The sequence below is a fragment of the Zonotrichia leucophrys genome, chromosome Z (genome assembly GCF_028769735.1).
Source record: "Zonotrichia leucophrys gambelii isolate GWCS_2022_RI chromosome Z, RI_Zleu_2.0, whole genome shotgun sequence".
In the NCBI taxonomy this organism is placed as follows: domain Eukaryota; kingdom Metazoa; phylum Chordata; class Aves; order Passeriformes; family Passerellidae; genus Zonotrichia; species Zonotrichia leucophrys.
Genome location: NC_088200.1, coordinates 23441834 through 23492916, shown reverse-complemented (window position 1 = coordinate 23492916; position 51083 = coordinate 23441834). Strand labels below are relative to the sequence as shown.

The window sequence follows — 51083 nt, the reverse complement described above, 5'->3', positions numbered from 1 at the left end:
GGGGCCTCAGCTGTCACTGCTGTCCCACAATACACAAAATTAAGTCTCTGTTCTCCTAAGCATGTCCTTGCCATCATCCTGGCTCTTTGAGGATGGGTCTCTTGTCCCTCATACACTGGATTTCCAGTGGTGCCTTTGGCCAGAGACAGGGCCTTATTGATAGCACACTTAAATCTGCTACTAGCTCCAAGAAATTTGTTCCCTAGTTTTTGGTTTTTTTAAAATTTCTTTACTGCAGGATGACATAATTTGAGCCAGGAATGGAAATCCATCTATTTGTATACAAAGCCTGAGCATGAAGAAGCAATTACAATGCCTTTTGGAATGGGTTTGGGGACTCACCATGTTTCAGACATGAGAAGTGTCTTGCTCAGTCCTTGCAGGCTGCAACAGCTGGTGCACTTGAAGAGAGAGGCTTAGGTACATCAGTGGCCTTAACATCCCACACTTACAGCATCACCTGGCTGGCAATCACCACTGGAGAGGGCCCAGGACACTTGCTGTCCAAAAGCAGGGTCAGTTAAAGCTGCTTCTCCATAGAAAAACACTCCAAAGGTGCACTGCCAATCAATTCCAGTGCCTGACCACTTAATAAAAACATTCCTTCTGTTTTTGTGGAAGTGCCTGCATTTCAATGTGCCCCCACAAACTCTTTTTCTCTGCCACTGGGCCCCACTGAGAACAGTGCTCACCTTTTTCACCTTCTTCACTCCCCACAAGGTAAAGATATGGAAAGGATGCCCCTGAGTCAGTAACACCGCTGCTCCTTGCTCCCCAGAGCTGAAATGATTGTACACTCAGCAGCTGAGGCCAGCTTTGAGATATGTGGCTTCCAAGACAGACCCATAACTTCAGTCACCATCAGTGTCTCCTTTCCAGTGTTGCTAGCTTGTCTCTGAATGAAGAATAGGATATGCTCCGCAAACTTCACAAGTAAACCAGTGTTGAAATAAGACAGTTTGTATTATTGACACAGCACACACTATAGAAATACTTGATACAAGAATAGAAGACACCCATAATTTTATTGCCTTGTCAGACATAAAAATTTATTTATGCTATTTGTCAAGTGTTTAAATTTACACAAAAGACAAACACTTTAACTTCAGGTCCAATTGTTCATCAGTAAGCCCTACATCAGAATACCCCTGACGCTTCCAAGGACAACTTTTACAAGACGCTTAGAACAGCAGAATATCATAAATAATGGCCAACTTCACAAGCCTGAGGATCACCACCTCATCACTATTTCTCTGCCAAGCATGAGAACAGAGGAAGCCTTAAAGCCATTTTAATCCCCAAACACTATCACTACTGCACTCAGAGCATTTACATCACTGCCCTGCATTAATAACACCAAACATTACAGTTAGTCGTAAAGATTTATCACAGCTTCCCCTAACAAAATTACCTTTCTTTTAAACATAACAAGAGAACTGTGCATCAAAACAACTGCAAAATACACAATCATCCATTTGGCTTGGTTTTACAATAAAAATAGTATCGGTCATCTATTTGTTAACTTCAACTCTTGTATCATACTCCTTACCCCCTCCTTTCTCACTTAGACCAGGCAGTTTAATTGTAGCACTGAGGTAGCATATTTTAATTGAACAGAGTAATATGTTTGATATTGTGCCTCTTCTCCTTTAAAGCACAAAAAATACATCCCCACAGTTTTTCAACATCTTTGGAGAAGACAAGCACATAGTTTATTTACAACAGCCACTCTATTTTGAATTCAAAGCACAAAGTATCTATGAATGGTAAATACATTATACCAGCTCGAATGAATGAGAACATATACAAGAAGAAGGAAATATGTCAGTTTTATTAGAACTAGGGTTACATTAGCCCTATGGCACCTATTGTTCCCTATTATGAAAAGCATCTTTACTGTCCCTGAAATTTAATTTCAAAGACAAAGATCCTGAAAAAGAGTAGCTGTGCCGCTGTTCTAAATGATTTTCACACTATTGGCAGAGACAATTAATTGAAACAAAACCTGATTAAATCAATGGACCTAATATAAAGTCAACAGGAATTAACAACATGAGTATACTAAGAGAATCAAAGTTAAGGCAGAAGGTACGATTTAATGAACTGAGAGCACTTTCCATTCACTCACAAGTTAAAGCTGAGATAGCCTTAAAATAAAGAAAAATCAACACTAAAAAAACAAACAAAAAGAACAACCCAAAAACCAACCAACCAACCAACCAACCAACCAAAAAAATTTTAAAAATCAAAACAAAACAAAAAAAACACCACTGCAAGAGTAGAAGCTTCCTTTCCCAACAAATTGAGAGTAACAGCATCTTAGCTTTGCCATTCTGGCTAAAAGCTTTAAAAGACTAAGCTGAAGTCAAGCTGTACTCAAGACTGCAGCCTTAACTTCTAGACTGTTTATCAAAGTAGCTCTTACAGACACACCTGTGTACTTAGAGAGAATAAACAGTGATCCTAAAGAACAGGAGTAATTTCCTGCTCTGCATGCCACACTTGTACACAAAGCCTTGTAAAGCTCTGCTGAATAGTACACAATCCTCACCCAGCCCCAGGCTGGATCTTTGAATTCCTTTCTCCATCTTTCACACAGGAAAGCAAAAATTTTTACTGCAGTTAAAAATCCCTTGAGTCAGCCTCAGGCATAGGGGAGATTGGGCTTTACCATGTTAGAAAGCAGACTGAGAATGTAACTGAACTGACAGAAAAACTCCCATGGAAACACCCAAACAGCTGAGGGAAAAATGCTTAAGTTATAATGACCAATTCAAGCTGTTTCTGAAGGCATTGATGCTAATCTTTCAAGTAACCCAAAATGCACTCCAACACCTGTTACTAAAAACTTAAGGCTTTTATGAATACCCTCTTACATACAAAAGGAATATTAAACAGAAGGAACTCGTTTACAGTAAATACAAACATCTGAAAATCTCTGAAACCTGTTTATACAAATACTAATAAATTCTTTAATATTTTGTACAACTAGAAGGTGCACAGATTGGCATTCAAGCAGTCAATGCTGGCAAACATCTCTCAGACAATAACATGATTTACTTGGATAACAATATAGTTTAAAATGCCATAAATTAAAAAATAAGTTAGTTCACATTTTTCCCCCAGATTTTATGTACATCTTAGTCTTTAATGAGATCGTGCAGCCTTCTTCAGAAGCTCGAGGTCTTTCTGACGGCTTTTAGTTGCTCTGGCACAGCCATACTCTTCCAGTTGCAGAGGGATATACTTTTCTATCTGAACGAGCCCATGCCCAGCAGGACTGGTAAACAGCTTAATCCAGGATGGCTTAATGTTTCCTCTGAAGCCCAGAAAGGCCAAGCTTCCTGTGACAGAAAAAGCTCAGCATTACCAAACCAGCCAAGCTCACTGCAGCACCACACAGGACTGGTTAGGTAGGCAAAGGCAAAATTCTTTCCCCCACATTATTCAGGACATTTATCCACTCTAAGCTTTACATGCACCTTACAAAGAAATAATGATTTGCCTTTTCCTGTCTCAATATTTAGTATTAAATACCCTGAAATCTTAATTTGAAAACACAGCTAATTGGACAGTTATAAAACCTGCTTTCTCAACCACAACTTGTGGCATCACTCTGAACAGATGAGAGCTACCGCCATGTGGCCTATAAACTCATCATGCCTCAAAATACCAATAGCTTCTCATTTCTAGCTTCAAGTTGTTTTAGAACAGGAAACACTAGACAGGCACAGGAGATTGCTTAAAGATGCAATTGCTATGTGAGGCACAAAATACAGGCTTTAGGAAAAAAGCCTGTGACTCTTGTGCGTTCCACAGGCACAAAGGCGGCTAGTTACTTCTCTGTTTGCAACAAGCTTCACACAATGGGATAAAGGGGTTTTCTGCCCCATCTGCTAAAGGGCTGCTCAACAAGAGCTGACACACAGCAGCCACACACACACCTTCTCACACACCCCATAAGAAACCCACCACACTAATATGAACACAAAGACCAAGGTGGTGTCAAAGAAATGCGCAACATTTCCACCAACCATTGCTCTGAAGATAAGGTGGTTTCGCTGTCCCCAGGGACATTAAGGCTTCACCTAAATTATTAGGAATTGATACATCACCTCTTGTGCTCAGCAGAATGATAGACCTGCAACAGGAACAGCATGACAGAGCAGCTATTATAAACACATTTCTTTAATATTCTGGCTACACACCTTTTCAGCTAACTGCCCTCAGTGTCCAATTCCTTATGAATGCTTATGACATGGAAATAGTCAGCCCTTTATGAAAGTTTTACGAATTTCTTGGTTTTAAACAGACTTTAACTTCAAAATCATTGGAAAGTGTTATTTAGATACAGCTTAGTATTTAGTATCAAAAAAGTCAAGTTTGGATATTGATCCAAATTTAGAAAATTAAAATACTGTTTATTAGTATATAATAACTGTTAGTTATACACTAACTCTCTGTCTTTATTTAGTAATAAATAATTTTCTCCCTATAGGGAGAAAACAATATGACATCTTTCACATAGTCCTTGCCACTGTCCTTATTAAACAAAAAGTAATTCTTGCTTTAAGCAAAGCAGTGTTGTTACATGATGCTTTATTAAAGAAAATTATTTTTGAGGAAAAAAGCAACACCAGAAAAATTTTAAGTGCTCAAAATCTGCTTAGTTTTCTTAAATAAGGATACACTGTCCAATAAATTGCTCCTCTGTTTCTCCTTTTGCCTGAATTTAGACATATGTTTTGTTCACTTTCAGCACTCAGGTATCATTATCTATTTGTCATTATTTAAATCCTTGTCAGAGAACAGATCTACAGCTTGCAGGACATACTGGAAATGGCTGGTCACTGCACATACCTTTGTGGAATTCCAGATTTTAAATATCCATCTACATGCCTAATGTCTACTCCAGAAAATAATTTGTTTCCCAACACTGTGCCAGTGCAGGCATCTACTACAACAATAAGTATTCCATTACCCTTGAAGGAAAATATGGTGTCATTGACCTCAGTGGGAAGAAAAAGAGAGAAAAAGAAGTTAATATGAATCAAACAGCAATTCTACTGCACTCAGTGGCAATCAATCTTACTCTAGTTTAGACACAGTAATTTCCTTACAAATGCTTGCTTCTCCCTAGCAACTCTTCAGTTTTTCCTCTGAAAGGACACTGCTTAATGGGATTTCTGAAAATGCATGGGAGTCTTAAGCCTGTAGCTTCTGCAGGAATATTGCACATTCCAGATGACTTAGTACTTGCCTCAGTCATTGCTCCAGCTTTGGGAAGCTAAAATTCAGGCACTGAATCCCCTGGACTTCTTTACAGTAATACAGTTAATTAATCCCTGCAGCAGGTAAGTTCCAGACCAGTTTCTTCCTGCTGCTTTGGATATGGCACACACATTCCTGGAGAAGTTTGCAGCTGCAAAGGTTAAGCCCTCAAGTTCCATTTGTCTACCTGAATAACTAAAAGTTCAGCCAGGCCAACAATGACACTGCAGAATGAAAGGAAGTACCATTAAGTGGTACGTCACCTTCCTGTGCAACTCTACTTCAGCATCTGAATGGAAAAGTCAAACTAAACTACTTGTTATACAGTATCACTGGGCTCATTTGGGTTCACACCAGAACAAATACAGAAATCTACTGATTCTTTAGCAACTGCCTTTAGCAATTGCTTAGAGGACTTCAGCAAAGCTTAATGGCTTATGTGACCACTCCTGCTAATTTACTAATCTGCTTGCACAAGGACAATTTCAACAAAATGGATTTAACTAACAATTTTTTAGTTTATGTCTTCTGTTTATTTCCAAAACCAGCCATAAATGTAAGCCCACACAGGTTTAAACCTAAACTGAACATTTTAAACTCTAAAGGGAACACTTCTCTCTTCAGCAAATAGGACTCAAATATAAAATGGGGCTTTGAAGCCTCACTTTCTAATGTTTAAACATAAGCTTTTTGACTTTATTTTTTAAACAAAAACCCATCTTTTCATTCAAGTGAAGAAAACTGAGATGTGCATTATGAAGAGCTGTACCACTGCTACCATACATACTGCTATAGTGATATTTAAGAAGAAAGCCGTAAAGAATACTTACATATATAAATGCTTGCTGGCCTCTGCTTGACTCTTTTTCATCAGATGAATTAATCTGCACAAGGAGGTAGTTTCTGTGAGGGTCACTGGTGAACACCATCTGGATATCGAACAAAACAGTTAAGTACAGATATTAATGTTTCTTCAACACTTTCTCATGCCAGTTTACAACGGACAGCTGATGCTCCAAAGCAAACATATACATTTGTCAATGGCATTATTTATGGTACTACTAATACTAATGAATATAATGATACATAGAGGAACCTACTTTATCTCTTAATTTCAGTATTTTACTCAGTTTGTATAGGTGAGACAATTTCAAGTTCATGTTAATTAGCAAAGATCCAAACAGAGAGAAGGTTTGCCATGTAGATCTCTGCAGCAAAGCTCTCCATGTATCACAGGCAATACTGCAGTGCAAGACATCAATCCACCTATGTCCCTTTTCTGTAGTACTTGGAGCAAGAGTTGCACAAAAGAAGAAAAAAAAAAACCTTGAAACCATGCTACAGAAAGGACTCCAAACCTTCAAGGAGTCCAAGAAGATTAACAAGCTGACCACTGCAATTTGATAAGTACAGTATTCTGTGCTGAAGGACTGAAATTTGAACTTAAATTTAGTAGACAGCATCACCAATCCTACAGTTCATGAAAGTTTTAGCTTATTTTATTTTACCTGAGTTGTGCCACATTTTGAACATGGTACAGTAGTTTTTTCTGGCATCTGCTTTATGACGGTTGGTACTTGGTAGTACTTTGGGTAAGCTTTTGCCATGCAATTACTTATCCCTTTTGATGAATCTTTGGTCACAATCTTGATCCTTTCACATCCCTGAGATGAGCAATAACTGTGACCATCCCTATTATATTTGGCTTGAAGAAATAAAAACAGTAATCTATACAAAAAGGGGAAAAATAATCTAAATTAACTGATGAAATATAGGTATTTATATTCAATCTTAGCAGCTATAATTCATGATTTTCAGAAGCAGACGAAATACAGTATTCACTTCTGCACCACTATTCAAAGGTTTGAAAGTACTTACAGTTCACTATAGCGTAGGAAATCCCTAGCAACCTATCAAAAATTCCCCACAAAAGAGACACAAATATAAATGTAGATGCTTTGCAAAGAAATAACAATCCTTCCTCTTATCAGTGGCTTACAGTAAACAAAAACCATATTGCAGAGCATGAATTTTTTCCTTCCTCATAGATCTTTGCAGATAAGCAGCAGAAATATTCAGTTTCACCCATCAACACTGAACAATATAGTTGTGCTACTTCAAATGCCTGGAAAGGCATTTTAGGGTGAAAAGTTCTTACAAAAAGCAACATGTCTGTTCAAAATTCATTTGTGAATGTTCACAATTCATTTGTGTATTTATTTTAGACAAGCACAGTAGCAGGTAACAGAACAAAATAAGAGAACAAATTATAAATTCAGACTCAATGTTTGCAAAACTCATGTACAACTAATGTACACAGGACTTAATTTACTGGAAGCTGATCATATCTAAAACCTCTCAGAAGGATCACAGTGGCATCTGTGAGAAGTACTTTTGAAAGAGAGACTAGGGCTTTTAAATTATTTTGAGACAGCTGAAAACAGATTAGGATTTTCAAAAATATAATTTTTAAATGTTGGAAGAGAAAGTTTCTTGGAAATTTATAGAATTTTCCACTTACAAGAAAACAGATAATTTCTCTGAAGACTAAGAAATTAAATCCTAAAAGGCACTGCTGTGCAGCACACCAGAAATACTGAAAATATAGTAATATTTTCCCCAGACATGAAGTAGGAAATATCTTTGGCCACTGTGGTGCTCGTGGAAAGTATTTCAATGACAACCATGGTAGTTTGGAGATTTAAAGACATATGAACATTCTTCCAAAGAGTTTTGGAGTCCTCAACAGCTTTCCTCTTAGGCAGGTGCCTCAACCAGTTGCTTTTAACACTTTCAAACCGGACATTTCAAAGTTAAACAACATCTTCTAGCAGAGTCAAATGACAAGAATTACCCAGTACTGTTGTCAAAGTAAAACCTCTTGTCTGATCGATTCTTTTCAAGCTCCATCATTGAAGATACAGGCGTGTAGCGCTCCACCTTGCTTGACAGAGCAGATGATCGCCTTTGAAAGGTTTCCAACACTATAAGAAAATCTGTCCTTGGTTGGTAACAAAGACCAACACGTATCCAGTCGTTCCTGAAACCAATATAAAATGTATGAGTCCTCACAGGAACAGTTTAGGTGTCAATACAGAGCAAAGAGATCATTCCAAAAAAAAAGTAACAGGAACACAAAAAGCTCTTAAACCCTCAACCAGATGATCAAATTTGCACAGCCTTTCATTAAACATTTTAGTAACTGATTGTCTCAGGATATATTTGATTATATACTTCAGAGATGTTTAATAAGTTCATCTGTCAACAAAGTCAAGTATGATAAGCTATTCAAGTGCAATTCTGCTCAACTTGACTATTGGTACACCACCCTCTCCAAAGGCTTTTCCTTAAAGACACTGTACTGGACAAGTGTTTAACTTCAGATGCAGATCTGTTGTTTAATCCCATACTTTTGTATTTGTAACTATGAAAAAACATTTTAAAAAAACCAAACCCAAGCTCTGGTCTTCCAGATGATTGCAAACTCATGCACAATAATTTTGCAGGACATAACTTCAGTATTGCCTTATGGATCAAAGCCACAAAAGAAAATAAACATACTTGTTGAAATTAATGAGATACAGATAGGTGACATTTGGAGCTTTTCCATTCCAATGTATTGTATAGCCCTTTTGGAGCATCACCACTGGCTGGTACTGCTGAAAGGCGGCTGCTCTCTGATTAATACCTCGAAGAACCATGGGATTGGCTGGATACTCATCTCGGACAATAGTCATGGATAGATTCTGTCCATTCCAGGTTTGGACATAAACCTATATGATATTTAAGAGGGTGAAAATAGGAATATTTGATCTCTTTTGCAAAAGGAAAGGAAATTGTGAAGCACTATCAGGACATTATTAACCAAAATGCTGCAATCTGATGTTCTGACTTATATAATGCACAAATCTGTTCTTAATAAAAGTCTTATTTAAAAAACTATTATAGATTTTTCCCACCTAACAGACAAAAAAGGGTATGAATGAGAAAAAAAAATCAGCTATAACATCTGGCCACACAGAGCAGGAACCAGAATGGGAACCTGTAAGACTCATATTCAGACGGTGTTATTTAACATCTCTAGAAAACAAACCAACAAAACAACCCCTTAAAATCTACTCTGGGAAAAAAAGCAGACAGCACTTGTGTGGAAGAAGACATCTTCAACAAAGATGTTTTAGCAGATACAGCTGCAACACAGAATTCTTGGCAAACACATTTAGTTTTATCTTGCAGCTTCTGATACTGTACCCTCAGTCTGCTGAGAGGAAGCATGATGTATACACAACGGGCTCAAAAGTGTGATATGTATAGAAGTATCTTTAAAAGTCAAAAGATTTTGAAATCCAAAGACAGGTAATTTTTTTATTTGTTACACTGCCTGACTCCACAAGTAGTTCATACTATACATTTGCCCCAAACAGAAAGCCAAAAGTACTAGCCTGTGCATAGTTCCCACTGCAAACCACTCCATTCCATTCTGTCATGTTAATGCATTTGGGGTGTTGAATCAAGTAATTATCCATTCGGCCCACATAGGTATCCCTGTAGTCAGTCACTGAGCCATCTAGATCATGAAATATTGAGTTCTTGTCACCATCCAGATCTCCTTCTTCAAACCAGGGACCAGGCTTCCCAAAGAAGGCTTTCAAAGAAACCTGACAACAACCAGAAGTTTTTGTTTTTCCAGAGGCTGAAACACAGACTTACATTTGCACATGTGCAGAAACATGGGAATTTGACAAAGCTGATTAAAAACTTTACAGCAAGGATAGCAGAATCTCGCAAAGCAGACGTGCTTGGTTTTACTAATAGGCTCAAGCCAGCTCTTACTTCTGAACAGTGTTAATATTTGCTGCAGAAAATAAACTACTAAGGATATACACCAAACCTTGAAAATCTTATAAAAATTTCTTTTCAACTTTACCACAAGCCATGAATCATTTAGTGTAATGTATCATACATCTCTGTTGGTATTGGATTTTTTGGTCAGGAGACAAAGGAGGTGTGACCTCCAGCCAGGAGATAAACTCAGAAGTAGGTAATGCGTAGAAAGGATGACATACAACTCTTGTTTGTGTATGTTAAATACAAGAAAAGAAAACCATTTGCAAGACTTCAGGAAAACTTGTAGTAAACTTACATTTGGACCAAACTTCACAAGAGAAATGTTATTTTTTGGAGTCATCTGCCATGGATTTTTCATCAGGAATCCAACTGCACTGGTAAATCTGTCTGGAGTTGGCACGAAGTTTTTAAAGGTGCACTTAGTAAGGTGAATAGGTCCATCATAAATCTGAAAGCCTCTGATTGGAAATGTCCTGTTGATGCAAGCAAATATTTATACCATCCTGTAACAAAATTCATGGTACACTTGAATCTGTGTTAAATACATCTCTTCTCAGAAATCAATAAAGTAACAATTACAGAACAACTCGCAAGATAGAATTTAGCAAAGGAAATGTGGTTTCTGCACTTCTCTAATGAGTCAAAAAATCCCCTACTCCTAAATTTTGCTGTTAGCGGAGCTATCACTCTCCATGTGCAAATGTACCCCTTTTTCAACATGAGAAATACAGCAGAAAAATAATACATCCTGCTCTTTGATTGATCATGATAACTGGAAGTGACTGCAGACTGGAAGAAAGCAAATGTCATTTCTAACTTGACAAAGGAGCACACAGAGAATGGTAGGCTGGCAAGGCTTAACTTGACCCCCAGGAAGATGGTGGTGCAGCTAATCCTAGAAACCACTTCCACATGCCTGGAGGACTGGAAAGTCATCAGGAATAATCAGCATGAATTCACCAAGGAGAAGCTGATAAACTTTTGTGATGAAATGACTGGCCTGGTAGAGCAGTGGGAGAGCAGAGGAGAGGGTCTACCAAAACTGCAGTAATACCTTTGACACTGTGTCCCATATGATCCTCATGAGTATGGGCAGGATGAGAGGACAAATGGCTGAGCCCAGAAAGTGATGGCATAAAGTCTGCCTGGTGACCAATAATGGGTGATGTACCCCAGGGGTCAATATTGAGTCCAGTCTTGCTCATTATTTTCATTAGTCATCTGGATAATTAGGCCAAGGACAGTCTATGGGCCAAGCTTGCAGAGGGCACAACAAAGAGGGAAGCAGCTGATGCAGCAGAGTGCTGTGCTACCACCCAGACAGACCCTGACAGGCTGGACAAATGGGCAGATGGGAACCTCATGAAGTTTAACATGGGAAAATGCAAGGTCTTGCACATTGAGAGCAACAACTCCTTGTGCCAGTGAAAAGGACCTATGGGTCCTAGAGGAAGCAAAACTAACCATAAGCCAAACAATATGCCCTTGCCACCAAGAGGCAAAAAGTATCCAGGGCTGCACTGTGAGAAGTGTTATCAGCACACTGAGGGAAGTGATGCTTCCCATTTTTTCAGGACTGGTGAAACAACAATGTGGAGTGCTTGTCCGCAGTATAAGGCAGACATGGAGATACTGAAAAGTGCAGCAAAGGGCACAAAGATGATTAAGTCCCTGGAGCATCTCTCATGGGAAGAAACACTAGGAGACATGCTCAGCCTGGAGCAGAAAAGCCTCAGGCAGTAATCTCAATCTTCTGAAGGGAGGGTGCAAAGAAGACGGAGCCAGGGTATTCCCAGTGACAAGACCAGAAGCAATGTGCACAAGATGAAAAATAAGATGTCCCTACTAAACAACAGGAGAAACCTTTCACTGAGTGACTGATCACTGGCACAGGTTGCCCAGGAAATTTATGAAGAATCCACCCTTGGAAATATAGTAAGGACATCTGAGTGTTGTCCTGGAACCTGAGCCCTAGGTGGTGAGCAGTTCTTGAGCAGGGGAGTTGGACAAGATGACCTCCAGAGGCCCCATCCAGCCTCAGTTGTTAGGTGATTCCACTGAACAAGACTGAATACCTCATATCACCACCACATTAACTTCCCCTCTTTAAATGGCTGAACAGCAAAAAACTAGGGTGGCAGAGGGCCATGTCACCCTTTGTCCTACTTGGCCAAGGATATGTGGGGACAGAACCTGGAGCCATGTGGGCACAGCCAATACATTGTGCTATTTGATACCATCTGACATCACAGCTGTGAAGCGGGGGAAAGGGACTGCCTCTCATTTTCTGAAGGGAGAGCATTCCTTTTTCTGAGGAAGCAGTGGGGTAACACCAGTCCTGGCCAGAGGATTTATCCACCAGGAGAACATTTGGGGTGCTGATAGTCTCTTGGCCATCTTGTTCTTCATAGGGCTACCCGGTGCCAGGTTGAGTGGTGAGCATTTTTGCTTTTATTTTCACATAAATCACCTTTGTTTTGTATACTTTTGTTATTAATATTGTTGCTATTATTGTTAATATTAATTAATCAATTAATCTAATTGTTTCCAGTACAGTGTTCTTGCATCAGCTTGAGATCTCTGTCTTTTGTCTTTCTCACCTGAGGAGCTGGGCAAAGGGAAGTGGCTACATGGGGCTCAATTTCCAGCTGGGCTTAAACCAAAACAATCTTCTTTCTAATTCTGTGGCAGGAGTAGGACTTGGTATTATGTTAAACAAGCACCAGTGCAAGTCAAAGAGAAAAGAGAAGGATCATGGTCACAGACAGTGATTTGTCACAGACAAACTGCAGTCTCTAGTCCCAAGCTGACCTTTGAAATTCTCTTACCTGAAAGCTCTCTTCTAGACTCAAATACTATTTAAGTCTAAGGTTCAATTTAAGTAGGATAACTTAAATTTCTACAGAATAGTAACCTGTGAAAGCATCAGATGAACCTGCTTCAGTAAAAGGGTAAAAGTGACTATGCTGCACACATAGCATTAAAAAGAAAAAGAGAGCATCACTTTCAATGGAGTCTTAATCTCTGACAGCTCAACCAAGAAGGGTCTTTACATCTGATACAGCAAATTTTTCTTGTATTTCTACTTCCTTCATTCTTGACATACTTACCGATTTCTAGGCAGCGTGCGTGTCTTGTTGTCTATTCCTCCAGTTCCCACATATTTATTTTGTCCACCTTGAAACCCATAATTCTTGCTCTCACCTATGAACAGCGACTCTGATACCTCCTGGCTGGCACCTTCATCATTTGGGAAGCTCCCATCACTATCAAAGCAATCAAAGACAAATTTTTAGCCAAGACTCTCCAGCTTGGTATAACATATACCAAGCCATAACACCACTGTTTACTTCTGTAACAGCCCTCCTCAAGCAAAGCAGTATAGACTTCATGGACAATACACAAAACAATAGATTTAATCATTAACATCAATAGAGGCTAACTCACTGAAATGTTCAGCAGATCCAAACATTAAAATTTCTAACTCCCTTTGTAGTGGAGCATCTTTTTATTTACAGCTCACTTTTCCAGTCCTAGAACTAGTTTTTCATAATCTCAACAGCAGTAATTTCAGTTCACTACCTAAGTTTCTTGATATTCTTCATTAGAAAGATACTCAACCCCTGTAAATGCTCACTCTCCTTTCTTTTTCATTACACACTTTCAGCTGTTCAGGAGGAAAAAAATGCCACCTAAGGAATCATACACTACCAAGAATATCTTGATAAATATAGCTTTCTGGTAAAGGGGCAACAAACTGTTGTGTAAACCAAGCACAGGCTGAACTAAAGCAGAAACTTTGGCAGCTGTGCCAGTTTACAGCCTCTATAACATCATCTGCATGACTGGAAATATAAACAGGCCCCAAACAAAAACTGCAGCCTTATGAAAGCATACCTATTAATTTTAATACATACATGTAGATTTTCTAAGCTTCTATGCAAGGAAATACAGAAATTATTAAAAAAAGTACTCACCTCGCAAATGTCAAACCTATTCCATTGTCTGCAAACCTACAAGAAAGTCCAAAACATCAGTTGTTTTTTCTGAATTATCCTACAATTGGTCAATATAAGAGCACATCCTGCTATGCACTGAAAAAAGCTTGAATTTTTCTATTAATGAAACATATAACCACCGCACAGTTAACTTTTCTAAAAGCATTCTTGCTAAAAAGTAGTAAAATAATTTTCTACACATTTTAAACAGGATTTGAGAGCTTCAGGAAGACAACAGAAATCCCAGTCTGAGTTTTCTGTCTCTACCAACTCTCAGGCTTCTTTTTACTACAGCTGTTTTTTATGCTGTTTAAGCTAGGTTCTCATCTAATCACATATAAACTTGCATATTTGAAGTAGTGGGATGGTATGAGAGCTGGTCATACTGAGAAGTACCTAAAGTTAACCATCAATCCTCTCCTATAACCTTGTTGTAATGCACTTTCATAGACAAAGCCTCAGAGAAAACAGCATGCAGCTATTTGCTTCCAAATACCTACCCAGAGTTCTGAATGAGGATATCCCCTCCCCTGACCCAGGCTCCATGATCATTGTTTTTGAAAGAGATTAATCTGTCAATCAGGGCAGCAACTCGGGGCTTTTCAGGGTCTGCATCTTGATGAGGTCGGAACCTGGAAGAGATAAACACTTAATACAAGAAAACTTTTTATTTTACATGTGCCATATATGCTGCGCTGAGTGAACCTGAAAGACAAGCAATCACCTGATGGGCAAATTTCACTCTGCTTAATGTTTGGAATGAAAGAAGCTAAAAGCAGGTACATCTCTGGTCTTCACTAGTACTAGAAAAGCATCTGGGGTACCACGAAGCAGAAAAGTGAAACATCTCTTTTCCAGTAATTCTAACAGGCTTAGTCTCTCTAAGTTTCTTTAGCTGTCTTTAACCTTCCTTTATCCCGCTTTTCTTTCTGCCCTCCCTACTTGTAGTGAAGCATTAATGTGAAGGTTTGATGAAGGGAATAATAAACTCCTTGGAAGGACACACAGGGCTGACATTGATTATGCAAAAACAGTCTGGACATTTGTCTAACCGATCCTTCAAATATTTCAAGCTTTTCTGACATACAGCAGTGCTGCTTCTTTGGGCATGCCTGAGTTTTTTTTCATTGTGTTGCTACCAAGATGGTCTTGTACAGTAAATTATGACTGGAATCTAGTTTAAACAGTAGGAAGAAACAGTCTGATTAAGAACTGGTGGCATTTTCACTTGATTACCTCCAGGACACCAGACAAAAAGTAATATATTTTAAAAAACTGCAAACAGGCATTTTGAGTGGGTAAAGATACCTATGTCTGTTATCCCAAACACCTGATACTCTTTTGTTGAGATTTGGATCTGCCCCTTCCCCATCCAAGGGAGAAATGAGAAGATAAGTAAATGCTAGGTATTGATAGACTCAGTCTTCTCAAATAACATTTAAATCTCTCCAGTCTGGTTCCATGTACAATGATTAGGGACCTCACATAGTTATGCAGCGTCTCATTCCTTTTCTTTCTGCTGTGAAACACAACCCCATTTCATGCACTGAGTTTCTTGCATCCTCAACACACTACAGGCTCTCAGAGGGCATCTTGCCCCTCTCAAATTATTCTCAATTATCTGTTACAACTGAGGTAAACCACAAGGGCTATATGGATTTTCTGCCAAAACAGGAAACTACCAGGTTCATTTCCAAATTTTGAAGTATCATCAAAATTTGGAACTTTCCTCTTTGCATTTGTAGCAGTCAATTAACTGTCTTTGTCTTAAACACAGGTCAATTGACAATAAAGACTCTATGAACCATATTTTCCATGCTAATACTCAGTTAACACAATAAAATGTTGAGAAATACATCTATTCAATATTCATATAACTCAATACTCAGTATTCCAGGCTATTTTATTTGAAGTCCAGGACAAGACTAAGCAGGTACAGTATAACCTGGAACTTTCCTAGACTCTCCATTACCTTCTCTCACTTTGTAATCTGAAGAAAATGTGGTTGATTGTACCACCTCTGCAAAGAGCCTTCAGTAGAACTGTACTACCGAGCTATGACTTCCAAGTCTAGAAGGAACAGCAGAAACATTCAGCAGTAGGAAAGGTGCACTACTGAGTACTTTTTCTAACAATTAGTTAAAACTCAGTTATAATTCAGAAGATTAGATTTTAAAGGAATATTTTCCTATCAGCAGCAATGCCAGAAAACATTTTAAGCATGGCAGTAGAGCATGTTTAAAATGGTGTCCTCTAAGAGGACAGAAACTATCCTGAGCAAAAGCTCAGAAGAAACCCAAATCTTTTAAGAGATACCATCTCTGTTGTTCCCAAAACAGATTAATAAATGAAGGAAAAGAATACATATGAACTTACTGTCTGGTTATAATTTATAAATTATTTTATTGTTTTAAAAGAATTTTTCCCCATTGGATATAAGAGCAGTCTCAAAACTTTGCCATTTTTCACTCACTTGAAAGAAAATATCCTTTACCTCGCATTGTTGTCCAAAGAGAGATATTCCCTGGGATCATCAGCACTAGCATTAGTTGTTTTAATGCCCTTATCAATGAACAAACCAGCCTGAAATAAGCAAGAAAAGAAAATTCATAATACCCAAAATTTAGCATAGAGCAGAACTGAAACTTTAAAAATTTAGGCATTGCATTCTATACACATATTAGAAACTCTTAGATCTTTCCATATGGCTTTAATTGGCATATTGTCTAATGAAAAACAAGCTAATTTATGTAATAAACCAGTCAATGCTAAAATGATATGAATTATCTGTGATTTTTAAAAAAGGCAATGGAAAATGATCAAAGTTCACTTCAGATTTCTTTCACAACATCTATTTCAGGCTTTCCATTTATTACCAGATGCTAGAAAATCTGGAAGCCAATCCTGTGGTGAGTTCAAATTATTCTCATAAATGGAAAAGAAAAGAAACCCCAAAACCCTTTGTGTTTCACTTTAAACCTAAACTACCTTTACCATAAAAGATAATTTTGATCCATGCAGTAACAAGCTTGAGTAAATAAAAGTGTGAGGAAGCATTTGTGCTCTTTTACTTGAATTATTTACAAATACCTGTGATGGACTACTTTCACCTCTGATCCAAATCAGGATTACAACTGAGTCTCATACACAAGCAGATTCTCAGACCTGCTAGTGGAGCTCTCCTTCAACATGGAACTTTAGCACACAAATTGCTATCCTTGTTTAAAGATGATAATAGCTATACAGGTGAAAATCTTTTCTTCACAATGCACTTTTGTATTCAGCATGTTCTAATTCCAATCTGAATAAAATGCCCTACATTCCCAAAAACATTATTAACACAACCTATATCAAACACTGCATTTCTTAGTATCCCAGACAACTGTAAGGCAAAATCAGTTTCACTTGGCAAAAAAAAAAAAATTCAATAATGATTTTATGAGGTTTCAATTGTTAAACTATGAGAATCTCATGCAGCAAACAAACACAATTAATTATTTAGTGTTAGGTGGCTTTGTAAATGTCATTATATTTATACGTACACACAGAAACTAGATTCCAAATAAAATACTTTAAGGATTTCAGCTGAAGTGAAACTTTAGCTAGATGTGGAAAAGGTTTAAAAGTCATACTAACAGAACACTCCTCAATGGAGTGACTGGAGGCTGAGAACTTCATAAGAAAACTGTTGCAAATAAGTAATCTCCTGAAGGCAATATTAAATCCTAATCTCTAGCCAAGATTGCGTCACCATGTGCAAGCACCTGAGACTCAGAAAAATAAACTGTAGCAACTCCAGCAAGCTATTAGATGAATCACTGCTATAATAAACTTGATTCTTTGAGGGTCAGCTTTCTTCAGAGTAGGAAACAAAGCTGTAAACAGTAGCATCTGAAATGCTACTTCTGAAAAAAGTAGTTTATTAGAAAGATTAATTTATTTTAGTTGTTTGTATTTTACTAGACTCTGAAGTACTGAATATCCAAAATGCAACTAAAAAATACACCCATGCTGATTATACATTGGATTTTGTGCTGTGTTTGAACTCCACTGTAGAACAATCTCCTACCCAGCTTAAAATGCAGACAGGCTGTAATATAGAATACTGAGAGATAAAAACTTCACCTGTTTTTAAATAACATACTACATTACCTTAAAATTAGAATGAACCCTGTTGTTATAGAAGATTCCTAGGGGTGTAAGCTCTGATTTGGTTTCGATGGCTAGACTATGAGAATCTCCTGTAGCAACCCGGTGGAACAAATACCATATTCCTGCATCCTGCAAGTAATAAGAGAATAATATCACTTATAAGTGATTCTGATACTATTACTGGTGCTGATATGTATTTTAAAATAAAGACTCTGAACAAAAATTTAACCAGTGAAAATGCGAGATTTTGCAAATAAGGCTACATTCCAGTGGACAGTATCAACTAAAAGGTGTTTTGCTTCTTAGTGAACCATTCAACACCACATATTTAAGATGTTTTAATATTTCAAAGTAGAAAAGTGTTCAAATTAATGTAACTTCTGCATTTCAGTTATGTCATCCCACACATTAGATTTTCCTTTACTAGTAGATATTACTACTCACAGTAAGATACTCAAAATCATTCCTCCTATCTTTACTCTTTCAGTCTGTTAAGGTTGGTTCAACTCTGCTCCCATCAAAATTTAAATGGCACAGCCAAAAAACACCTCAAGAGCTTTCAGTAGACAGAAAAAAAAAGCACATCAAGAAATCTCGCCAGTTCGGGGTACTGTGCCAATGACATGCAGTAATAATTTTAGTATCTGTTCCTTTTCTCTATTTCTTTAATATCTCTGCTCTTAAAGAAACTGGATTTATTTGCTAAATGAAACCCACAAAACTTCCCTCTCAACTACATCTGCGTTTGCAAGAGGTGGCATCAGGACAACATCTGCATTGGAGACATCCACTGACATCAAAACTTTGGCCTGACCATAGGCCGTGTGCCCTTAAAAAAAAAGAAGAATCATCCCACAAGGCACATTAAAGAATTAAATGGTAGCTAAAGAGACTTTGGGTGCTCCATCTCATGAAAAACAGTCATCAACCTTTTCAAGAATCATGGATAAAGACAATCCACCCCAGCTTAAAAGATTTCATGCATTTCACTCCAAGAATATAATAATTTTCCAATGAGTGCTGGAAATTCTACTTTACAGAAATGTTCCCATCCCAGTGTGTAATGATGACGCACTGACATTTCTGGTGATTAACCATTACAAAGCAAATATGGATGTTCCATTAATAAAAATACCAAAATCTTACCTCACATATAATTAAGTACAGCTCCGTGTTTGGGAGGCTCAAATTTTACCCAAAACACCCCCTGATGCTTGAAAATAGACTTATATAAACTTAAAAGCTTCTTAAGCCTCTGCAGGCATTCAGAAATATGAAAAAGGTTGGGGTTTTTTTCTCTTCTCTCTCATACACACCAAAACATCTACTGCCTGTAGAGCCTTTCAATAGATTTCACTGCATAATTAAAGATCTTGGGGAGGAATGGAACTATTTGGCTATGAATTGCTCTAGTTTATACCAGAAAAAGTTCCATATTGCAGAGTCTGTATGAACACAGTTGAATTATTCTATTTCTGAAACAATAAGCTGTGGTCCCTTTATACTAATGTGTTTACATCCATGTAAGGGATGTACATCAGAGTGGCTGAACTTTGTAAGACACAAATGCGTGCTCCAGTCAGGCACATCTTGCTAACTAAAGCAAGTAATATCTACTGGGATCAGCTACACAGGCAGAGAAAGACTTTACAGGACTTAAGCACCAGATAGAGAAGCAAACAGCAAAAAAGCTGTCTAACTCAGCCTGCAAAGCCTAAACTAGGTATATAACACAAAGCAGGCAAAATAGAAAGACATTGTGTTGGACAAAAAAGAACTGGTTTAATCTGAGAAGTGAGTCCAGATCCCTTTTAGTGACAGACAGTCAAAAAACCAAACAGAAGAAAACCCACTGCAGTAAAAGCAACAAGAATTAGACCACACAAAAAACTTAACAAAATTTTCTGACTTTTTATTACTCCAGATATTTCAATTCAGCTAAGTATTTTGAATCCTATTCTATTTACTAATAACAGTTACCTGCTAATAAATAAATAATTTACTTATATAAATGTTATCATTTATAGATAAATGTTATCTGTGGCTAAAAGCACACAGGCTCATATTCTTCCAACACCAGAGCCTTTGCAACAACAATCAACAGCCTTTCCCGTTTTCCATTCCCATTGATCTCTTCAGAAAAATCCAATTAAAAACCTTACATTTCTCAGCCTCTCATACAATATAGAACAGGCTCCAGCTCCCTCCTCCACAGCATGTACAGATCTTTATATCACGGGCAGCTGTGAGAAGATTATTTGCACTAATATAAGGTTCAGAACAAGCAAAAGCCTATCAGCAGTCACTGGCTGAAAACAATTGCCTAAGCACCGACAGAAGAGAAGCATTTTAGCTGCTTCTTACACAATGAACACCTTTTTGTAGCAATTTTTCCTTCCAGTCACTACAGATCTTGCAGAGCTGTCACTAAACTCATGACAACCTACAGAAAATACAGAAGACTTAATATGAAATGTACCAGTTCTGTGAAAATAAAAGGATTTTTACACAGACACTACTACATTTCTACATTGACACTACTGTCAGGTCTATTAAATACAGAAGACAAGATCTCCTCTGTTGCAGCCACAACAGATTTTTGGTGTCATTTAAATGCACACCTAGACATACTCTGCACTTTCAATGGCAATATGCTGCCAAACATAAAAAGATGCATATATATATATATATATATATATATAAAATATATGTATATGTGGCAGTGTAAATTTTACAGATTTTACAAATGCCAGTGACATCAGTAGTTTGTCATGAATGACACCCATATGCCTTACCTGTGAGCCTGCTGCTGCATTATTTATAAGATGATTGTTGGGGTGAGAAATCCAGAATGTTGAAACGGCCCTGAAATATTATTTAGAAACCAGTTAATAAAGAAAACCTCTGTCTCCAACAGAATTATCTTCCCTTTTCAACATTATCAGAAACAAGTAAATCAACGAAGTAACTACTTCACATTCAAAATACAAATCACAAAACTTCCCACATCTAGAAGTCAAAAATACCTTTTTTTTAGTTCAGTGCACAGTATTGTATTTTAATGTTGTACAGTTATCCCATGCAATTATAAACTGTTTTAAGAAGCTTTCACAAGGAACAAGTAGCATTCAGAAAAAATAGTGGTGACAACTTCAGAATATGCATATATTTACGCAGTACTGAAGATGCTCAACAGACTTCTAAGGTCCCAAGTATCATAAGAAACAACAATGTTCTCATAAAATACTTTTTTTCTTTAATAGAAGTCTAAGTGTTATTTTTATTGCTATTTTTAAACAGCAGTACTATATGAACTACATTCATTAAATTATAGATTAAAATGTTTCCACCTGTACTTTGTCAAAAGATCATCAGCACTTTAACTGCTACAGCTGGCTGGGTTTTACTTTTTTATCATGACATACTCACATGCAGTCTGTGGCTGGCACTGGGACATAACTTCCATATACCTTATCCCTAATCCCAATACACATGCTGCTGTTTCTGTCTGTAGGTAGAAGAGTGCCTGGTTTTGTGACTAGCCCAAGGTTGTGGAACAAAGTATTCCTCTGCTCAATGCCATCTTCCATGAAGAAACAGTGACCTAGTGTGTCATAGCCAATGGTGTCCTTTATCTGTAGAAATACAAGTTCATTATGTCAGTAGTAACGGCATTTACTGAGATTTATTTGACAAATACCATCTAGTTTTACTATCTTGGCACAGATGCAGACTGAAGTGTCAGTATCAGCAGCTCAGATGATTCAAGTACATAGTTTTATTCATCCCTTACAAACACAGTGCTGTCTGGAGAGTTTAGCTGCCTTGCAGCTGTTTTACAGTTAGCTGCTGTAAGAATCTCAAAAAACCAGAATGATGAGAACAGTTAAATTACTATTTGCAGTAATTTATTTATCCACTGAAATAAGAAAGTCATTGCTGAGCATTGGATTTGCATAAGGGATGGGATTATTTTCACATCTAAATGCTCTTTATAATATTTATTCCAACCTAATAGGTTTTACTCTCTGTGCACCTACCAGCAAGCCATTAGTTGCATGAACATTCACACATCTAGAAAAACAGTGATGAATGGAAAGACCTTCCAGATAAGTTTTAAAAGTATATCCTCCTTTTTCATCCACATCCCCACAAAGGTGAAAATGAACAGGATAACTTCCAATCTGCTGCTGGCCCATTTGCTTCAATTCCACATAGGAAAGGTGAACAGATGTAAAATTCTTCAAAATCTAAAAAAAAATAAGTAAAGAGGGAAAACCCAATTTGCTTTTCAATCAATGGAAATTTTAAGTTAATACATCATCTACCCCAGATGTACAGAAGACAGATTTATTGTGTTGGCCTGTAGCAACTTCATACAAGTTATAACAAACATTACTGTCTTGCTCTACAAGAAGCCTTAGAAAACTGTATCCTTCATATATGATTTCAAATTTTAAATCTCCATGAGGCTACAACAGAGGAATTTTCAGCAGACATATTGCCAAATTACTGTTTAGTCTTTACCAGGTGTCAGATTAAATATTCTTCCATGTACTGTCCAACCAAAGAGAAGTCACCCATATCTGGATGTGTCAGTAAAGAAGGCGCCCCAGCACGGTCCATCTGGGACAGCCTTAACTGAATAAAACCCACAGAATTATGCAGATTCAAGGGAACCTGTTGAGATACCTAGCCCAGTTGAAAGCTTGGTCAGCTTCATAAGACAGTGCTCAGAGCACACCTCCAGTCACAGAGATGCTCATGAAACCCTTTCATTTTCCAGTATGTGAGCATTATTTGCCTTCTTTAGGCCTGGTCCCATTGCCTCTTGTCCTCTTGCTGTGCACCTCCAAGAACTGCTGTAGCCACACTGAACCCTCACCAGTACCTGAAGACAGCAAGAAGATCTCTCCTCTCAACTCCCTATCACTCATCATCACACACTGCCACACCACTTTTCCAGGACTCAGACCAGTGCATCTACATTTTCATTGCAATGAGAACCCAAAACTGGACACTGCACTCCAGAGGAATGTCTTTACTAAGGAATATATGAAATAATCCTCACAATCATACAACTTCACAGTATTGTTATTATGTACAAAGCAAAGTCATAATGGGGTTGTAGCAGTAATGCAGGAAAGTATTTTCTTCCACCTAACCTGCTATGAAAGCATAAACCAAATGCAACACCTAAACTGCAAGGAGCTAACCTGAGTTAAAACCAAACAAACAAACAAAAAAAAAAAACCAGAAATCAAACAAAAACAAACCCTACTTTGTTTTTTGTAACTTCATTTCATTAATTTAGCTGTACTGAGTATTTATCAAAAATCTCCATTTTCATAGGGAAATCAGTATGGTTTTTTCCTCCTCCTCTAATTGAACCCTTAGGGTTTGCATACCTAACACATAGAGGGATGGTCAAAACCTGACCTTTTAGGCATCCTTAATCTCTAGTTCTTAACTATAGAGAAGCACCAAAACTGCAAACCATTGCCTCTCCTCACTGCTACTAAGGTCCCTTTAGGCCACTAAACTAGTGACCAGTAGGAAATTCAGGGTGTTCAAAAGCTATTACATTACTTAACATCTAGGATCTCACTGCTTGAGCACATAAGATTAGCATAAACCAAAAATAATTTCAGTGCTGAAGTCTAGGTTTGGCAGCATACACTCGCTACTCAGTCTCCTGGGAACAATTTAACTTTGATGAGTCAAAATGTTTGTTTTCTTTTCTGCCTTCCAGACAACTGAATGTCTGCTTTGGTCACACTTAGCAAGATTCACAGCTTGTCATGATCTTCTTTCATTACATTATCTTGAACCCTTGATATCTGGAGTCCACCTAACTTCTTCCACAAAACAAAGGCTGCCCCATAGTAAGAACGGGGCTTATTTTCTTTCCTACTATTATGACCACCACTATGAAATTAAAATCTGTATCCAAATACATTAGAAAGAGATTTAAACTGTGTTGACCACATAATGAACACAAATATATTTGCAATTAAAATTTGAGGCCTCAAACTTCTCTAGCATCACTGAAGCACTGCTGCTCAAATCTTTAATCTAAAAATGTAATTGAATGCCAGTTGAAATACTAGTTTCTAGAACTCTCCTTTCTCTAAGGTTTGTTTATTCATAATACAAGAAATTTGAAGCAGTTTCCTTTATAGAGTCTTAGTACTTTCAGACTTTTAAGAAACTAAATATAAAACCCCATAGTACAAGTCAGTTTCTTCCCCCTCCATGCCTCTCTAGTGCTCAGGTTCAAATGGGAAATCTGAATTAGGATTCAATGCTCATCACCTGGGGAGGTACAGAGGCAGTGAAAGGAAGAAAGGGAAATGCCAGGGAGGTCAAGTTTTATTCTGTAATGTTATAGGATGCACATGCATGGATGTCACTTGTTCAATCCCTGACATACAATGTTACAGTACCTGCTGGATGTTTCTATAACAGTTTGAGTGTTATATCCCTTCATTTAATTTTGCAGATTTAATCTTGAGGAGTTTAATCTAATCTGGGTAAAGCTGAGAATGAAGTAATTTCCACAAAAAGCAACTGAATGAATAGATGTTCTTTAAGTTTTTAAATTTCTTAAAGTTAAACATTAATCTTTTTGTCCTTAACATGCCTTTTTATGAGAGAAAGTTAATTTAAAATGTTTTCCAAACCTTGATATGTCCACCAAATGTATCATAACTGAAGAACTGACACTCTTTTTCAAGATAGCAGGTATTTTCTGTCTCCCCCTTTATTAGGATGTTTCTTGTAAGAACTCCAACTTCTGCTCTCATGTCCACTCCATCAATTACTTCTCCAACATGAGGAAACTGAGGGGTTTCTGTCCAACAACAAATTCCGAAGCAGGAAGAAATAAAAAAGAAAAAAAAAAGGCACCACTGATTAAAACCAGAATCAACTTACACAAATAAGAAAGATAACCGCAGCAACAAAACCTATGCATTCCTCTTCCTTAACATGCTGGTCTCTTAGCTTTTCTTATGGTAGATGTACTTTTCATTTTAATAAGAAATCACTCCTCCAAAAATATCAACATTTTATTTGCAAGTGCATCTTATAGTTTTGATCCAATAGTTTGTGAACCGAATGAGAAAAAAACAAAGAAGAGTTTATTAATCCAATGTATCAAACTTTTAGTGAAACACAGATGCAGACTTGCTTTAAAAGAAAAAAATATGCTGGCTGCTTAATCTTTCAAAGACAAATTAGGAACGAAAGTGAAGCCAAAACACTGTTTGAAAATGCTGTATTGATCTCCTCCTACAAGAAAAAAGGACTTGCTTTCCTAACTAAATTTCCTCCCTATGTATCTTCAGAACAGCTACCTAAGAAAAATGAAATTAGGGAAAAGAAGACAGTCTGGTTTTACATCTGTCTTCAAAAACCCAATCAATTTCTCATTGAAAGTAAGAAAATTATCTGGTTCTGTAAACCTTAAAAAATGCATTTATGCATTTATTGATACCCTGAACACATATTATCACTATCCCTCCTTAAAAAAAACCTACCACAACATGAAGCAGAACTAAGAGTGACACCAACACTATATCTGCTTCTGAGGATTAAAAAAGACAAGAGACACCTCTTAAATGGGACTGCACTCCTCTCCCTAAAGGCTTGCCTATTGTTTTTCCCTATATTTGACTAGAAATTCAAGAAATCAAGGGCAGAAAGAGCAACCAGGGCTCCTACAACTTTTTGGTTTCCCTAATACAGAAAGGTAAAACCAACAAAAAAACCTAATAAAACAACACAAGAAATAATTTCAAAACAACACAAGAAATAATTTCAAAGGATTATGCGTTCATCAGCATGTCAAGTTTACCATTACAGAGAAAATTCATTCTTTGCGGAACAAATATGTAGAGTGGAATGTGGATTTTTTAGAACTGTATACATTACTATGACAAAGAAAACTACATTGAGGGTGGCAAAGAACCCCAAGTGGGAAAGCTGACTTTAAGTTCAACTCCTTTAATATCCTTTTAGTTAGGATTTACTTTCAAAAAAAAAAAAAAAGCCAAGATTTTGTGTTTTACACTGCAACTTGTGAAAATGTGATTTTTTTTAACCTTTAAAAGCAGCTGTTTTTTCACAGCACATGATTTCCAAGATGAAATAGAGTCCACACACACACTACTCAGTAGTGACAAGAAGCTTCTTAAACTTCATACTGCAACCTTACAGCTAAGTTTGCTCTTTAAAACACTGTGCCCAATAAAACATACCACATGACACTTAAGAACAATGCCCTGGAAATATCATATTCAATAGCACTAAGTTAGCTCTGCAGCTTCACTCTAACTGGTATTCTCTGATGGTGCAATCACGTGAACGCGGATATGCTTTCCTCACACTTGAGATTACTCAGTGTAGTACAACATACACGACCTGTGCTAACAAATGTGAGAGACGCAAATTTCTCCACCAGCAGGACAGCCAGACTGGCGGATCCTTAAGGCAGAGATGTACAGGGAAATCTGATGGTGTTGACAGAGAACTTCCCACCCAGTATGATGAAGAGCACTTTGAAGAAGAGGAAGTTGCACTGTGCAGAAATTAATGGGACAAAACCAGACTGAAAACAGCACTCATGAGCTGCTGCAAACTAACACTGCAGAACAACACTTGTTAGTTTGTGCTAAGGACTGATGCTGCAGCCCACCAGGAGTGAGAAGGGAAGCTCCAGACCAGAAGCTGGAGACACCAGGGGGGAGGGTGGTACCATGGAGCAGGTGTGGAGCAGCAGAAGGAAAACACAGACGCCAGCATAGCTGGCAACCCAGTCCCATGGGAGGCTCTTGTGATGTCAAGCAGAATGACTCAGATAATAAAAAGGAAATGGTCAACAACATGCAAGACCATTTACTTGTGCATCACACCCAAAGGAAAAACAGATTGCAACTACTCAGGGATATCCTGTGAGAGCAGAATCTTGGAAGGGCCACTTATTTTATAACCATTTTGTTGGGGAGGTAGTAAAAAGGAGACTGAGGGAAAGGAGAGAAAAAAAAAAAGGTACAGATTCAAAGATTGCAATTTTCTTTTTTCCTTCCTGTTTTCATTTCTACTTTTTTAGTAACAACAGAAAAAAATTATAATGATACCAGTTTAAAAGATGAGAATGACACTATAGGCAAGAGAAACAAGAAATGACCACAACAGCTATTCAAGCATGTGAAAAGACAGAAAGGAGCCAAGGAAGGAAAACAAGTCTAACCCTACTGGAAAAAAAAATAAGGTATTCAATAAGCCTGGGAAGAAATGTGAAAGAAAAGTTAGCATGGTGAGCTGTGAGGCAGACCTGACATACAGAGCCATTTTATAACAAGGAGAATTACATATCCATGTATGTGGTAACAAAGCCATACAGCGATTCGAGAAAAGGCTGCTCTTCACTGCTGACACTGCAAGAGCCTGTCCAGCAGCAAACACATACTTCACACAGACTCTCAGGTGGTGACTGCTCTCATACCTTTGACTTTAACCTGATGCTTGGTGCACTCCGTGCAGGGAAGGAGGGTGAACTCCTCTGTCTGATACATTGAATAGTCTGTGCTCGCAACCACAATCTTGTCTCCAGGCTCCCAACTACTAACATCATCCAGAAGGTTCAGTATTACTCCACCCACCGCTTCCACCTGGAAGCCTGATATTGGGACACCTAGTTAAAAAATAAAAGAAAAGGAAACAAAGATTATACTCACCTTTATATTAAACAATTCCCAAGAAGATACTAACAAAATATATAAGAGATTTTGCAGGCCCCAAAGCCCTCTAAAGTACTGCTCTGCCCTCAAACATGCCAGTGTGAGATGTCTTTACAGCCTGCTTACTTATTGGATCTCAAACAAAACAAAGGTAAAACACAGAAACTAATGGTGACTGGAATAAACTATGATTTTTTTTTTCTTCAAAAAACCCTAGTATCTTATGGCAATAATTTGTAGGTCCAGCTACCTCTGCTTGTTTCAAGTGACATTTTTTTGCTGTCTTAAACTGTACAGATGTAATCAAGGACATGAAAAACAACGTACAGGACTTTCTTTTTTAAGTACAACTAATAGAACAGTTTGGCAGACTAAGCAGCACACACGTAGAATTTCACTGGCTCATGATGAATTTGCATAAGTTCAGCCACTTTTGCTAACTCTTGAATCTAACTCTACAGCACCAGTAAGTAAAAGACGTATTTTGGTAGATTTTTTTTTTTTTAAATATAAGTCTTTACATTTTCATGGGGCTATCAAGAACACTAAAGGAGTAGTACCAAATAGCTCAACTGCCTAACAAATAAATTTATAACTACCATAAAAATTTTTTGAGGAAAATAGACAGGGATTATTACCCATAAAAACTCAGATCTAAGATATTTTAAATTAAAAAAAAAAACGGACAAAAGCAAGCAAGTGGTAGGTCTTCTAGCTTTTTATACCACAGATTCAACTTTGTACCTGAACAACTGCCTAAAGTTCAGCACTCTAAGAGCAACCAAAAATCGTAACAAGAATAAAGACTTTCTTTTGGCTTCTAAAGTTTGGGTTGTGTTTTTCTTTTTTTTTTTTTTTTGTACCATAATCAACATCTCAGAAGCTTAAAATCTACATGATCTGCCAGATTATGAAAATAAATTTTAAAAGTGTCAAAACTTATTAGACTCCTATCTTCATCTAAATATACTTGAATTTAAGACTCGATATTATGCTGCTCACATATTGTATACAAACAGAGTGAGAAATAGGTAGTACTGAAGAGCTGTATCCTCCTATTTCATCCTTAGCAAGAAAAAACTACTTATAGGAGCATTCAAAAATTTAAATTACAACCAGAAGTTTCAGTGAAAAAACAGCATATGAAGTATTTTTTCTTTTTCCCTCAAATGTAGAATTTCACAAAACACTTTCCTACCATCATTCCATTCGCTGTAAGCTCTCACAACGAACTTCTGACCATCCACTGTGAAAAACTCTCTCTCAGCAAGAGCTTTCCCACCAGTGCTGTGGTTTTCGTAGTTTCTCACTGATTCATTACAGGAAGAATTTCCACCACCTATGACACCAACTAAAGCCCAGGCTTGCCTGTGAAAATCAAAAGTAAATGTTTAAATATAATGGCCCTTTAAAAATTCTTTACAAAATCAGGAAAGGCAAGGAGTACAGAAGTCATAAAAAAAAACCTTTTGCTTGCTCTTCCAAATTAATTTTAAAATGTAACTTCAAAATGTAGAAGGAAATGGCCAGACATAACAGCAGTGAAAAAAAAAAAGTTTAAAATAGCTGGGAGTCCTACACACAAATTGGCAGACAAGAGCTCTTACTGGAGAGAGCTTCCATATACATTTATTGTAAAACATTCAACAAGATACACATTTTTCCAAAAGCAAATTGCTAGAGATCTGTGACAAAAGTCACACAGGATCCTACTCCCAAACAACTTTAGCAGAGCCCAGGAGGAGCAGGAGTCTGTGCCAATGTTCCTGCCATCTGCCAGCAACACCCCAAAGGAGCAGTCAGGACTCCAGAGGATCACAGGTTCCTCTGGCCAGGAGGGATGGACACAGCCAGCACCACCACAGCCACTGGTGCTCACCCCCATGCCGGACAGGCAACAGCTTTTGAATCTTTCAGGGTGCTCAGACCCAGAAAAGGAAGCGCATGCTGTTACACAACTTTCATACAATATACCACTCATGTGTGAGTGTTTGGAAATTGAAAGCAAACCACACACCACAGATAGCTGCCACCAAGTTCAAAAAAACAAGTTTATTTTTCTGTCCTTTACTGCTCTGTAATGCCATAACCATGTGTGCAAAGGAAGCAGTAGAGATCATCTATAAAAAAGCCAGACAATTTTGCATCATTAAAGTTGAATCATTCACCCCAAGTGAAAACAGTGTCAGCTAGCTGGACTGCAGTCTGTTGCTAATGATTAATTAAAAGGCAGATATTAAACCCACCTTCAATCCAGTTGCCTTTATTTTAACCCTTCTTGATGTTTTTGTTGATTGGAATCAAAAAGCCAATCAATACTTTAGCTTAACATGCTCACAGAAATACATATACATACATGTTTACAGAAGTACATACTGGGCCAGCTTTTTAGTTGCAGCAGCAAACAAGCTGAACATTTCACACACCGACATTTAAAATAAAGTTTTTTGATGCATACTTTGCATTCTACGTGTTGCAGGAAGAAGTAGAAGGGGAGAGGGCTGTAAAGGAGTATTCACCCCCATGCTGGTATCTTTTTCACTACCATTAGAGGTTTAAGAAAATGACCTGCTTTTCCTGAACAACCATCAGGGACAGCTTCTTGCCTATCTTCCACTGCAGAACAAAACAGTTTTATGTGCTTACAGAGCTTTTACCAACTAAGGAAAGCAGACAAGGATCAGTTCAGCAGAAAGGCAAAAAAGGCTGCTTTTTCCCAATTACATGACGCAGTTCCTCATTTCAGACAAACTATGTAGAGGTCATGGGCAGAGACAAATCCCAGAAACATACACCTCTCAGGACACGCTGGGCTGGCACTGGTATTCTACTATAGAACATCCAGGTCCTGGCACTTTTGGCCAAACTGCTTCAGAGGCAAGAGCATTCCATTCCACACCCCTGCGCTTACACAGCCAGTGACACAAATGTAATCCTGACGGGAACTGAGGTCAGAACATGCCATCCTGACTGACACGCCTCTGCCAAAGCACAGGGAGGAAACTAACTGGAATCCAGATGTCAGGGGATAGCAAGGGATAAGAATAGAATGGAAAAAACAAATGACCAATTTCCTGGAAAACACTGGACAATAAGAGGTTATACAACACCATCCCAATAGAACAACAACACACTGGGTATGCTTTGCACTTGTATTGTTAACTCAGAATCACAGATTCAGTAGGCTGGAAAATACCTCTAAGATCATCAGGTCCAGCCTTTGACTGATGGCCACCTTGTCAACTAGACCATGGTACCAAGTACCACATCCAGCATTTCCTGAACACTTCCAGGGATGATGACTCCACCATCTCCCTGGACAGTCTGTTCCAATGCCTAATAACCCGTTCCCTTAAGAAATTCCTCCTATGTTAAACTGTAAAACTCTCCTGATGTAGCTTGAGGTTACATCCTCTTGTTCTGTCACTGGTTGCCTAGAAGATGCTGAATCCCACCAGGCTTGTAGAGAGCAATAAGGTCCCTCTGAACCTCCTTCAGTTCAGGCTAAACATTCTCAGCTCCCTCAGCAGCCCTTCATATGACTTAGTACACTCTAGACTCTTCCCCAGCTCCATTGCCCTTCTCTGGACACACTCCAGCACATCAGTCTTTATTGTAGTAAGGGGCCCAGAACTGGACACAGGACTCAAGGGGTGGCTTCACCAGTGCCCAGTGTAGCACTGCCATGGCCCTGCTGGCCACACTATTGCTGATACTAGCCAGGACCTTCCTGGCCATGAGGGCACATTGCTTTGTGCTGCCCAGAGCAGAGTGGACAACCCTCTGTGGCACAAAGCCAAATTCAGAACATGCACTGCAAAAAGTCGTTTGCAACAACAAAATGAAGAGCAATGAGGAGCAGTGTAAGTTTCTTGCTTTAATAACTCCTGTTATACTTTTTCTACTGTCTCACCATCCAAATCCTGGCCAATTGAAAGGAATGGTCAAAAGACAGAAATACCTTGTAACTGCACTTCAATCATAAAATAATTGGACAGGTCAGCTACTGTGAGAACTCTATGGAGAGGTAACATACTTTTATTTCAACAGTGCAGGAGTATGAATAAGATGTTGACAACTGGGATTAATATTCCTTAGAAATAACAGTTTGGGTTGGAAGGAACCTTAGAGATCCTTTAGTTACACTCATTGCTCTTCCAATGTCATACAATTAAAAGCTTCACCTAGCAACTCTTACCTATCTATGTCTTAGTTTAATTTCTATAAAGAACAGTGAAAGCAAGTAATTTTGAGTAAGTAAAAAAGTATGTCACACAGACACCAGTTTCTGCACTGTACTGCTAACTGAATGCTATTATCGTAGCTCTAATTACAACACCAAGAACTCTCTGAAAACTTTATGAACTATCAAAGTTTAACAAATCCCCCACAGCAGAATCTGCGTGTCATCTTTAATCAACACAAAGGGGAAAATAAATTACTTACCTGTAACTTAATCCTCTGACAAACCTACTTCCCAGAAGATTCTGAATAGTCACTCTGGTTTCCTCCAAAAGATTTTTAGCAGCTGAATCTCCTACAGCAATAGCAATAATGCGACCAGGATGCCCATTTTTCAGCAAGTTCTGGAGCTTTAAGCTTTCCTCTGCAAATTCATGAGTATCAAACTTCAGCACTTCCAAAACCTCCGCTGTATCCTGATCGATCACTCTAACATTTAGTCCTCGGGAAAAATTCTTTTTAAATGTATAATGACCATAGGCCAGCCCTGAGAAATATATAGTCTTTGACAGAAGAGTCCATGATACCTTCTGGTGCCCGTGCAACTCCAGCGTTCCTTCAGGGCCCACGCCAATAAACTTTTTGCCAAATTCTGGCACATCAGCACCTTCGTTTGACTTCCCATACAAAATAATAGTTGCTTTGGATTTATAGCGGCATTTCTCTGCTCCAACATGAAGCATTCCACCATCCTTTATCAGGATAAATCGAGTTCTCAAGGTAATATTTTTAGAACCTTCTTTATCATCACCAAAAACAAGTAAACCTAAAGGAAAAAAAATATTTCTGTACATCAAAGCAAAATTCAGAGAGACTCAATTAACCACATTTTGCAGAAAGAACAACAGAAAAATTAGAGATTTATTTTCACACCCATGAATTAAGCTGTTATGCTCTTACATTTATTTAAGAGTATGTGAGAAAGTAACTGCTACCAATTGTGATTCATCTTTCTAAGCATTTGCTGGTTTATTCCTAATCTTTTCTGTCCGTTTGGTAGGAATACTAATATACAACAGTTACCACTGGAGGACAAACAGATTGAGTACTGCACAGGCTACTAAACAACCTTGGTTTCCTATATGGCACAGAAAACTACATCAATGCTACCCTGAAAAGATACTAGAGTATCATCATAGAGAATTCGTCTTTTGAATGATATACCCAACCTGGCAGCAGGCCAAAAAGTGCAAAAAGCTTGGGAATTGGTCAATAAGCCACAAGATAAAACTTTCAACATATTTTTTGTGCAATCACAGAAGTAAAAAACATGCAGGACACTGAAGCAAGGTGTTCATCTCGCTATTTCATACCTCCATCTTGTATAACTATAGAGTGTACTGTAGCATCTGAGTTCAGACGAAATAAATCCCCTTTTTTGATAATAACTTGTTTTTCAGGATCTTTTCCAGGGCTCCAGTTTTTAAGGCGAGGATTCTGATCAGGACAATTCTCTGCAATACAATGTGAAAGCATTTTAAAAAACAAACATCATCACATCAATCAAGGCAACATTAGGATGAACAGAAATAAGAAAGGGTCAGTCACCCACAAACGACTCCCACATCCTTCTATGGTTTTGTCACTGCAGTCATTGCATTTGAATAGCCAAAAAGACACCTGAAAAACAGCCAAAGTATCAGGAGTAGGAAAGCATTCTCTACTGAATTAAACTAGCATTGACCACAGATACTTTGGAACCCCATCTGATTTTTCTCTTATTTGCTAGGTCACCTGTGGTAGATAAGAAGAGATAAGCAGAATGCAGTCAGAGAGCAATCACTGAGCACTGAAAGCCTTAGGCCAGCTAACTAGGCTAACGTGGTTATAGAGCATCTAAACACCCCACCTCCTCAAGGTCTCAACCCTGTCAGAAAGGCTGATCCCTTCTTACTTTTAAGCATTCAAATCATTCTCTCAGTGGAAGTTTACAGGAGGGACAAGACTTCCTGAAGATATTTAGTATAAAACCTAACTAGCTAGAGCAGTTTCCCGAGACATGAGACATTTGCATCTAACTTAAACATTTGTAGCCCTTAGGAAGTCAGCTTAAATATCAGGCTACAAACAAGAGCAAAGACACACACAGTCCTTGCTGAAAGCCACGGCACTACACAGGCTATAAACTGAGCTACAAGGGTAGGAAAGAAGAGACAACAGCAAGAAGTGACAGGCTTGTATGATTTCAGACAAAGTTACAGCAATGCAGTATTTATACCACAGACCTCTTTAACAAATTAAGCATCTGAGTAATGTGGAAGCATAGACACACTACAAAAACTGGAAAGTAGATTCCTTGGATTATTTTATCAAAATTAAAAATGAAAATTAAAAAATTTAAATATATTTTTCCTGTGCAAAAGACAATAAAAAAGTTGCCAAAATAAAGATGTTAGCAGGCCAACTGAGGTTAACAGCCAAAATAGCCTTTTCACATCCTGTCTTCTGAGGAAATACACCCACACTTCTGAAGTGCTACTTCGGAGGCAAAAAGCTACCAGAAATAGTCCATCCTTGCAATAACTAAAGAAACCAAAACCTATCCACAAGTTTAATACAAGCCAGCCTTAGTTTTGCTAACAAAAATGTTTTTCCTTTGGTATTAACTGTCTGCATTACAAATCCCTCCCAACTCAGGAAAGCCACATAAACCAAGATTTGACTACCAGTGGGGAAAAATTAGCAAACTGCAGAAACGGCAGAAGGCAGACAAGTAGTATTATGAAAATAAAAACAAAATAAAACCTTTTGGGAGGATCCTATGAAGACAGCTTTTTTAAAATGTAATTCAACATGAAGGAAAACTGAAAAGCCAGGAGAGCTGCAATCAGCAAGACTGCTGAGCATTCACCAGATAAAGGCAAGTCTATTGCCTGACTCATGCAGAGTTCCTAATCCCTTTTCCCCAGACAACACACACACAAGCACTGTGAAGAAACACTTATTTCCTGGCTGGTAGCAAAGGGCAGTGTGAGGAAACCATGAGTCAGCAACCTGATGACTTCTGCTTAGTGTGATTCACAGAAGAAAAGATCTAGTGAACATATATTTTCCTGCTGAATCAGAAAGAAGATGTACAAAACAGTGCCTAAAAAAAGAAAATATTTTAAAATCTATTGTACATTACAATCCAGCAAGAAAGCTATCAGAATCAGAACCAGGCACTCTTGTAAAGTAAACATGCTTTTGGGGCACAGTGTGTCAACTTTTTGGCAAGTAGATCAGATGTTTAGCAAAAGTATTTTGAAATTCTCCCTTAGCAGTTCTGGTGGGCCACATGAAAACATCAAATATTTAGAACTTCACCATATGTTATCTCCGAAATTATGAAGTAGATTTTACAGATAACAGTTACTGCCTTTAAAGTTAAATAAAAACAGAAGCACAGACCAGAAACTGTTAGGTAGTGATGACCTTGCCAAATTTAGGCACTCATGTTGAAAATTTTTCAAGTCAAGCCTCTGCTTCAAAACATTTCTGTAAAAATGGGTCAGCATTCCTTCAGGTTTAGTAGCTTCTATTGGAGCTGAGGGGCAAAGTAGAATTTCTGCAAGTAGTGGAGTAAAAGTTCACCACCCCCCCCCCCACAAGAAAGCATCCTGACCAAAAAAAGGTCCAATGCTAGAACCTTTCATGGAGAGAAATTTGACAGGAGAAAAAGACAACCAGGGAACAGTTCTCAAGATACAACTAAATAGTTACTTTCTACTTGTTTAGACACCATGTCTAGAACTCTTAAGGCCTCTGGGAAAAACTTTGAGTGTTATATTATGCTCAGCAGAAGTTAATAAGACTTTGGCAGCTACATTTTCAGAGGATCCTGTTTACTCTAGGCAAGGTCCAGCTGAGAGCTGGAAGAGTGAAGAACTTTTCCCTGTCTCCCCAGCTTAACCTTGCATCAGAGGCCTGGGGAAATGGGGAAGGAAATTGCATTTCCATTGATTCCAGTGTTCAGGACTCCTTAGATAAGTCAGGAATACAGAGGCATGGCGGAAACAGAAACCAGCTGATAAGCAAGAACAGAAATGCTGACAAGCAGCATCCTCCCTTCGGGGAAAGTACGGTGGGGGTTTACAATTTACATGCATTTACTACAAAGTGCCACATTCCTTCCACTGCCTTTTAAACAGCCATTAAAGGTTCTGACAATATGGATTTCCAACTAGTCCTGAAGGTAACACACCTAAGGGGAACTGGTGTTGATCACTGCAGTACCACACGTGCTTGGGTCAGAGTTATTATGTTTATGTACATTAACATTTCAACCTGCTGGGGAACTTTTGGGGAGTTTCTGTGACATCCATACTGCAAGATTAAAACATCAGCCAGGCTTTCCTTAGTCCCTGTAGGAGTTTCTCTCATGTCAGCGTTTCACAGTATCACAGAATAAATAGGGCTGGTACAGACCACAGTGGGTCATCTGGTCCAGCCTCCCAGCTGAAGCAGGGTCATTCCACAGCACATTGCACGGAATCGTGTTCAGACAGTTGTGGAGTAGCTCCAGTGATACTCCACAGTCTCTCTGGGCAATGTGCTCCAGTGCACGGTCATCCACACAGTAAAATTCTTCCTCATATTAAGGTGGAGCTTCTTATTAACTCTTGTCTTACTGCACAACAGCACCAAGAGCCTGGCTGCACTCCAAAGTACTTCAGAGTGTTAACTGGTAAGTCACTCTCCAGTGTCCTCTGGAATCTGTCTGCAAGGAAAGTACTTACTGCATATGTACCCATTACCAGCAGTATGTATCATAACAGAGGAATGATCCTCCACTTACTAGTCCCTAAGGTTTTGTTATTTTCCTTCATAATTTATTAGGAAAGTTCAGCAACTTCACCCAAGGAGGTAACTCAGCAAGCCACCACAAAGAGCATTTCTGTTGGATATGTACATTTATTTTGTACTGTCATCTGAGACCTTCAGTTGGTTATCTGATTTGTTCAGCCTTTGTTGCACTGACTTTGGAAACAGCATCTTTTTGATTACTATGTCAAAAGCCACTGTGAAGTCTGTTATTACAATAGCCAACAGTTTCAATTCAAAATCTTGTTTAGCTTCTAGAAAGCTTCTGACTTCCAAACAAAGTCACCAAAACAACCCACACTCCAAACTGTACTACCAATATTTAGCAACTACACCTCATACCATCTGCTAGGAGTAATTGAATAGAGGGATGTACACTTTGTGGTCACATGACCTATTGATGCCTTAAAACCACTGACACATTTCAGAGATTCTCCAAATTCCAAAAGAGTAGCCCGTTTTCTAAGATGAGCTGAAAACAAAAAATCAGGACTAATATATGAAAAAAGCTCCCTGCCCAATTTGCAAACAAACAAAACAAACACATACTATTAGCACAGGTTCTCAAAGACTTTTAAATTATTTGACTTTAACACTTTTTTACTGTCTTCCTTAGTTACTGCTGAAACAGACAGGATTCAGTTTTGTCTACAATTCATGAACAGATGAGACAGCTTCTGCAGATCAAAATAACTATGCTTATAAAACATTCATGCCTCTTTCTCCCCTCACACATAATCTTTATTTACTGCTATGCCTTTCTGTTTCATGTAAGTAAATTAAAGCATAAGTAATAAAAACAACACTGATAACAAAAAAGGAGCTGATCTTTGCCCCCAGTCTCTGCCTCCTCTGATCTTAAAATCACAGTCAGTGTCCTGTTATATTTCAACAATAATCCTGACGCTAAATTATTGGGTTATGTTCACAAGTAGCATAACTTCTAAGATGATTTTCTTAATGAACTTACCATCTGGAGCATACTTTGAAGCTATTCCCAAAAAAATCCCCAGTGCAACAAAAAGTGAAAGGCTAGAAACGGCAGAACAAATAAGAGTATTTTTGTGTCTGTTGGCTTCTGCCTGTCGGCGGTGCTGCTCCACTGGCAAGGACGAGAGTCTTGTCTGGGCTTCCTGTCTGGCCGAGGTAAATTCTGCTGCAGCATGGCTCTGCGAAGGCGGTGGGGGACGGAGAGGGGCAATTCTCCCCGGGACGTACCCCGAAGACCTGTGACTGCTCCCGTTCTGAGGACGGAGGAATGCAGGGGAGCTCCCCCTGGTATCAGTGCCTTGCATGTTATAAAGTCACTGGAACACACACACAGAGGGGGAAAAATAAAGAGACAGGCTTTCAGAATGCAGATCAAAATGCAGGAAATAAAAAAAGAAACAACAGCAAAAGGCGAATTTAAGCCACCTGTGTCAAGAACAGCCACTGGAGCTGTGAATATTTACAAAGTATCTGTTACTCAGTCGCTACTGGTCACTTGCCATGGTATAAGCGCATGGAACAACTTATGTGTCTTCAACACAAATTCAAAAGAATGTGGTGTGGGAACCCAGTATTTGTGGGAACACAGACCATTTCTTCACAGTTCCAGTGGGTATTTTTCACTGAGTATTTTCACAGTTAACTTGTATTATGAGATTAAGAAATCAGATTAACAATGAGAAAGCTAGCAGCCCCTGCTTTCCCACAGTTATGCAAAGAATGTCTAAATGTATTTTTTCTGTACACAGAAGCTGAACAAACTCCTCACTTTCCCTTACTGAAAAGAAGTTTAAAAAGATAAGCCTGCCTTCTACACTGGAAGCTCTAAAAACTGTTTATATTAAAATACCAAATACTTTTTTATTTCTAGTCATGCTGATGCAACTTAGTCAACATTTTTAATAAGCTGAGGTGCATAGAGCCAGAAAACTCTGGATTTACTCACAGCAAGATTCAATTGACAGTAAAGGTACATCAGGAATTGTTCTATAAGTCACCTACATCTTATTCAGGAATCCTTGTGATTTTTTTCTGCGGACATACCTGGACACAAAGCCTGGAAGCAACATGCCTGCTCCAGATCTCTGCACCTATTGCCCAGAAGTGAGTGCTGCTCTTATTTCAGTTATTAGTATTGTCCATCTTTCTTCTGAAGCATACCAAGAAGAAAGCATACCAGTGCCATCCCTGCCTGGCCCATCCTCAGCAGTAGCTCTAACTCACAGCTCTAGTTTAAGAGACAAACCTGCATTTGATTGTTTTCTCTGGTTTTCCAGTCAACAGTGTTGCACAGAGTATTCACAAAGCTGGCATAATTTTTTTAAATCTTCATTATGATTAACACTTCTTATAGATGAAACTGAAGGATGTTCAAGTTTCAGTTAACTGAAACCTAACTTTTGAAACTAAATCCTGAAGGGGATTTAGGCATAGGTCATGTGCATTAAACAGCAAAGTGTAGGAAAAATAAAAACTACTAATTATGGAAGAGTATAAAGATCCTCTTTCTGCTCCATTAACAAAGGGAAGTCTGAGCCATACTCTGAAGTGTCAGGCATGCTGATGAAGGAGAAATGTGACAACTGTAATCTTATGCTGAGACGCAGCAAAGGAGCCTTTTGTTCCACATGCTGCAAAATCTGATAGTTCACTGTTTCCAGGAAAAAGAGCTGTTACTATAGAACAGGCTGGATTACCCTTTGATGGGAGACAATGCATCTCCAGATGTAGGCACAATGACAATGAAGGCACAGAAACATTAACTGGAGTAGCTATCCCAGAGTGCAAAAATTATTCCAAGTCCTCCAGAAATGCTTCTTCCACCTGTTCCTTATAACAAATTGATTTTCAGCATTCTCCTTTCTGTTCTTTGACAAACCAAATCCTCTGTTCTCACACTTAACTGCCCAACCAGTTATGTGCACTGTGGAACAGTTTGCTTTACCCTCATATGGTTTTACTCAATTTATCACCTCTCAGAAATGAAAGTAATCTCTGTGTTTTAGATGTGGTTTAAAAGCTAGGTAGAGATGGAGCTTTTCTGCTAGTTCAAAGGCAGTATTTATATCTTGATAAACAAATGTTGGATTAGCTTCTTAATTAAGCATTTTAAGAAATCTGATCCAGCATTGAGATTTTCTTTTTTTTTACGGTTTGAAACCCCAACTCTTAAATTTGACTAATTTTTCAGTTAGGACTGAAAAATTCTGTGACACTGACAAAATTATTACAGTGTTCATTATAGTGTAATATCAACAGTTAAAAAGTTTTTAAACTACTCAGCTATAGCAACTGAATCCAGATTGGCTATGCAAGAATTGAAACAGTTTTACAAAATAATTTTCCCACAATTCTTCCCACCAAGCTCTCCTAAAGTACTGCCAGACCTCTAAAGAAATAACAAAAAAAAAACCAAACAAAAAACATTAATTACAGCAGCCATTGGAAACACTCGTGTCATATTTCAAACATATTTTGTGTTGTACAATGCATTCTGCTTTGTTAGCAGCCCTCACTTTGGCAAGTGTAGAAGGTTTTCAACTGTCCCACTCAAGTGAAAACATGGGTCACCCCAAGGATGGGTGGGAAAGAGATGGTAGAATTGCTGTCTTAACCATTACTAAATAAAAATAATTACACTAAGCCAGTAAGGAGATACTCAGTACATTCTAAACTCACCATACAGTTTTCCATTACAACAGGAGTAACCATTGCAATGCTTCCTTCCCTCTTCATGCGTTATTTGAAATTCTCTAGCTGAAAAAGGATGTCTTCTATCTTGTAGAGCAGCTACTAGCTTTTTTGAAAGATAGACTGATAATCTGATGCAAAACATTGGCTTGTTTATTTCCACTCTGTGGAATACTTCAGAGAGCACCACACAAAAGCAAGTAGAGTAATTGTCTGTATGGCCAGTTATGCACCAGAGAATAACGCAATTATTTGGCTGCACAAATACAGTTTGTGTGTCACAAATACAGCACAAATTTTACTCTGCAAATGCATTTACAGAGTGAAATGCAGGCCAAAATACCCAAACTGCTGAACTATTTAAATACCACACTGAAAATTCCTATGCCATCTGAATTTTCCCATGTTTCCCTTTGACCTGTGCCTATGCCATGGTCTCGTAAAGGAACTCAGGATCTGGGCATCTCTTCCTGATGGCCAGTCCCAGACAAGAATCTCTCACTTTTGCAGTTGTACTGTGGTACGCAGAATGGTGCCACAAATTTTACTTTGCAGCTTGCTTCAGAGTGCTTTCAATAACAGTTAAGTTCTCACACCACATACAACCAATTAGCTAACATTTGTACAGAGCTCTATCTGTACAAATGTGTTATTTGTCATGCCATTTAAAAATGCTGCTTTCTCACTACTCCCAAATTTTTTGCACATCAGCTTTCAACAAAGTATTATGCAAGATTTTAAATCCATTATTCAACAGAGCTTTTAGTCAGAGCCACACTTAAGCATGTGCTTCAAGCCCACCAGTAAGAGGCAAGCTTCCCTGCACAGACTCAGCTGGAGGATCTCAGATGCTTCAGCCCATGATGTATCTGGAGTACCTCAGATATTTCATTGCCACCCATCTGCTGGATGACTGCACTATTTGCATATCGCTCTTTTGCAAGAGTAGTGCAACTCCACACAATCCAGATTTCTACTCATGCACCCCCTCCTACAGCATGAGCAAGCAAACAATTACTTCTCATACTGCTCACATCAGCCAAGCCAGCTTAAGTTACCTTAAATTAGGAAAAAAAAAAAAAAAAAAGGTTTATTTTGCACAGCTTCCGAGTGATTACCTGCAAGTCTGGATATGTCAACAGAGCAACTGAGCAAGCAGATGTGGACAGCAAACCCCAGCTTGCAGACAGCAGGGAGCCGCTGAACAGGCTGCAACATCTCCTGTCTCCTCAAGTATTCCTTCACCACTTTTAACTTGTGCCACTACCACACTCTCATACAAGCCCACATTGTTCCACACGGTCAGAAACTGGAAACATATACACTGTACAGCCAGGGCATAACATATGAACCTCCTGAGACATGCCTGAGCGCTCGGAAGCAAGCAGCGTGCTTATCCATTACTCATTTTGGGGCTGGTTTCCTGGAAAGAAATTGGCTTATTTTACCAGATAATTCAAAATGTCACATGACACCACCCAAAAAGTGGGGGAAAACCCAAGATATTTTACACTTCTGTGTTGTCACATGCTAAGCGTAATAAAATATGTCAAACATGCTAATAAACTCCCACACCTGCACCATCTGAAAATGTTGTACAGAATGGTTGCTTACCTCATAATTCATGCCTCTCTTTAAGCACATTTTAAGGATCATAGGTCTTAAAAATGAAATAAAAGAAACCAGAAAACATTACATACTTCTGTTGATCTGGGCCATCAAACTACACCAGCTCTAGTGCTGACCTATTACCACACTGTCTAGTCTCAGAGTATACAATTACTGCTCAGGAAAAGACTGAGCAAAGGGTGGAGGAAAACACATACACAAAAAAATATTTTCCCATGCAACACAGTAGTAAATTTGCAAACATTAAGCTGAGTGCATGTGTCGATCTGTTGGAAGGTAGGAGCGCTCTGTAGAGACACCTGGAATGATTGGATGGGTGGGCAGAGTCCAATAAAATGAAGTTTAATAAGTCCAAGTGCCAGGTCCTACATTTGTACCACAATTTCTTGCAATGCTACATTCTGGGGACAGTGTGGCTGGACAGTGCTCAGGAGGAAAGGGACCTGGGGGTGCTGGTCAGCAGCCGGCTGAACATGAGCCAGCAGGTGCCCTGGGGGCCAAGAAGGCCCATGGCATCCTGGCCTGTGTCAGGAATGCTGTGGCCAGCAGGAGCAGGGAGGTCATTCTGCCCCTGTACTCGGCACTGGTGAGGGCGCACCTTGGGTGCTGTGTCCAGTTCTGGCCCCTCAGTTTGGGAAGGACGCTTGAGCGTGTCCAGAGGAGGGAAATGAGGCTGGTGAGGGGCCTGGAGCACAAACCCTGTGAGGAACGGCTGAGGGAGCTGGGGGTGTTCAGCCTGGAGAAAAGGAGACTCACTCTCTATCTAAAGGATATCTCTATCTACTGTAAAGGAGACTCACTCTTATCACACTCTACACCTTCCTGAAATGTGGCTGCAGTCAGGTGGGTGTTGGTCTCTTTCTCCAGGCAGCAACTGACAGAACAAGAGGACAGAGTCTTAAGCTGCACCAAGGGAAATATAAGTTGGTTATAAGAAAAAGCTTTTTACAGAAAAAGTGTTAAAATACTGGAATGGTGTGCCCATGGAGGTGATGGAGTCACCATTGCTGGATGTGTTTAAAAAAAGACTGGATGTGGCAGTTGGTGCCATGGCTTAGCTGAGGTGTGTCAGGGCATGGGTTGGACTTAATGATCTCGAAGGTCTGTTCCAACCTAATGATTCTGTACCACAAAAGTTATTACTGCTTTCCCGGTAGAGGCACTTGTCTGGTACAAAACCAAAGCGCAGTGAGAAACCCATGAAAAGGAAAGGGGACATGAAATCAGTATTAAAAAGCTCCTAAGTAAAAACAATCACTGAACAGAATGTGATGTCAGGCAAGCTCCTAAAGCATGACATGCACACCTTTGTAGACCTTCAAGCTGGTCAACCACAAAAGAAATGCAAATTTCAAGTGTCTTGGAAGTCCTCAGGTCAAGAAATCACCTCACCAGTAAGAACAATTCTAGACAGGGTGCCCATATGCTTTCTTTCCTGGTTTCACATTTTCTCGTTCTGCCTTATTCTGAAGTTACACCTATTCACTAAGACAATAGACAGCATATTGGACGGAACCTACTTTTCCACCCATGTACAAAAGCTGGAAAGAATATATGCACAGTAAAATGCACTGCTAAGTCAAGAAACTGTTGGAAATCACAGTATTTAGAACAGCCTGAAAAATCTCAACTGAGTTACAAAGAAAATCTTTAGAAACTTTACTGACATCTACACACATATGTGTTTTCTGCATGCCTCCAACAAGTTTTCTCCCATGCTCCACATTTTCAGAAGAAAATTAGAGCATAAACCAGCAAGAAACAGAAATATAAGAATGGTAAAAGTCACAAAACTTAGAAGATAAGCTCTGAATTTCCTGTGTAGCAATTAATAATCTTTATGATTTACTTGGCATGTAGAAAACGGGTAAAATTGCAAGGTCCGTATTTCTTAAACCAATTCTTTCAAAGTACAGAATCACAGAACCACTTCAGTACCACGCATCAAGAAACCAAGAAGTGAAACCATGCATTATATTTACAGTATAAGAGAAGGATTATAGATAGAAATAACCTTTGTCAGCTAGTCTAATGAAATCTTGGAGAACACAAGCCTCTCTCCAGTTCAGAAGAAATTTCAAACTTATATACAAGTAGGGAAAGTTGGAGTACATATGTCTAGGTGATAGGCAAAACAATTAAGCTATTATCTATGGATTCATGAAGACAATGAGGTGAGGGGCAGAGGATGGTGAAAAAATTGCATTCCAAGGGAAATAAGTAAATAAACACTCTGGAATAGAACTGGTCTGTGGGAATAAGTACGAAATTATGGTCAAGTAAAACCACTCCCACGTCCACAGCTGACAGCATACAGGAGAGCCATGAATTTCATTGCTATCCTCTTGTGCAGGTGTTTGGCAGATCACCATTAAGGATGAGACAAAGACCAGAGGGTATTTGTAAAATAAAAATGGTTCCCTGCTCCAAAGACAACTGGGCTTTTGTCCTTGAGTTACAGTTTGTGTGAACAGGCTCTACAGCACTGATCTGTTTCACTTACAGAGCATTTGATGCAGCAGATGAAGTATCTGATCTTGCAGAAAGTTTATGTACAAAACCTGGGAATTTTGTAATGCTGCAGATACGCATCTTACCATAGAAACTGAAGGGACATGTTTTTTCCAGTTCCTAGACACTAAACATGTAGGTAAGCTTTCAAGAATTCTGAATTGACCAGTAGACACTGCAATTTTCAGTCTGCTCAAGCAGAACTGTAGTGGCTTCAGATTTTGCCCATTGAAACAAAGAAACACAAGCCAGCAGCCACAGAAAACTGTAGTCAGCGTTTCTAAAACAGTATCTGACACTTTCAGTGAGTTCTACTTTCCTGCCCTTTGTTTCTTTTTGACACAGTTTATCTTTGTAAATTATAAATTGGTGGAAGTCTATTCTGTTTTTCACTCACTGTTTAAAAAATAGCATATTCTGCTGGAGGAAACCACGTAGAAACAAATGAATTATCGACAACTTAAATACAGCACATCCAAGAGCACACTAGGAAACACGGCATGTGCCAACATAGGCAAAATGAATGGAATAATTTTTACTACTCCACTTTCAGAAATGAAATGTTTAATAATTTGTGTAAGAGATCAAGAGTGGAAACTTGCATTTTAGTCACCCATCTGTCATTTGCTTGCTGCATGAGTCACAGATTACTTGGGCCCCAAGCCTGTAACATGAGCAAAAAAGTGGTCGCCAGCCTCACAGGGACATTGTGAGGGTTAGTTCAGAGAACGCTTGGCCTCAGCTCAGCGATGCATCTGAGTACAAGTCTACTTCTAGGTAAATAAATAGCTACACTTAAGTCAACAACTTTCACATGAAAGTGATGGATTTGCCACACTCACCTTAGGGAACCTGAATAAGATGGTAGGGAAAAATCTAAATAAAAATCAGGGAAAAGCATTTAAACTACTTCTCATACGGACAATAAGAAGCGGTATACAGATATCTGCAGTCTCTAGAAAAACACAAATCCCAATCTAACAACTACAGCCTAGGACTTCAAAGCAGAAAACTTTTTATGTAATGGTACTACACTTCAGAGAGGTGAAGTTGAGTTCTGGCACTACCTTGAATCACTGGGCCTACAACCCTACTCCAAAGAGAAGGACAGTGAGATTAGATATCTCTTAGTAAATTAGAAAAGCTCCTATAAATAGATTATAAGCATATATGAAAGTACAGACTATAACATGCAGTGGGGAAAAGAATCAGATTCGATATTTAGCTTCAGTAAACTGACATATGCAAAGCATTCCTGCATGTACTCACATAATCGCTTAATCATCAAAGGTTGTCATCTTTAAGTTGTATTTAAAACAAGAATCAGCATAATAACTCACTCTCTTCCATATCAGCATGTGGATTTCTTTCTTTGGCAAAGCTGTTAAGTTCTTAGAATTTTTTCTTCAGCCCAACTCAAGCTTCAGTAAACGAAATGTCACCCCTCATTCTGCATACTTGAAGGACTGCCTCAGCAGATTTTAACTGTGCATCAACCACAAAAAAAAATGCTGCTTGAAAAACTGAATTGTTGGAGTCTCACACACACATTCTTTTGTCTTGCCTTTGTATAAGCCAAGTTAAATGAGTCTGCATTAAGGAATAATTAAGAGCCGCAAATCACATCCAGTAAAAACTCTTTGAATCCCCACAGGACTCTTCATACTGGTGATGGATGATTAAGAGGGAGGCTATATGTCACTAGGTCCATAGAATCAGAAGTAGCTGGTAAAATGCAAAAAACATTTCATGCCTCTTCCCAGGAGGAAAAAAAAAAAGCTGACACAGAAGTCTTTGAACCTGTCTCAGTACTATATGCTTTGGACAGCAAGCATTTACACAGCTTCAGGGAACAACAAGGTTGCAGAAGATAATTCAGTTGAGGAGTATTGGATAAATAACATTGTCCCGAGTTTAGGAAGTCCTTGAAACACAAGCTGGAAGCAGTAGCATCATAATGCAGTGGCTTCACCAGATGACTATTACTCACTACTGTCAGACCCTGGGTAATTGCCTGGATGGACACTTGTTCTGATGCGATGTGGTCATTCCTCTACTACACTTTAAGACCTCATTTACCTGTCTTTCACCTTCACTCTTCCAAAATCACCTCTCCTCCTCTAAGGACCAAATCCCCCTCAACTCAGCCACTGCAACTGCCTGCTGAGATCAGCAACACAAAATACACCTTTACCTGATCACTTACGTCAATATGCCACACTGATTCATACACAGTAGCTGAAATATAGTACAGTTTTCATTTTGCTGTAGGAATTGTGGCAATGTAGCAGAAGGGCACAGCACATACCAGCTAAGGCATGAGGGCACAAAGTCTTGTGAAAAGAGTTTCTACTGATGAACTAAGAAGACTAACTTGACTGTGTATCTGAATGGCAAAATAATCCATGGCTCTAAAGTATCTCAGAAATCTCAGAACTACATGAGTTGAGAACCCGGTGAAAAAGGAACAATGACTTAACTTATGCAATATGATGCCTTTGTAGAATTTTGTAAAAGAAAAAACATGATATAATTCTCCTTTTGTAAAAAACACAAACAGCATATCTGGGATATGTCAAAAAAGCAAAATCTCAATCTTCAAAGATCAAAACAAAACCCAGTAATCCACCATTAGTTATGCATTCTACTGAGCTGGTGGCTACACTCATGTTTTGGCTTACCTACAGTGAATTCCATTCTAGGAAACTCGAAGAACTCCACACCCCACTGCCAAGTACTGTAACATCCTGCCAGGTATAGCTAGTCATCTTGTATGACTGCACTACTCCTTTTTACATGTTCTTCTTAATCCCATGTGCCAAGAAGATAGAAAAGCTACGAGCACATCCCTCCCATTAACCTACTTCACAACAAAGCAATAAAATCAGTTACAAGTTCTAAAGTATGCATTGTTTAATGCATATTCAGTTTTTTTTTCCATATTGGCAAATACACCACTTTTCTCCCTCAGATCTTTGCTCAACTTTTCTACTCCTTTCCAATTTCTCAGTATTACTATTCCACGAAATATTTCTGTGGATTTCATCCACATCTACAAATAATTCATTCCCATTTGTCTTGCCAAAAATATGTCAATTAAATCGACAATGAAAACCCTTCTGGTAAAAATAAGCTGAGAATGTATAAAGTCTAATCACAGTTTGACTCCAAACAAGAAACTGCAATTTACAACACAGGCTTTAATCACGTTTTGATGCATACTGTAGGTGATTCTATGGAACACCCTTACTAATGCAAAGCATGAACCTTACTGATATACTTCAGATTATATTCCTATGATTTAATTTTTTAATATACAGAAAGCAAGATTTACTAGGTGGCAATTTTCCCACTAACTTCTGTCTGAAGTTTTTAAATCACTGGTGCGTGCACACAGAAGGTAAAGAACAGTTCCTCACAAACACTGCGGGACAGCTTTCCCCGAAGTCACGCACAATGTGGCCCGTCAGCCAAGAGCTCCTTCAGCTGCAGGGCAGAGGAGCAGAGGTGTCCCTTACAGCATCAGCCTCCAGCAGACAATGCGCACCAGGGGCCCTCTCCTCCCCGGCTCCCCCAGCTCCAGTACAAGGCAGAATCAAGAGGAGATGGAGCTCCAGTCCTAGCACAGAGAGTAGCCAGAGCTGTCCCACGGGTACAGAAACAAACAGCTCCGTCCTATTCAACAGGTAAGATAAACAAAACTGAGTCACTGCTCATTTTCTGCAAACAAGACTTCCACAGCAAGAAACTGGAGTTACCTCAAAATATACAAAAACAGTCTGCTAAAACTGTTTAATGAAACTTCTGAAACACACTGGACATATAATAAAGGAAGTTAATGACTGTCCTTTGTATTTAAAGTTATCCATAATTAAATAACATTTCTAGTCCAACTGCCCAAGGCAGGCAGACATTTCTTCACAGCCTTGGTGGTAAGAATGTTGTTTTGAAGTATTTAAATAAGACTGAAAAGCACCTATCCCACTGCCCCTTGTCATTACTTAACTTCCACTGAATTACAAATTATTCCAATATTTATCAACTCAAACTAAAAAAAAAAAAAAAGATAAGCTGTAAAATAACCAAAGTAGCCCTACAAGTTGTGTTCTATCTAATTTCATATTCACGCTTAAAGTAAAAACAACTTTCTTTTGGTCCCCTAGTCTGTGAACTTGGAAGAAAAGTGAACTGTACCACCAAAAGGCAACTTCCAGTCACAGGACCTGTAAAAGCTAGGAAATGTTCAGAGGATTTCATAGGCCCTTCGGTAATCAATAGTTTTTACACACAGGGGCCATCATCTTCTACTAGTTAGTGTCTCTATCAACTAGCAACAAATCAGACGAAGTGGCTAAAAGCCTTCAGCCAATCCTTAACACCACTTTCCCCAAAAATACCGTGGAGAAATGTTCTAATATCTGTAATTAAAAAACCCACAGTGTGCCACTGGAAAACATATATCCCCATCTCAAAACAGCACACACCACCACAGCTCCTGCTGAGACCAGACGCTGAACTCCAGAAGACACTCATCTTAGCATGGACCCCACAAGACTCCTTGTTTTTGTCCTTTTCCCCTCCACACTTGCTTTCTTCTTCCTGAATCCCTTTGTGTTTGGGGGTATTTCTCATGCTTTACATATAACTTATTTCTCTGGCCTCCCTGTCTAGCTCAAGTCCCTGACATAGTCTGCTGAATGCTTTATTAGCAGAGACAGTGCAGGAGGAGCAGGCCCAACAAACTTGATCTGGCAAAAGACTTCACATTTGTGCAGGCAGTGTTCAAGATCCATGTAGACAAAGCACCTCAAAGAGCTGCAGACTCCTAAGAACAAAGATGAACCTCCCTCCCCTTACTGCTACCATGGGCCATTTCACATCAGTAGCTAAGCCACTGCAAATCTTTCTCTGTGATTCATGAAAACAGACTAATGCCACAAAAAAGTACCAAGTACTACTTTATCCTCCATATCACATTGTCTTTGTCTGCTATTCTGCTTTTAGAACTACTCAAACATACAAAATCTCTTCCCATTCAAGGAAACTGTATCACTAAATGCACACTTCAGTACCAGCAAGGGCATAATCTTCAGCACACAGCCCTCATCTAGTTGTGATGTAGCACAAATGCAGTGTATTAATCGCTGCACACCCTCCTTTCTCAGAGGGGCTGTGATGATGTACAGCTCCCACTGCTTCTTCCGTGCCTCTGGGCAAATGAAGCAGCTGTTGGTTATCAGTCACAAGGACGGCATTCCACGACAGCCCAAGCTCTCGGCGATGCCTGTGACAAGTCTCAGCCAGTCACGCCGCGATGCGGACCCGAGCCCGGTCGCTCTCCACCGCGATCGCGGCAGCACCGGACCGGGCGCGCCAACAAAGCCGCGGCTCCGTGAGCGCGGCCCCGCCGCCGCACCTGCCGCGGCCCCGCGGGGCCCACACCTGCCGGGGCCGCGCGGCCCCTCAGGGCGGCCCCTCAGGGCGGCCGCGCCCGCCGCCGCCGGCCCTCCCCGCCCCGCCGCCGGCTGCTGCTGCCGCCCCCGCTCCCTCCTTCCCTCCCTCTGCTCCCTCCTTCCCTCCCCTCTCGCCGGCCCCGGGAACAAAAGAGGCCAGTGCGGCGGAGCCCGGCCGCTCCGGCGCGGCGGCTCGGCCCACGCCCCAGCCGGCCCGGCACGGCCCGGCACCGCGCTGGCCCCGGCCGGGCCGGGCGCGCTCTCACCTGGGCCCGGCGCGGCGGCGCGCTCGGGGCGGCGGCGGCGCGCTCAGGGCGGCGGCATAGCGCTCCCCGCCCCGGACACGGCGGGAGGCCGCCGGCTGCTCGCCAACCCCGCCGCTCCCCGCCTCGGCTGCCGCCCTTACGCAATTGGCAGCGGCCGCAAGCCCCGCGGGGCGACCCAGATCGCGGGCCCCGAGCGGAGGCGGCCGAGCCCCGCCGCCGCTGCCCCGCCTCCCGCGCTCCCGCCGCCCCCGCGCCGGGGGAGGAGCGGGGCCGCCCCCGCCGCCCGCCCGCCCCTCGCCCGGCCCGGCCCGGCCTGGCCCGGCCGCACCTCCGCGCTGCGCTCCGCGGGCGCCGCACTGCCCGGCCCGGGCCTGGCGCTTCCTTCCTGCGGGACTGCATCCCTCCGGCCTCGCTGCTGCCGGGGCACCCAGGCGCCGCCTCCTGCAGCGCCCGGGCCTGGCGGGCAAGAGGAGGCAGAGGGGGGCA

General features: G+C 39.5%; 1 protein-coding gene across 2 annotated transcripts; it reads right to left on the bottom strand.

The window, feature by feature from the left end:
* Window positions 1–1006: 1006 nt before the first annotated feature.
* On the bottom strand, window positions 1007–50744 carry CEMIP2 (cell migration inducing hyaluronidase 2). 2 transcript variants are annotated; one of them, XM_064735711.1, is made up of 24 exons: window positions 50598–50744; window positions 38028–38364; window positions 33568–33708; window positions 32459–33020; window positions 29211–29380; window positions 27778–27966; window positions 24953–25122; window positions 22310–22519; window positions 21699–21904; window positions 21065–21134; window positions 18270–18398; window positions 16612–16700; window positions 14618–14749; window positions 14097–14132; window positions 13230–13385; window positions 10415–10592; window positions 9714–9929; window positions 8833–9044; window positions 8126–8311; window positions 6780–6999; window positions 6102–6200; window positions 4861–5009; window positions 4035–4141; window positions 1007–3344 (listed from the first exon to the last, which is right to left on the bottom strand). In XM_064735711.1, the coding sequence occupies exons 2-24, from the start codon at window positions 38350–38352 to the stop codon at window positions 3148–3150; spliced, it is 4149 nt and encodes a 1382-aa protein (XP_064591781.1). In that variant the 5' UTR covers window positions 38353–38364; window positions 50598–50744; the 3' UTR covers window positions 1007–3147. The 2 variants fall into 2 exon arrangements, with proteins under 2 accessions (XP_064591781.1, XP_064591782.1); XM_064735712.1 differs by lacking the exon at window positions 50598–50744 and adding an exon at window positions 49951–49969.
* Window positions 50745–51083: the final 339 nt, after the last annotated feature.

Coding starts and splice junctions, on each gene's coding strand:
- CEMIP2 (XM_064735711.1), bottom strand. CDS start 38,352: ATGCAAGGCACTGATACCAGGGGGAGCTCCCCTGCATTCCTCCGTCCT. Junction 7,000..8,125: donor TACTTTGACAACAGTACTGG/GTAATTCTTGTC, acceptor CTTTTTGTATAG/ATTACTGTTTTTATTTCTTC. Junction 6,201..6,779: donor CAAAATGTGGCACAACTCAG/GTAAAATAAAAT, acceptor TTCGATATCCAG/ATGGTGTTCACCAGTGACCC.